Source organism: Canis lupus, chromosome 29, assembly GCF_011100685.1.
Source record: "Canis lupus familiaris isolate Mischka breed German Shepherd chromosome 29, alternate assembly UU_Cfam_GSD_1.0, whole genome shotgun sequence".
Classification (NCBI taxonomy): domain Eukaryota; kingdom Metazoa; phylum Chordata; class Mammalia; order Carnivora; family Canidae; genus Canis; species Canis lupus.
The window spans coordinates 24,704,966-24,777,054 of record NC_049250.1 but is presented as its reverse complement, the minus strand read 5'-3'; the positions used below and the strand labels follow the sequence as shown (position 1 = coordinate 24,777,054).

The 72,089-nt window shown below is 34.0% G+C and overlaps 2 long non-coding RNA genes across 5 annotated transcripts; one reads left to right on the top strand and one right to left on the bottom strand.

Annotated features, from left to right (window-relative positions):
• Positions 1-13,086: 13,086 nt before the first annotated feature.
• On the bottom strand, positions 13,087-18,428 carry LOC119866680. Its single transcript, XR_005380885.1, has 3 exons — positions 18,298-18,428; positions 17,945-18,021; positions 13,087-13,919 (listed from the first exon to the last, which is right to left on the bottom strand). It is a non-coding gene; the product is annotated as an uncharacterized LOC119866680 (long non-coding RNA).
• Positions 18,429-28,906: 10,478 nt separating this feature from the next.
• Positions 28,907-57,016, top strand: LOC102155118. Of its 4 annotated transcripts, XR_005380881.1 has the most exons (7): positions 28,907-29,006; positions 29,093-29,117; positions 39,369-39,498; positions 40,784-40,961; positions 44,814-44,917; positions 45,508-45,587; positions 56,701-57,016. It is a non-coding gene; the product is annotated as an uncharacterized LOC102155118 (long non-coding RNA). The 4 variants fall into 4 exon arrangements; XR_005380884.1 differs by lacking the exon at positions 29,093-29,117; XR_005380883.1 differs by lacking the exon at positions 45,508-45,587.
• The last annotated feature ends 15,073 nt before the right edge of the window (positions 57,017-72,089 follow it).

Genomic DNA, 72,089 nt, shown 5'->3' with positions numbered 1-72,089 from the left:
ATTTCAGCGGTGCATGTTTTTTAGGTCAATGACCATAGGATGATGACATCCATAATAAACTGGAAATAAAAGGCAAAAAGGTCTACCATGGCATAGAATACCTTTAGAGAGAGAAAATACTGCAAGATTTTGTTTGGGGATTTTTATTTTTTCACTTGGAAAAAGGTTCTTAAATGTAGCTTTAAGGTAAGTATCTTAGAAAGTTGACTCTGTAGTCAGATTTTGACATCTGTTAACTGGTTTTATAGAACAGTTTTTAAAGCTGGCTTCGGAATCATTATGTAACTATATACAAGAACCAATAATGTCAGCATGCCATAACAACAAGTCACTGCGGTTCGATTTCAAATACTGCTGTGCATTTAATAGCTTCCTGAATGCATTGTGTTTTTGTCCCAACAATATGATTGCATTTTGGGGCACAAATTAACAGATTAGTATTGATAGTTCTTGTATTCGATTAAAAAAATTGTGTATCTTGCTCTACATTTTCAATGAGAATTTTTCTTTTCCCTGGAAAGCCATCACATTCTTAGAACAAATAATGAGAAAATGGTTTTATTGTACGGTGGTTCAATTCTCAAGATATTTGACTTATCATTATTTTTGTCTCTGTTTCCGTGAGTCTTGACTGTCAGCCTGTTTTCTCAAATGAAAGAATTTCTGATTTGAGATTTCCAAACTGAATATGAAAAACAACCACTTAAATTAAGTAAGAATAAATACTCTGGGTATTTCAAAATTTATTTTGATTTTACATGTATTTTTTTCCTCATGAACAAGTACCAAGGAATACTATTTTTCTTAGCAGTAAACATGCATTCCATTGTGATATGAAATGATGTATTTCACCCCAAAATGTACTTTGAGACATAAAACTAATTATGCTCTTTTTATGGATCCAGTATTTTAGCTTTATAGAAGGTGTTCATCAAACTTTGGTTATGATTTGTGTTCACCAAACCCCGGGCTCACACATACAGAAAGTAGTTGATAAGTCACATTATGCAATGGGAATGTAAAATTCAATTTTATCCATGTAAAAAGCCCTCAAGAAATATTTGCTGGGTGAGAAAAATACAGACAGCATTTTTTTTATACTGCTCGGGTGGTGCATCTGAATATCATAATACACTGTAATCTGCTACATACATTACAAATCCAGCCATAAGAACACACTTAAGATCTCCAAAGTTAACCTCTGAAAGGAACACAAGGCCAAATACTGCTTAGATTTTCATTTCACTACATTAGCAAAAGTGTCCTGGGGGAATGTAAAGGCCCCAGCTCATTTTGCATTTCCAATTGTCATACATAAACACATAAAATAGGATATGGACGATTTGATCCATGGTGCATATGGATTACAAATAAATATGAAAGCTTTAATTTTTCCAGGTCCTGTTCATTTTTAAAATGTCTTCTCTATTACACTGATAGGTGATTTTACCTTCTCTTAACCATGCAAAAGCTATAGTGTTTCAAAGCTGCAGATTAGTGATGGTGGCAGCTTATTTCTTTTGGTTATCTACAGCACCATCTTAGTGTCTTGGGGCATAAAAGAATATTATCTGTGTGACAGTTATGGCTGGAGCCATCTATACTGTTCATGGTATCAGCACTCAAAGTGCTCTGAATAGAAATCATTCAGTTTAAGACATTTTCTGTAGTTTCATTAAAACTTAAAATCACAAAGTGCTGCAAGTTATGACGAAGGTTATACAAAATTTTCAGGGAGTCTCTTACGTGGAAAGCATATAAGTGGTTGGATTTCTTTCTTTTTTTCTTTTTAATGTTTTATTTTGATTTGGTCTTGATGGGCTTGTTCATGTAGATTTGCTAATCTTTTGTAGAGGTATTGACCATAGCAAAGCAATCTATAAATCTGCTTTGTTTCTTTACTTAATTTTCATAACAAATAATGTGCCTCTCTGATTGCATGAAATCATCAGGAGTGTCTTCAATTACCATTGCATGCAGCCTCTGATCACAACCCCTTCCTCCATTCTGAATCTGGAGGATTTTGTGGAGAAAGGAGACAGGGTGAGTGGCAAGAGAGCAAATGCACAGCTAGTTATGTATTGCAAATGTCAGGTTACAGAGGAAGTGTATATATTCATATAAGATAATTTTGAAGCTAGAGTTGTGATTGCAATAATGGCTCATTCATATCTGCATTTCATTTAAATGCACTGTTTTGACTCACTGAACATTTGTCAAAGACAGTACAGCTAAACTTTTTCACATGACCACTGAGGTAATGACAGCATTACATTACCAGGAAACTGCATGACTTGCTGATACTTCCATTTTCCACAGCAGCTTATGAAATAATCAAAATGTGTGCATGAAATGGCGGCCTGCTCTGAATTTATTTTAATACAGATGGGCTTATGCCGCGAGAAGAAAAGTGTTGGACCCCCGACACAAGAGACAATGACTTTGCACAAAGCTGAATTTTACTAGCAGAGAAGATGGATATATGAGTATTAGACTTTTCATAGCTATAGGAAGGATAATCTTTCAATCAGATTAATGAGAAAATATATTGCATGGGCCCTACAGCACTTTTTGCTTTCCAGGCTAATGCGTGATTTAAATCCCCAAAGTATATTTGCAGCATTACAATATCCTTTGATAATAATGTCGCTTGCACAAAGACAGATAAAAATAAAACAGTCCCCCTTGATTTGCCATTTTAGATTTGAAGTATATTTTCTGTTCTTTGCTGGCAATGAAGGGAATTCTATTGAAAAGAGTCACATTTAATAAGACAAAGAGAATTTTCTAATTATGCTACCTGTCAAGATTGGAATCTATGGGATTGCAACTGCAATTGAAGAAACGAAGGGAGCAATTGCGTATAGTCCCGTTTACTTTGGTGTATGATTACTATTTGCACTTAGATATTGCTAAATGTAAATCAAGCAAACACACACAAGCACACTTTGAGGTAAACACCAAAAGGCAGGTTTCAGAATGGATCCTACCAATCCCATTTCAATTTCTGTAACCAATTTTCTGGGGTTTCCTAATTCATTTATGGAAAATAACGTAAACCACTGGAAATTTTTAACAAAGGACAACATGGCACACTGTGTTACATAACCAGCTAATATGAAAACTTGTAAAGCCAAACATACTTATGCAGCAAATATATAAAGACATAATTATGCATAGTATGTATCTACTAGAGGAAAGTAACTTTCAAAAGAATACATAGTGGGGAAAATAGATGCAATGAGTCTAGATTGCATTTATACATTTTGTTATTTTTAGCTAATTTGTATTACAGCTGTGCAGACATTAAAGAAAATGTCGCTACTATTCAAATGCTTCCTTGGAACTTATCACACGCTATTCTATGTGAGTCTCTGGGGAACAGTTAGTTCCCTGTGCCCCATCAAACATTACTCTCTCTCTCCTTTTTTTTTTTTTTTTTTTCTTTTTTAGCATTGCAATTGTTGAATTGTTGAAACACTATGGCACATTAGACAAGGAAAATAAATATTGTGCTTTCAATGACTTCCTCATATGTTATGTATACATAGCTGGCACATAATCAATTATTATAAATATTATCATCTGCTAAAAAATAATTCTACTGGTACTCAGATGATAATAATTATGATAAATAGGAATTTACCTAAATCACATTTTCAGAGATGCAATAAAAAGAGAAGAAAAAGTTAAGCAAAAAATATACAATAGCAGCAAGCTTATGATTAGAAATTTAGTTAAAAAAATTAACCTTTAATCTTAAAGAGAATAAATGATAGATTCCATAAGGTTCTACAAATACATAGACAAGGCATTCAAATGTTCTCAGCCTTGCATAAATTTCAAATTAGGTTTCTCTAACTACCTAAGCCATACTTTTGAATTTGTTATCCATTTTGTGACCAAGCAAAGAGAATAAGAAATTCCCAAAGCATTCATTTAAAAACTAAGTTTGGCAGATGATTTTCAAAATAAACTATTAGTGGGGCACCTGGGTGGCTCAGGGGCTGAGCATCTGCCTTTGGTTCAGGTTGTGATGCCAGGGGTCCTGGGATCGAGTCCCACATCAGGCTCCCTGCAGGGAGCCTGCTTCTCTCTCTGCCTAGGTCTCTTCCTCTCTCTGTGTGTCTCTCATGAATGTTTATTCATAAATAAAATCTTAAAAAAAAACTATTAGATACGTTAAAAGGAAATCTATCAATTATTATGACACCATCTTTTTTTTATAATAAGAAAACCATTAGAATTAATATATGATTTAGTTCACTTAATGAAGTTCTGAACATATCAAGTTAGGAAATGTTCCATTCTGGATCCACTATTTCACAATCTAATACCCCCATGTTACAGGCTGAACTGCATCCTCCCAAAATTCATGTTGAAATCCTAACATTTAGATTTCAGAAAGTTATTGTATTTAGAGATAGGATCTTTAAAGAGATAACAAAATGACATCATAAAGGTGAGCCCTAATCCAATATGACTGATACGATTATCAGAAGAGATTAGAATGCAGAAATGTACAGAAAGAAACCCATGTGAAGACCTGTGAGGCATAGCCATCTCTAAGCCAAGGAGAAAGGCCTTATAAGAAATCGACCCAGCCAACACTTTGATCTCAGGTTTCTAAGATCACCTAATTTCAAAGACTATGAAAATAAATTTCCAGGGACACCTGGGTGGCTCAGTAGTTAGCACCTGCCTTCGTCCTGGGCATGATCCTGGAGTCCCGGGATCGAGTTCCACATCAGGCTCCCTGCATGGAACCTGCTTCGCCCTCTGCCTGTGTCTCTGCCTCTCTCTCTCTCCCTGTGTCCCTCATGAATAAATAAATAAAATATTAAAAAAGAAAAAAAAGAAATTTCCAATGTTGGAGCCACTCATCTGCAGTACTTTGTTATGCAACTAATATACAACATAACAACATGAAACTGTGAAATGTGGAAGGTTCAAACCTCTTTTTTTATGTTAATGCATCTACCTCTAAATGTTTTAGTAATACGTTAATAATTGGACTCCATATCAAGCTATTCAAATGGTCTATTGTTCAGTTCATGAAAACTAAATTCTTATCAAGTTTATGGAATCGTGTATTCACAAACTGAGCCAAATTAGTGGAAATTATATGCATGATCTAAATCCTATAAGTATATTGGTACCCACTGATTTACATATTATTTTGACCATGTCATCTATAATATGATTAATTGGATATTAATAAATATTCACTTCATATTGTGCTAAACAAAAGCAACTTTGTCTACATATATGTAAAGACGGGTTTTTTGTGGGTTAATCTAATTTTCACCAACTTGATTTTGGTGGTTAATACAAATTAAGAAAGTAATTTGAATTAACAGCATGCCACAATCTCAACTGCTGAATAATAATTAACACTAAAAGTAACAATAGCTATCATGAATTAAGATAGAATTTATAGGGACACCTGGGTGGCTCAGTGTTTGAGCATCTGCCTTTGGCTCAGGTTGTGATCCCAGGGTCCTGGGATGAAGTCCCACATCAGGCTCCCAACATGGAGCCTGCGTCTCCCTCTGCCTATATCTCTGCTTCTCTTTCTCTGTGTCTCTCATGAATAAATAAGTAAAATCTTAAAATAAAAGATTGAATTTATCAAAGAAAAATAATTTGTATTAGACACTGAACTGAGCATAAACACATTACTCCATTTAATTCTTGCAACTGTATGACCCAGATATATGTTATCCACATTGTAAAGAAAAATAAGTTGAGACTTTGTGAAATGTAATAGCTTGTCTAAAAATCACATAACTAGTAAATATCAGAGTTTAGAATCAAATCTGAGATGGTATGATTGGAGAGTCAAGCTTCTAAACAGAATCCCTTAGTGAAGAAATGAAGATTATAGTTCATTAATTCCCTTTATAGTTCTCATGTTAAACAAATTTAGGGAAAATCCTCCTCCCTTAAATTTGTTAAATTAAATAAAGGAAGTTAAAAACTTAGGTAACCATGGGAACAATATAGTACCAAATCTACTTCAGATAGTTAAAACTTGAGGAGACAGGCAGCAATTAATCCACCAGAAGATAAGAAAAACATTTACTGTAGATTATATTGACTAGTGGTTTAGAAAGATGCACTCTTAGGGGCACCTGGGTGGCACAGTCAGTTGATTCTTGGTTTCAACTCCAGTTGTGATCTAAGGGTGGTGGGATCAAGCCCTGCAGGAAACCCCCATCTAGCCTCACATCGGGCTCTGCACTCAGCATTGAAGTCTGCTAGTTTCTCTCTCCCTCTCTCTCTGTTTCCCCAACTCTTCTCTCTCTCTGTCTCTCTCTCTCTCTCTCATAAATAAATAAATCTTAAAAAAAAGAAAAATGCACTCTATTAGAAACACACTAAAAAGTATTATTCATTGAACTTGTTAGAAGTTCAGTGAAAAATGAAAAATGGAGTTTACTCATCTATTCTGTCCTGAGCGTCTTCTACTTAAGGAAATGAATTAATATTATCCTTTCCTAGGAGTGGAGGTTTTGAATAAATTTCTATTTCCAGAGTAGCAGTGCCAGTAGGGTCTTCTGTTATATAAGGCAGTCAGAAATTATGAAATAGAGAATATATTTGAATCAGATACAGATTCATTTGACTGAAAGCCAAAGAATATAAGTAGAGATGGCTGAAATCATTATTTATCCATCTCATTTTAAAAGAAGCTCAAATGTAGGCAGCCCCTAAGGTGCACCTGCTCAAGGACCCAGGGTCAGTGATCCAGGCTGTATCATATTTCTGCATTGTTGGAATTTAGACATTATCTTAATGTTTCTGACTTTGTTGTAAGGTGGTATCCATGCTCTAAGCATGAAATCCAAATTTTTAAAAATTTTTATTTAAAAAATAAATAAGCCAAGGTTAAAAGTCCCAATGGTATCTCGTTACTTTTAACACATTTTCCCATAAAAACCACCTTATGGCTTGTGTTTGCAGTTCATTGTATATGTCTAACTGTAAGAAAATGTATAGCTGTAAGGGAGTCTGAGAAAGTGATATTCTCACTTTCCAGTTTGCATAATACAGGGAATTAAGAAAGAAAGAAAGGAATATGACTCTCTTTTGGATAACTAATTCAAGTTTTCCTCAGTTGCTTATAAAATTAGCAAGTATTATAACTACTCCATTGAAAACAAATTCCCTATGTAGCTTCTTCACAGCAAAGTAAAAAAGCATTTGTGTTTGCCTTCAGAAAAATAATGGAGGAGAAAAACAAGGAGTTAAAAGTTTTTCATGCTGGAAATAGTCACAGAGTACTCAGACATTTGCAAAGTAAGCAAATGCAACAAATCCAGCCAATTGCAGGAACCTGATGAAAACAAGACAAAAATGGGTGTAGGAAACAAACTTGGGTCTAAGAAATAAAAGTAAAGATTATTCATGAAAAAGTTTGAGTATGAATAATACATACTTTGTGGATGGATAAGTAAATGAATTATGAGGCTTGCTTGACTGATTTGAAATCTATTCATTGGCTAATTGCATTTATACTTTTAGGGATCCCTGGGTGGCACAGTGGTTTGGCACCTGCCTTTGGCCAGGGTACGATCCTGGAGACCCAGGATCAAATCCCATATCGGGCTCCCGGTGCATGGAGCCTGCTTCTCCCTCTGCCTGTGTCTCTGCCTTTCTCTCTCTCTCTGTGTGTGACTATCATAAATAAATTAAAAAAAAAAAAAACTTATACTTTTAACACTAATTTGCTTGAGCTTTGTGTATTACAAGTTTTTTTACCTGCAAAATGTAGCAAATGATATAATCCATGAAAGGCTTTTAAGGTTTTTTAAAAGAAACACATTACTGATGGTATTGAGAATGAAATTCCAATAATTTTAAGTTACAAAACTGGGATTTTTCAGACTATTAAAAAATGAGTCAAAATTGATTTCAAAATTGATGTATTCCTTGTTATTTTTAAACATTTAAATTTCTGAAAAATATTTAGGAAACTTTTCTTTTTAAAATCCTTTTGTTTAGCAATTTAAAAAATAATTTGTAAATCTTGCTTCCACTCATAAAGAAATACTGTGGTACAATTTGCTCTTCGTTGGCTAACTAGAAGGGGGGGGGAAATGAGATGAAACTTACCCTAATGCTCATTTTCTGACTGGAGGCAATTTGCCAATAGGGGCAAGAGAGTATAGAAAAGCAGAGTTTGAAGTCTCACTGAGTGAAAAAAGCAAAGCTTAGTATTTAGGGAGGCAGTTTTCTAGAATTTATAGGCCAGAGTACCAGATAGTAGGGAGCAGAACAGAGAAAGAGCTTCATTGTGGCTTCACTTGAATACCAATCTGTCACATGTGAAATTCCATGAAGCTAGCATAGAATAACTATAGGAAAAAAATAGTAAAAATCTATAAGCATAATAATTCTAGAGCTCAGGGAGATCTGGGAATAATTTAAAAACCCACCAACTAAAGTGAAGATAATATACATATGAGGCTTTTTGTAGTGACTCAGAAAAGCCTGGCTTGTGGAGTGGAGAGAAACTAGCTATACACTAATGGTATCTAGATTCACTTTGTAAAAGCTTAAAATGAGCCTGAAGCAACTCTCAGAAAAACTACCTCCCAGAATAAAGCACATTCTTTAACGAAATATAACATAATTCGACACTCAACCTTATAGAATTCCCAACATCTGGCAAGCATTCAAAAATTTATTGAACATCTGATTAATTAAAAAAAAGTAAGGGGCACCTGGGTGGTTCAGTGGTTGAGTATCTGCCTTTGGCTCAGGTCATGATCCCAGGGTCCTGGGATCAAGTCCCACATCAGGATCCACATGGAGAGTCTTTTTCCCCCTCTGCCTATGTCTCTCCTTCTCTCTGTGTCTCTCATGAATAAATAAATAAAATATTTTTTAAAAAGTAAAACAGGGCAGCCCAGGTGGCTCAGTGGTTTAGCGCCGCCTTCAGCCCAGGGCATGATCCTGGAAACCTGGGATCGAGTCCCACATCAGGCTCCCTGCATGGAGCCTGCTTCTTTCTCTGCCTGTGTCTCTGCTTCTCTCTCTCTCTCTTCTCTGTGTATGCTCATGAATAAATAAATAAAATCTTTTAAAAAATAAATAAATAAAAAGTAAAACATATCAAGAATAAATAGTCATTAGAAACAAACATAATAAATGATAGAATTAGAAGATAGGAACTTTAAAACAGCTGTTATAAATATTATAAATGTGCTTCAGAATTTAAAGAAAAACATGTACATAACAAGGAGAGAGATATAAGATATCAAAAAGAATCAAATTAAATTCTGGAGATAAAAGATCTGGAATTAAAAGGTTTTGGAAATAAAAATGTAACATTTTGCTGTCAACAGCAGAAAAACATTGCAAAATAAAAGGTCAATAAACTTGAAGACATCACAACAGAAATGATTTTTAAAATATATCATAGAGAGGTGACTGGCTGGCTCAGTCATGTAAGCATCTGACTTTGGCTCAGGTCATGATCTTGGGGTTGGGATCAAGCTCAGAGTCCAGCTCCCTGCTCAGCAGGGAGTCTGCTTGTGTTTCTCTTCTGCCCCTTGCTTGTGCTCATGCTCTTGTGCTTTCTTTCTCTCAAATGAATAAATAGAATCTTTTTTTTTTTTAAGTGTAGCATATAGAGATAAGAGACCCAAAACTAACAATAGTCTAATGTATATGTAATTAGAAATTCAGAAAGAGATTAAGGAGAGACATAAAAAATTTGAAAAATTAACAATAGAAAATTTTCTAAATTTGATAACTATAAATATCCAAGATATCAAGTAACTTCAAATAGAATAAACACACACAAAAAACGACTTGTTGAAAAGACGTTTAATTTTTTTTAATATTTTATTTATTTATTCATGATAGACATAGAGAGAGAGAGGCAGAGACACAGGCAGAGAGAGAAGCAGGCTCCATGCTGGGAGCCTGATATGGGATTCGATCCTGGGACTCCGGGATCGCACCCTGGACCAAAGGCAGGCACCAAACCCGCTGAACCACCCAGGGATTCCAGAAATTTAAATTTTTTTAAACACCCATAAAAAGAAGGCACATGCACAAGAACTGAGATCAGAAGTTCAGAGTTTTTTTCAGAAATTATGCAAACAAAACACAATGAAATATCATTTGAAAAGAGTTAAGAGAAAAATCTGACAAATTAGAATTTCTATAGCTTGTAAAAATATATATACCAATAAAGATGACAAAGTGAAGGGTTGTTCTATGAGTAAGGATGATAAAGTCAGTTGCTGCTGGATGTATATTATAAGAAATGTTCAAGGAAGTTCTTTAGGTTGAGAAAAATGACTCTAGAAAGAAACTAGAATCTACCCAAAGACTGATGAATGTTAGAAATTGTTAATGTGATAGAAGGGGATAAGAAAAAAGAATGGAAGAAAGAGGGAAAGATACTATTGTAATATTCTCAAAGTGTACATTGAAGGAATGTAATATTATTTGAACCTCAATTATGATCAATAAAAGATGTATATTTTAATCCTTTGAACAGCCACAAAAAGAAGATGGATATAGCTAATAACCCCAAAATAATCATTAAATAAAAGCATTAAGAAAAATTCAATTAATTCAAAAGAAGTATAATTAGAGGAGAAGAAGAATAAAGAAAATATAGGACAAAAAACAAATTTATTTAGCAAACCTAAATAAATGAAAAGGCATCTGTGTTCATAGATAAGAAAACAATATTGTTAAGCTAGCATATTAACAATATTGTTAAGATACTCAAAGTGATCTATAATCTCTATGAAATCTCTATCAAAATGCTAAAGGTCTTTTTGGTAAAAATGGAAAAGCTGTCCTCTAAGTTCACATGGAATTTCAAGGGTTCCTAAACAGCCAACACAATCTATAAAAATAAAAATTAAAAAAACTGGAGGACTCAAACTCTTCATTTTCAAAACTTTCTGTAAAACTATAGTAATCAAAACAGTGTGGGTGAATGTATAGACCAATGAAATAGATATGAGACTCTAGAAATGAACCCATGGGTTCATGGGCAACTGATTTTCAACAGAGGTGCCAAGATTACTCAATATTACTCAATGGGGAAAAGAATAGTCTCTTCAACAAATAATTTGGGGATAACTAGATATTTATATGCAAAAATATAAAGTTGGACCCTTAACTCTTATATGTCAACAGTAACTCAAAAAAGATCACAAACTAAATAAAACCATAAACTCTTAGAAGAAAACATAGGGGCAAATCTTACTGACTTTGGACTTGGCAAAGGATTCTTAGATATAAATTCAAAACATGAAGAAAAAGAATAGATAAATGAGACTTCATCAAAATTTAGAACTTTCACCCATGAGGGAACATTATCAAGACATTATCAATACAACCTACAGAGTGGCAGAAAATATTTACAAACCATATATTTGATAAGAGTTTAGTATCCCAAATATATAATTAATTCTCACAACTCAATAAAAGGAAGCACATATGAAGATGCTCAACATCCTTAGTCATTAGGGAAATGGGAATAAGCCCCAATGAGATACTGCTTTGTACCTACTAAGATAAAAAGGGTGAAGGGAGGAGTGACAGGTTTTGGTGAGGATATGGAGAAATTGCACCATTTGTTTAAAAGGCTACCATTTCTCCATTGAACTACTTTTGCTCCTTTGTCAAAGATCAGTTGGCTCTATTTGTATGATTCTGTTTCTGTTCTATTGTGTTCTGTTGATCTATGTGCTTCTTCTTTCACCAATGCCACTTTGTCTTGATTACTGTAGCTTATTTTAAGTCTTTAAGTCAGGTAATGTGAGGTTTTTCTACATCAGTAATATGTTGACTCTTCTGTGTCTTTTGTTTTTCCATGTATTATTGTGTAATAACCTAGCATCCTGCAAACTGGATATATTTGTTTATTAGTTTCAGCAATTTTTGTCAATTTCCTAAGATTACAATACATAGACAGTTATCTCATCTGTGAATAATGATATTTTTCTTTCTTCCTTTCCAGTCAGTATATTTTATTTTTTTTCTTATCTTATTTCACTAACAAGGACTTCCAGTGCAATGTGAAGAAAGATAAGAGAGAACATTAAGAATATGTCCTGTTCTCAATTTAGAGAAAGACCTCCAACTAACATTAAGGTAATAGTCCATAGATATTATGTACAATGATAGCTATCGGCCTTTTGTAGATGTTCTTTATCAAGTTACAAAGGTTTTATTATTCCAAATTTGTTGAGAGTTTTTATCAGGAAGGTATGTTGGACTGTGTAATGCTTTGTCTTATCAATTGATATGATTATATGATTTTTCTTTTTTAGCCTTGTTACGTTGGATTATATTGATTGATTATCAAATGCTGAACCAACCTTGTATATTTGGAACAAATCCCCCTTAGTCACAGTATATAATTCTTATTATACGTTGTTGCTTAGCTTTTTAATTGAATATTCAATAATAGGCAGAGACCCCAAAGAATTCTTACATAATGATGTCTTACACCTTTAGTTTATGAAGTATGTCAGGTAATACACTGAATTGAAAGTTCAAGAAGAAAGTTGGATATTCTTCAAAAAATACAAGAACATTAGGATTAGTTGGGGAAAAATTATTACAAACATAAGCGTTGACAAAAAGTGATTAAAGATGGTAGGAAATATCAGAAAGGGAGACAGAACGTAAAGACTGCTAACTCTGGGAAACGAACTAGGGGTGGTGGAAGGGGAGGAGGGCGGGGGGTGGGAGTGAATGGGTGACGGGCACTGGGGGTTATTCTGTATGTTAGTAAATTGAACACCAATAAAAAATAAATTAAAAAAAATAAATAAATAAAATAAAAATAAAAAAAATAAATAAATAAAATAAAATAAGTATTATGTGCAAAAAAAAAAAAAAAGATGGTAGCAATAGCAAATTGTTAGACACAAGGATTCAGGTGATAAAAATAAAAAAGAATATTCACAGCAAGATCAAAAATGAGAGCCAAATTTTGAGAAACTTAAATTTGACTGTATTGGAAAAGCATATCTCAACTCAATTATTAAAACCAGTATGCCAAGCTCACAATTTCTCTCTTAAGATTCACTTAGACCTTTTCACTTTTATTCTTTACAAAACTGTACATTCAAGAAGGAGAATAATTTTTACATTCATAGAAAATATACAAATGCTTTTATAAAATTCCTTTGGCTGGAGGAACTGCTTTTATGCAGGTATTGATTGACATTTCTTTTCAGAAGTCTTCCTTTACAGGAGGTGAGGGCTTCTTATTTGAGAAAAGATGAGATGACACAAATAGAGCTATTCTAACTTATTTTCCCCAACTCATCATTTCATGATAATTTAGAAAAGAGTCATATTATAGTTCCTTCCTTTGCAGAGTTTTGATGATGATGACGATGATGATGATCCTCATTTTGTCACTTCCCCCAGCCATCAATATATCATATACTATCGCAATTTGCTAACGGTGACCTAATGTTTCACTTGTACTTATGCCTGAAAAATAAAATGCTTTACTTCTGGTTTTAACTCTGACATGTAAAAAAGCTTAGGAGTTGTCACTCTGTCCTTACAATAAGAAAAAAGTTGAACTAACTGAAAATCAACAACTTTTCTGACACCCACCAGAGAACTAACATTGTAGGGCAAACCACCACCCAACCTAGAGAGATGGACAAGTTGAGTGCTTATCTAGATATGCTTATCTAGAGTGGAAGTACCCACTAGAAACAAGTTACTAGGAGTACTTAACTGGAAATTTTGATAAATTGCTGGAACATAGAGTAGCATCAAAGTGAGATACTTGGGGCTGTAGTCTTGGACTCCTAACCCCCCAACACACACTTTGGGGGGTTTCATCACCCAGGTACCATACCATTTAGGAACAAGGGATTCCATCTGAAGATCGAAGACAGGTGTTCTTGTGGCTGTGGCAGAGGAAGGTGAAAAATAATCATTCCAAAATATGGTCAGTACATTCCACATAATAAATGCCTACACCTAGAATAAAAGCCTTTGCCAGAGTTTATCCTACCTGGAGAAATATCATTTTTTCAGCTCTATCCCCCTCTTGCTTCCTCCATGATCTGAGGGAGCTACAAAGCTACAACAATAGAGAAACGCTTCTATAGGTCACAGTGCAAAGACAAAAGACCACAAATGATTATGATTTAATCAGAATTTTATATAAAACTTCTCCTCTTCCACATATAACCACCACATAAACAAGGTATGATAATAATGGATTACGTATAAAGAGATCCAAGTGCAAACTCTCTGAAGAAGAGTACTCAGAAAAGATAAGAGAGGAGATGGAAAGGACACTAGAACTTTTGCACTTATAGCTACAGTAAATATTAAACACAGTTCAACTCATAAGCAGATGGAAATAAATCCTCACACTAACAGTTTATTAAAATCAGTTCCTAATACCTGATACAAAATATCCATCTTTCAACAAAAAATTGCAAGTCATGCCAAATACAAAAAAGGAAGGAAAGAAAAAAAAGAAAGAAAAGAAAAGAAAAGAAAAGAAAAGAAAAGAAAAGAAAAAAGAAAAAAGAAAAGAAAAGAAAAGAATAAAAAAGAAAAGAAAAGAAAAAAGAAGGAAACAAACAGAGGGGAAAAAAAAAAAACAGTCTAAGGAAACAAAACACTATCATAACCAGACTCAGACATGACACAGATGACAAAATTGTCAGAGTTTAAATTAACTGATTAATGTGCTGAAGTGTCTAAAAAAAAAAGTAGAAAATACATAAGAATAAATTGGCAATGAAAGCAAAAAGATGGAAATTCTAAGAAAAGGAAATGCTTAAAATAAAAAATGCTGCAGCAAGAATGAAATATGCCCACAGATTAGACACAAATGAAAAATCAATAAGTGAATGCAGGTCATGAAAACTTCATAAATTGAAATATAATGGGAAAAAATAAGAATAGTGAACAGAATATTCAAGAACTGAAGAACAATTTCAAATGATGTAACATACATGTTATCAGAAGAAATAAGAATGGAGCTAAAGAAATATTTGAAGTAATAATGACAGAGAACTTTCCAAAATTAATGGTAGACACAAAAGCACAAATCCAGGAAGCTTAGAGATAATCTAGTAGGATAAATATCACGAATACTGCACAAGATATTAAGTATTTAAACTGCAGAAAAACAAAAAATAAAATAAAAATACAAAAATAAATAAAAAATAAACTGCAGAAAAACAAAGACAAAAGAAAATCTTAAAAGAATCCAGAGGAGGCAGCCCCGGTGGCGCAGCGGTTTAGCGCCGCCTGCAGCCCAGGGCATGATCCTGGAGACCCTGGATCGAGTCCCACGTCAGGCTCTCTGCATGGAGCCTGCTTCTCCCTCTGCCTGTGTCTCTGCCTCTCTCTCTCTGTCTCTATGAATAAATAAATACAATCTTAAAAAAAAAAAAAAAAGAATCCAGAGGGAAAGAAAACTACTTCATAAAGTAATAAAAATAAGAATTACAGTACATTTGTTGCCAGAAACTATGCAGGCAACAAAACAATGGACCGAAATATTTAAACTATTCAAAGAAAAAAAAGCCTACAATTATATACCTAGAAAAATCATACTAAAAAATGAAGAAAACTTTTCTCTGACAACCAAAAACTGAGAAAATTCATTACCACCAGTTGTCCTTGCAAAACGTTAAAAGGAACTCTTCAAGCAGAAGTAAAATGATATAGGCCAAATCTCAGATCTACATAAATAAAGGAAGAGACATTGACATAATACTCCATTCAACAACAAAAAATATACATTCTTCTCAGGCTTACATGAAGCATTTTCACCAAGATAGACTACATTTGGGGTAATAAAATTCACCTAAAGAAATGTATAAGAATGGGCAGCCCAGGTGGCTCAGCGGTTTAGCACCGCCTTCAGCCCAGGTGGCTTTAGCGGTTTAGCACCGCCTTCATATCCGGCTCCCTGCATGGAGCCTGCTTCTCCCTCTGACTGTGTCTCTGGCTCTCTCTGTCTCTGTGTCTCTCATGTATAAATAAATAAAATCTTTTAAAAAAAGAAAAGTATAAGAATAAAAATCATACAAAATATGTTCTCATATCATAATGAAATTAATCTAGATATTAATAATAGAATGAAAGCTTGGAAATCCCCAAATATTTGCAGAGTAATCCACATACTTCTAAATAACACATGAGCCAAGTAACAAGTTCCAAGAGAAATTCAAATTTTTCAATGTAAATGAAACTATAACATGTCAAATTACGTGCAGTGTAGTAAAAACGAGGTTTTGACAGAATTTTATGGTATTAAGTGTATATAGAAGAAAAAAAGAAAGATCTAAAAACCAATATCTTAACCTTCATCATTAAGAAACTAGTGAAAAAAAAAAGAGCCATTTAAGCCTAAAACAAGAAGAAGAAAATAATAAAAATTAGAGCATAAATCAGTGATATTGAAAACAAAACAGTAACAACAAAAAGAAAATCAACACAACCAAAATCTGGTTCCATGAAATAATAAATGACATAATTAATAACAAATAATTCTCTTAAAATCTCATATAAGGGTTGCTAAAATTTAAAGAAATGATAGTGAAAATGAATGGTAGAACAACCGGATCTTGTTCATTACTAGCGGAAATTAAAAATGGTATATTTACTTTGAAAGTTTGGCAATTTATCATTTAGTGATAAAATGAAGTGACCTATCATACCACAAAAAGACACGAGTGAATCTTAAGTACTCATTGCTAAGCAAAAGAAGCCAGTGTATGAAGTCTCTGTAACATATGATATTCTGCAGAAAGCAAAACTATGCACATGGTAAAAAGATCAGCGGTTATTAGGAGTTTAGGGGAGAGAGAAAAGGTTAAATAGGTAAAATGCAAATGGTTTTTTATGATGGTGAAACTATTTTTTTTTTATAATACTGTAATGGCAAATACATGACACTATGAATTTGTCAAAAACCATAGAACTTTTCAGCACAAAGAATGAATCTTAATGTATGCAAGTTTAAATAAATATCATTTTGGATATCTGGAGCTCCTAGTATGGAATAAGAATGTGACAAACAAAATAACTGTATCACAAATATGTGAAAAAAAGCTCACGGAAAAGGATAAGGTGGGGGTAGGGGGAAAGTGTTGGCCAAAGTAAATTTGGAATTCATTAGAGACTGTATGATTAAAGGTAAAGGCAACTGTACTAAACACGGTACTCTTAATTGATAAAGTTATTTCCCACAACAATATGTGTTCACTATCACTGTTATATATATCAAACTGAACAATAAGTAAACGTAAGGTTAATGATGGGAGTCAAATTATTCACTGTTGGATTGGAAGGTTACATATAAGCAGATGCTATAGGAGGCTAGAATGATCCATGGATTAGAGTTGTAATCATCAGTATGAACTCATTTTGCTTAATATGCATGCAGATGGTTACATACAGAAATTATGTGTAACATACGCACTGGTATGTGAATATACAGGGGTTGGTATACACACATGTGTTTCCTTGAACTGTCAAATCAGAATAGTTAGAAGCAACTAACTCTAAATCATAATAGTACATCTCATTATGAACACACGTAGTACTCAGATACTATTTTTATTACTATTCTCCAATGGAAAACAAAACAGAGCTCCTTGAAGAAACTCTAGAATGGAATGGGAAATATACAAGATGAGCCTAGAGCACTGGTAGTGTCAGAAAATAAGGAAGTGTAAACACACTTACACACACATAATGGTGGAAATGTGTCAAAGGGACACAGGAGCCAACTGGAAGAGTTATCAATGGCCAAAACTGAAGCAAAAAAATAAACAAAACTGTATTGGATTATAACTCTAAATATAAAATAAATCTCTGAGTACATAATATAAACAAGTGACTAAACAAATAAATGAGGGAGAATAGGCAAATCTCATATACAGAATTCTAAATAATTTACCTATGTACACATTCTTCTGTAAAGGAGATGGAGCATGACTCCTCACTCCATAAGTGTGGGCTGGGCATAGTGATTTCCTTCCAAAGAATGATATGAAAAAGAAAAAAAAAATAGTAACCTTATAATGGAGAAACCTGACAAACAATATCTCAGCTCGCGATCAAGATTAATATCCTCAGTGCTAAGTCAGATTGACAATGTGTTCCTTGATATGATAATAGTGGGTACACTGAAGTGATAAAAATGACACTTTACTTCTGTGGTCTCCCTTCCAAGAACATGTAACTTTCGTCTAATTATGAGGAAAATATCAAACAAATCTCAATGGAAGAACATTCAGCAAAATACCTTACCAATACTCCTCAAAACTGTCAAGGTCATCAAAAACAAGGAGAGTAGGGAAAACTATCACAGGCAAGAGCTGCTTAAGGAGACATGAGGACTAAATGCAATGTGGTATCCTGAACGGAATCTTAAAACAAAAAGAGACTTTGTTAGAAATCAAGGAATCTGAATTAAGTATAGGCTTTTGTTAATAGTACCATATCCATATTGCCTCATTAATTGTAACAAACGAACCATCATGTTGAATGATGGTAATAATAGGGGAAACCCAGTATGGGGACTATGAGAAATCTCTATTTTACCCTCATACTCTTTCTGCAAGTCTAAAATGTTTATAAAATGAAAACTTTAACAATGTACTTGATTTTACACTTTCCTTGAATCACTTTGTAACATATCTAAAATACTTCAGACAAATAAAAATGAAAGAAAATTTCCAGTTTTGGGGGGAATCAATTCTTCCTGAGTCTCTGTTTCTACACGTCATGTCAACAGGGGAACTGATTATCTTTTATTCCAGGCTATCTTTTCAAGGATTTTGTATAACGAACATTTTTTGAAGGTGGAGATAGTGTCTGCCTCCACAGGGAAGTGCCCACAAGTTTCCTACTCATTTTTAAAGATTTGTTTGGGGGCACCTGGGTGGCTCAGTTAGTTAAGTATCTGCGTCCGGCTCAGGTCATGATCACAGGGTCCTGGGGTCCTGGGATGGAGCCCTACCTCAGGCTCCTACTCAGTGGGGGGGGGGGGGGGTGGCTGCTTCTCCTTCTCCCTCTGCTGTTCCCCCTGCTTGTGCTTTCTCTCTCTCTACTCTCTCTCTCTCTCTCATTCATGAATAAATAAAATTCTTTAAAAAAAATATTTTTCTGGTCGAAATTCAGAATTCTTTTGTAATCCAGCCCACTGTGCATGCAGGCTTTAATCTGGGCCCATTGACATTGCTTAGTGTGACTTCAGGACAAGGGATACTGAAACAAATGTGCTGATGCTCCTGCTGCTTGCAGGACCATGAGTAATAATGTCTTTGTGCTTTGACCCAGTGATCACATGTCTACCATCAGCCTCCCTAAAACCATGGCAGTTTAATTTGTTAGCTTTCAAGTGGGACAAAAATCTCAAACCTTTCACAGTTCTTAAGAGTCTTTATATTTGAATATTACCATTGATTTTTTTCACTTATGAGCAAATTAAACTCTAAAACATGTAGAAATTTTGTCTTAATGTTATTCTGGCTGCAATTTTCTACTAAATATGAACTTTCTTTCATTTCCCTCTGTTTTCCATTTTATTTGACATTTTATTTTTACCACAAATTTATCAATTCACTTTTATGAACCATTTTATATATGCATTACCCCCATGTGATCATCACACTAAACAAAAGTGGCATTACTGTCTTATGCACCAATTAAATATATATGTATTTTTAATTTGTTACTGGTTAGTTAATAGCTATAGTTCCAAAACTTTTCTCCCCAACTATTCCCACTGCTTCTGACCCCCAGGTACCTTCCCAAGATTCCCACACCACAGTCTGTTGTAGCAACTAAAAGGTTAACATTGGTTCCAGCCCAAGGTCAAGAATGACTTAAAGAGTTACTGGCTTCCTGCATCCATAAGTTCAAATTCTTCAAAAGTGATAGCTAAATGTTTAATATTACATCTGGTAATTTCCACATTGTATTGACAATAAATCTGAGGATCAGAAAGGTTGGTAACGTACCAAGTTGCTTAGCATAGATATTCTGACGCCAGGATTTAAGTGGCGAACTGATTGAATCAAAAGACCTTACCTTGTCTTCCATGTCCTTTGCCTCTGCTATTCTAAGCAGGTATGTTCTCTTTTCAGTCTTTTAAGTGAGAAATGCTTATTTGCTTTACTTTATTCATATCTGTAAATATGTCCATATTAAATGACTCAAAATTCTCATTACAAGAAAGCCCTAAATGTTAGGTCAACAGTCTATAGGCTTAATACATGATGAGGAGTGTAAGACCTTAAAATGTAAAGCAAAAAAGTACAGAGCTTGAAGTATTTCATATACCAGAAAACCTGCATTTCATCTACCATGGTTTATGGTCCTTTTTCTTAATTAATTTGGTCTAAGAAACAAATACCTAGGCAAAATGATAGCACTACTGAGACTTGATGAATAATTAAGACCTAAAAAAAAATTTCAGCCATTTGAGCTACAACATATTTGCTACTAACTTGAAAAATTTAGTATTTTTTTAAGTCTACCTATAACAAATGTCCTTTTCCTCAAGCACTAAAATATCTTGGAAAAGATTTCACTTGAAATTATTATGGTTTTTCTTTTTTCTACTTTCCAAGGCTCTAATGGAATTTTGCATAGGTTAGCTGCAAGCAGCGTTTGGTAGAAAAGGCCTTTGATAACCTCTTCCACAACCAGATAGGCTCATGTAAATCTATGAAAATCAAATGACAGAATGAATGTTTGTGTTCTCTTTTTACTCATAGAGGGTTGGAGGGTAGATGTCTGGAGATTCAAAAAAGCAAAATTGAGTTCTAGATATAAAAGTCCAGGACACCAATTTTCAAGTAGAAATTAAGGTATTGAAAGAGGTTATTTAATCTTGAATTTGCAAAATTACACAATGAAAAGTAATGATTTCAATAAGACTGGCAAAAGAGGAGAGTAGGCAGTAAATATCTTTGGCAAATTCCCTTTAGAAATTAACTCCTGGACATAAGCCTTACCAAATAATCAGAAATACATGTATGATTTCAAAAATACTAACACTTAAAAAACAACACTTCTCATGAGGGGCAATTTGATTCTGTATTAACCAACTGTATAATTCAAATATGAGAATAAGCGTGTCACCAATTCATGGTTAAAAGACTGAACTGTAGCCCTCCCTCTAGACTCAACTAATTGGTTTATTGCTTTGAAGAGCTGGTCACAAGGAAAACAGTTGGTAGCAGGGGCTTTCAACATAGGTTGTTATATGAAATAACTAATTTAAGCCTTCTCAGACTCAATTACCAGCTGGTCAATATGAGACCACATCTTCAGATGGATAATGAGAGGAATGGTGCTCTAGTTTAGAATCAACAGCTACACTCCAACCTAACCTTTACCACCAATGTCAATAGATCTCAGGAGCTCTCTATTTCTTGTCAAAATCCTTAAATTGGTTTATATGATTTGTCCAAATATATGTACTTCCTCTTAGCAAAAACAAAAACAAAGATGATGGTATTAATATCAAATGAAGAATCTTTTCAAAGAAGATGCATCACATTATTTTTATCAGACTATATTTTTCAAAACATTTTATCATAGTTCAAATTTGGATTCACAAATAGCTATGTCATGCAGACAGGAGATCAGAGGGTAGTGTATTTGCTGATTTTGAAGAAGCAAAGACAGTTTTTGTTCATTAGTATATTATGATTTTAGAAAATTGCTATGGCTGCTAATAAAATGCTGTTGACTTTCTAAATGTGATTAATCCAGTTGTTTTCAGGTTGTCCACCTATGACTGAACATATAAGGTTTATGACTAATAGGTAAAAGATGATCAATGATGTTTAAGTCTACAAAACCATTTCTGTGGATTCTTGACCTTCATTGCTACTGGAGCAATGCCTCATAATCTTTAAAGTGCACATGAACTGCCTAGGGACCTTGTTAGAATAGAGGTTCTGATTTAGAAGATCTGAGATGGGACCCATGATTCTGCTTTAGTTGTGATGCTGCAAATCCATGTATCACAGTGTTGGCAGCAATGCGCTAGTGAACACATCTGAAAAAACTAGCTTTCATCTGATACTCTGAACCCAGTAGGTGTCTTTTCAAACAAGAGTAAGTGATTACCCACCCCCGTGATACTAGTTTATTTTCCTGCTTGATGAGATTCTAGGAGAGCTTTCTCACAAATATTATAAATGTGCATGTGAATTCTAAAATCATTACTTGTAGCACCAAACTTAATTAGGGCTTTAAGATATATTTTAATCTTATTTTTATATGTATCTATCTCTTAAAAGTCACCAGTTCATACTAATATTCCAAAAACAAAGAGCTCATTCTCATCTTCCCCCTTTTCTTAGTGCTAACTTCCTTTCCCAACAGAGACCAGCCTGTTTCTTACTATCCAAATCTATTTACTAATTTGCTCAGTCCTGAACGTAACACAGGGTATTTCAGAATTGCTAACAATTCTGGTTTCAGAATTGCTAACACAAACTATGGTGATAAATACTTACGGATTGGAGTACATTTACAATTTGATTTGTCTTCAGTCTTCAGTTATATAGTCAACACGCTATTCCAAAATTATTTAAGTCCATTTTTCCTGAGTACCATCTTCTCATCTTTATGGAGTAAGTAATATTTACTTGAAATACACTTCGGCTTACTTGTTTCGGTTGATATTCCATATTTTTTCTTTCAAGTCCTCCAATTTTTGCTGATATTATAGATCTATTTCTTAACTATGTGAAACATATGGTTCTAAAAATCAGAACTTTATCAAATTTACACTCAGAAAAGTGTCATTTCCCATCTCTTTCACTCAATGCCCTTCCCTCCATCTTCTCTACCCTACTCCCACTTCTTCCTGTGGGGCACCAATCTCAATCATGTTGCTTATCTTGCTTGTGTTTCTTTTTGGATGAATGAGCACAATCTATGTCCCAGAGCAATTTATTAAAAATTATATCTATGAGAGGACAATTTTATCGTTTACTTAATTTCCATGTGTATCTGTTTGAGTTTTGAACTTTGTATTCTATTCCACTGATAGGTTTGTCTCACTATGTCCCAGTACCTTATGTTTTAATTACAGAGGTTTCTAGTATGCTTAGTATTTGGTAGGAATCAGCTTCTTCATAATCTTTTATGGAAAGCTAACATATTGAAGATACTATTTTGCTTTTTCCTTCCTCATTTAACTGTATATCCCAGAAATCACTCCATATAGGTTATAAGTTCTTTGTAATTTTTTTCAATGTAATAGTATTCGCATAATTCAATCAATTACTTGGTTTTATATGAGCATTTTGTTTGCTTTCCAATATTTTCAAACCAAGCCATACAGTGAATAACCATATGGAATATCCATTCCATATTTTCAGAGATGTATCTTCAGGATAAACTACTGGAAGTAAAATTACTTTGCTAAAATGTGAGTGTTTAAATAGTTTTGTTAAACATATTTTTTTATTTTTCTTTTAAAATGGTTTACCAATTTGCTTTCCTCACAGCTGTAAATGAGAGTATCTCTTCCCATACAGCCTCACCAAGGGAATGTGTTGTCGTACTTTTTAATTCTCATCAATGTGATAAATGAGAAATGGTTTGAAAGTATAGTTTCAATTCCCATTTCTCTAATTTATAAGTGAGGGTGAACATCCTTTCATGGACTTAAAATGATAATACAGACTTAAAAATCTATGAATTATCTGTTCATATATTTGCCCTCTTTTCTATTAGTTTTTTGGGCTTTTTTCTCTCATGTTTTAACAATTTGAGAAGTGCATCCATAATTCAAGGAGTTTCTAAGTGCACTCAGTATTTACTTTCTACTGTCCATGTTGGTTCTTCACTGCCCATGTGTGCCGGCTCTCTCTCCCAGCAATGAAAGAATGTCTAGAGAGCAATCAGAAGCTCCCAGAGTTCTAAAGGCCTTGGCTGGCACTGACACAGATACCTGCCACAGATGATATTCATCAAAGCAAGTCAAAGATTCAACAAAACTCAAAGTATTGGTCATAGAGAAGTATCCTTTGTTCCACCCCTGGAACAAATTTCTGTTGCAAAGCAAGCAGATACATCAAGGTCAGGGAACTGAATCACTTTTGCAATGTACCACCAGCGATCTTAAAAGAGAGGTGATGAGGGAAGGTAACAGATTGGATGATTATAATTTACATTGGAAAATAATTCAAGACATTTTCAAGGAAGAATTTTTGAAGATGAGATGTAAAATTTAAATAAGAACCACAATAATTAAGAGGATAGTAAGACCCGGGCATAGGAACCCAAGGCAGGAATGATTATAGTGCTAAAAATCTGATGAGCTAACTATAATAGAATTTACAAAAGGCCTACTTGCACACTAATCACTTGACAAACAATTCCCTGTAACATAAACCTCATAACAATCCCATGAAAAAGGATGATAACCCTTTCTTTATGAATGAGGAAATGTGTTCTTGCCTAAGATTACAAGCTTGACCCCATAATAGAATTGGAATTTTAAATCAAGTCCTTAGTTTGCTAAACCCTATATGAATCCCTCTGTATGAGGAAATATCTATTTCAAGCAATATTTCCTCCAGAGACTATCTCACAGTTCAAACATGTCTTGTGAAGTGTGTGAATGATTTTTTAAATAGCAAATTACATACTTGTTCATAGTAAAGATTGTCTTGGGTGCATAATTATATTGAAAAATCTTCTTCAACTAGCTCTCTATTTAGAGGAAGAATCCATGGGATCATAACCAGTCGTTATTTTGGTCTGGTATACTTTTCTACCAGTGGCTCTCTACCTCAGCTAAATATTTTAATCATATAGGGAGCAGTTTTAAATAATCTAGAGGGAAGGGCCAAAGTGAAACATATCAAATTAGAAATTCTAAGGTTGGAACACAGGAACTGGTATTGATTTTTCAAGCCCCCAGAATACCTACATGAGCATTCATCGTTGAGATTCTGATCTAGAATGAAACTAACCCACTGGGAAAATAACACTGATGAGCCCCCTAAAACAAAACATTAGCCTGAATTCACCATTTATAATATTCTATTCCCCAGGAAATAAGTATAATCTTCATTCCCATGCAAGCCATCATATCCCTTATTTCGGCACTTTTTTATTCATTTTATTCATATTTGTTGATTTTACATTCTTAATTCAAAAAATAATTATTATATTTATTGCAGGAGTTTTTATTGCGTATTTGATAATATTTGAGGGCCCAGTACATAAAAGGCATTGTGAGAAAATCAGTAATGAAAATTCCTCTCAAGAATTTATTGAATAGATAAAGAAAACACATACATGAAAAGAGTGCAAACATTTTCACAAAATAGAACTATATCACAAATTGGCATAAAATGCTATGAGAATTGAGATTGAGGTATATAATACTGAAGGTATTAGGGAGTTTTTGGAGGAAGTGGCTTTTAAGCAAGGCCATCAAGAATAGATAAACTTGCTGACATTATATGGATTAAAATAATCATGTTCTATATAGATCCTTACTTATAATAGCAAGGTATCTGCCATTTTGAATTGTACAGACAGCCGGAAATGTCCATGCTTCTCAACTTTCTGTAGTGGAAGTATCTAATAGTGATTTAGAAAAATCAATAGCTTTGGAAACTCTATAGCCAGCATCAGAAATTCTAAGTATTAAATGGGATGAATGAGTTTTTCCTTCTAACATGGAATATCATTTATGCTTTATTACAGTGTTATCAAACTAGAGCTTACTTTATTAAAGCAATACAAGAAAAAAATTCAGAATTAATAAAAAGTCTAAATTTTAAAAAATAGCCTTTAATTCACTTTCAATTGCTCAGTATATCAAAATACTTCATTACATGTTTCTAAGGAGTACTGTTTGGATAAAAAGATGCCTTTTGCAATTATTATATTATTTATCTGTAAATTTAAAGAAGAAAACAGTATTTGGAAAATGGTTGCTATTTTGAATGATCATCTATCCTGATCTTTTTTGCACTTCTTACTTTGTTTAAAAAATTATTTTTTATTCTTTTGTCATAGTGTGCAAAAAGGTTATCTTAATGGCTTTATATATGTTGGTTTTTAAGTATTTCTAAACACATTAGAAATACATAATTTCTTATATTTTTAGTGCTCATGGGGCTTATTCCTCACTTACCAAGAACTAAAATAAATCATATAACTGCTGAGGATGATGTTGTACAGAGAAGCTCCCTATATAAGCATAAGTTCAATTATCTTCTAAGTCATGTAAGAATTATGGAAGATCTTCCTTGGAAAGAATAGTGACCCATAGTCCATGTTAGATATTTGATTTTCTTATAAAGAGGTTTTTGAGGACCTTCAATTTATGTAATTTTACAAATAAATTGAGCAATAATATCTTAGTGAGTTTTAAGTGTATTTTCTTATTTATCTATTGAACAAACACCTAATAATCATCTACTATATGCAGGAGACTATATTAGGTTATGTTCACTATTTAGAAGAAGTTAATTCAAGATTGATAATTTTTTACAAAAAGAAAATTGGATCATCTGGTCATTTATGATTAACTGAGGCTAATATGTATGAATTGGGTCAGTAGGCAATAAAATACAGTTGGCTTAAGTTAAATCATTGATTATAGTGCTCTGAATGAAGCTAAAACACCATTTTCACTAGTTTACTTAAAATCAGCATAACCATTATATTTTACATTAAATTTTCATTCAATAAAATTACATTAAATTTATCTAAATCACAACTTAGAGAGTTAACAAACTGATGGAGATTGGCTACACTAACTTAATAAAAGAAACATGGTTTGAGACTTAATTGTTTTTAGAATAGCTACAGTTTTCTCAAGAAGGCCTAATAACCTTTTCAATCAGAATCCTATTGTCAGTTTCTTTTTCCTCTTTCCAAAGAAAAGAGCCCATCCCTAAATAAACATCTCTTACAGAAACCAGAATGCCATCTACTGGCAGCCGCCAAAATTTTAACTTTTAAACAACAACAACAAAAAAGTATTCTTAATCAGTTTAAAAAATATATATTTTAATGAAGAAATGCCTACAGTTTGAAATAAACACCTATGTTAAATGTTTGTATGTTTAAAAGTTGAGATATTTTCTACATACAAACTGCATTTATTTCCATCATAGGAAAACCACTTTCATTGAGTCATGTAAATAACATAATTATCAAACACCTAATACCATCCCAACATTCTTAATAATTGGGAGAAGTAACACTCCCTCAAAGAAAAAAGATGCTCTGAGTGGGAAAATACTGTTTGATATTTCTAGATATTATTAGTCACATATTTACCTCTTACCTTAATATTTAGTTCCAAAGAATATTGATGGAAATTGTATATAGCATAGTATTGAGAACTTTATTGAAAACTGATTTTGTGATAAAAGACTCCAGTGAAGCCACAGTGAAATTCTCCCATACTTAGTTATAGAATTAATTGACTTAATCATATTTTTTGAGGTAAGGCTTTAAAAACATATTGTTACCAAATATATAATCATTATTTTTAAATAGATAAACTTAATATTGAATTTATACTGTGATGTCATAAATGTGTCTGTACCTATATCTATATATAGTGTATATATACATGCATATATACCAGATGTTTCATTCAATTGATTCTACAATAAAAGAAGGTAATGAACATGGAAAATCAACTTTAGATTTTAAAGTACCAATAAGCTCTTTCAAAAATAATCCATGCATCATTTTAATGGTTTACTACAAGCATATTCTTATCTTTTTTATTGTTCTTTCAAGTATAATTTTGCACACTTACAAGATTTAATTCCATGAGTAGAATTCACACAGAGATTATGAAAGCTTGGAGAATGGATGCATATCATAATCTGTCTCATAAAGCACCCAGTCCCCCTATATTTTGCAGAGGACTTGTTTCCTCAGTCACGAGTAGGAAGCTTGATAAGGAAAGCCCAAAGGCAGCAGTCAAGCCAGCCTAGGAATGTGCATAATTCATGCATAACAATGCATTTCAGGAAATCTTGAAATCTTGTCATGTCTTTTTCACTTAAAGTACGAGAGGAGTACTTAAAAAGTAAGTCCTATCAGTCCAGAAAGGCATTTTTAAAAGGCCATTATAAACGAAGTTCTCAGAACTCTGGCTCCAGCGAAGACATAAAGGTTAAAAATTGCCCAGGCAGCCCCTACTCTATGATCATCTTATTTTAAATGCAGATTGTCAGCAACTTTGAACTATGCATGTTCATGAAAAAGTTTAGAGAAATGAAAAGATATGGTAGTAAGAACAAGAGCATTTTCTTGCACAGAAATTTGAGAGCATAACATACTGTATAAGCCAGCCTTGGGATTGTGATGATTCTTATACAAGACAAAGAAGATAGTATTATTAATACATTACTTTATTGCCCACATACATTAATATTGTGTATGTTTTTAATTTAAATACAAGAATTCCCAGAGAACGTATTCTTTAGTGACATACTCAAATTTTGAATGATCTATATAAAACTCTTTTATAAGAAAGTTTTATAAGCCGCTTTTAAAATTGTAAAAAAGATCCTGAAAATTAATCCATGAAGAAAATTCAAATTAACTTATGCATGTACACAGATACATGTATCACCTGTATTGCTTAAACAAAAACAAATTATAAAGAAACTAGACTATCTTGCCTTTGTAAGAGACACTGCACTGCTTTAGATCACTGAACAATTTTTAAAATGAATTAAAATGTTACATATCATCTGCTCTCCTCTCCATCCTGAAAAAATTTTGAGGTAGCCGACTGTTTTGAAATAAATTTCCCTGCAGTTGCTATAGTGATGATAATAAAGTTCTTGCTTCTATTTGTGTGACAGAGGTTCCTAGCAGAACACTTGAAAAGGTAAGCTAATCAAAATGAAGACACTGTTAGTTCTCCTCTTCAAGTCAGCCTTCTTAAAGATGATTCACAATTACAAGACTCAACCATTGTCAACAATTTTATTGTATGTACATTATCATAATCTTTCTCAACGTAGCCCTAAAAAATTATACAGCAGAGATGAGTCCTCCTTTTTTTTTATTATTATAGGTCAAAGTCATTGGACAAAGGATATGTAAGTTAATTTTGGATATTTTTGTATGAAAATTAATGATTGAATCAAAGATACTGGTCCATTAACAATTTTTGTCCATTACAAAGCTTTATTTTTCTAACAATACAATGATTGTATGATATTTTGCTTCAATAGTATACGTTGTTCAAGTCTCATTTCATCTCAGTGTTGATGCAAACCAAAGAGCTCAAAAGCAGACAGCTACTTGTCAGACTGGATGAATCATCAAAGATGTGTCATGGATAAAGCAGCATGGCTTAGATACATGTCCTACTGCATCGATGTAAAAGTCTAATAATATTTACCTTAAAACATTTGAGAAATTTAAATAGCTTTAAAAATTATTGGTTCAGAGAGAAAATATGCAAAAGAGCTCATATGAGTATAGAAGGTATTTTATGTCTTTTTGATAAATAAGCAGAAATATTTATCCTGACTCCCAAAACCCAAATAGTTAAAAATAGCAATCACAGTTCAAGGAAGTATTTTATTAAAATACTCACCATACTTCCTAATCATGGCAACATTAAAAAGATGCATAACTCTTGTGCATTAACTAGGACCTGTAGGTATTTTATTCATAAGCATGCATTCTCTTTTATATTTTCACTAACCTTTAGGAATGGTTCTCTTGCTTACAAATAAACCATATTCTAAATGGTTTATATTCATTTTCTTCATTTTCTACTACAATGTGACAATTTATCTCAAATTTAGTGACCTGAATAACAGCCTTTTGTTAATGAATCCAGGTGCAGAGTGATGGGCTCAGAAATCACCCATTGGTCCTGGTCAGAATTCACCCATTCTAAGGGTGAAATCAAAATGTTAGCCAGTCTGATTTTTCATCTGGAGTCTTCCAGGGGATCTCTTTCAGTATCAGTGTAGGGGAAGAATTCAACTTCTTGTCCTTGTAGTACTAAAGAACATGTTTCCTTGTGGACTATTATTATTTGGGGGTCCACTCTGCCCACAGAAGCTGTTTGCATTCCTTATCTTATGGCTCTCTATAACTTCACAACCAGAATTGGAGAATCTCTCTCATATAAAATCCTTCTCACACTCTGAATCTCTGACTTTTGAAAAAGCACAGTCCTTTTTAAGGGCTCAGCTGATTAGGTCAGGCTCACCTCAGATAATCTCTCTTTTTTTTAAAGTCAACTGTGGCATATAAATTAACCTAATTATGGGAATAATTAGATTATGGTATTCACAGTCCTGGGGTGTACATACTAGAGGATGGATATATATGGGGCCATCCTATAATTTTTCTATCATGTGATACGAATGTATTTGGTTATTCCATGAAACAGAGGGGATTTTTCATCTATTTTCATCTTAATAGACTCGAGATAAAACACACATAATATGTGCTAAGAAATTGACTTTAAAAATCATTTGTAAGTTCTTTCCAAGATAAAAGATAAGTACACTGATATGGGGTATTATTAGTATTCACACAGCATTATGTAAAGGGTAGGTGGTAATTAGAGCTCTCTCTTCCTTTTCAAAATTTCCAATAATAGAAGATGATAATCATAACCCAGAATCAAATTCACCGAAAGGCAACTTAAGTATTTTACAAAAGCTCAGTGGTCAAAAATTCTAACCCTAGTTCATTTTCCTAACATTTTTTCTTTACTAGCAGATATTTGATCAGAGATTATCTAAATAGCTACACCTATATATATTTATAAAAATTCAAATGAAATTTCTGTAAATATCAGAGAACACCTAAACTGAGAAAATTAATTTCGTTGTTTACACAAATGTCCTATTACATTTACTGGTGACTTTAAACCACGTGACAAACACAGTCTAAGTGATCTTAGTGATGAAAACAATTGTATGTGAATTTCTGATGATAAGGTTAATAATTTATTTTACTATGGACATTTTAAAACTGAAATTTAAATTTAAATTTAAAACAGTATTTTCCAAAGTAGTATATGCTTATAGGTCAGCAATGTAAAGCCATAACCTGACCAATGACATTCAGGTCATGAGCAAACATATGGTCTGCCACAGTGACTCAATTAACCATCCATCAATGTAATTGCATAATACATCAGAAGAGGTAGTCTCCCACCATTGACGGTCAGCATTTGTATTAAATTTAACAGTAAAAAGCATCACTTTGATGTAGTTTATTTGCCTATATCATGTGAAATCTTTTAAAATAATGTATTTGATATTGTATTTATATTATTTGTTCCTTGGAAGAAATTTTTGACAAACTTGAGTTTGGACTGCTGTTTAGGAATGATTCCTCTTATAATAAGCTGGTATAGGTGAAAAGCACAACTTACAAGACAAGTATAGGACTTTAATCAATTCTAATCATATTAATATTGTAATAAGAAGATAGGCCATTTACACATTGTGCAAATTGTGCATAAAGTTAACACAATACAAACTTCTAAGAAAATCCATGGCTAAACTGATTAATGAAACTTTCTAGACATTGAATCTTTCTAGAATACTACACATGATAAAATAATGGCAACTATTTATAAGTAATATTTTCTTTAAAAATATGTGTATAGAAATTAACCTGGAGTAGAAGCATGATAATAAAAGAGTTTGAAATTATAAGCAAATAAACAATGTATTGGGCTTATATTTCATAATTAAGATGATTTAGGAAATGCCACATTCCTATCTGACATCTTTCTCCTTAAGTTCACATCCTGAGGAATGGTTCCACCGATATTATGTGAATTTGCCCATAAGCCTTAGTGTAAAGGGGAAAAAAACTGGAAAGGATTTAAAGAGATCTTTTACTCAATTAGTAAATAGATACTATTTGCATTACCTTTGGTGAAGGGAATCATCTTGGCCAGAGCCCATTGATATATGATTCTTGCTATGGAAAAAAATTCATGTTGCTAGATTATTTTTCTATTTTTCCAGGATTTGAAATTCCTCTGGTATGATTCTATTTTTCTGACCTACAGTTGTTTAATATAAAATCTTACTAAATATCTGGTTTTCTTTATTTTTCCCTAACTGGCCTGCCATTTTAAAATAAAGTATGATATTTCACACAAGAAGTATAAAATGTTAGCGATATGTAAATTCTAACAAAACAAAAACTGTATATGGTTTCTAATTACCAGTTGTGTTAGGTATTAGTTTAAAAAAGGAAAAAAGATGATGGGTCAAGAAGAAGAAATGAACAAGGCTTCAAAAATTGTATTTGCCATAGAAACTAAACTACTGTGGCTGTCAGCACTGATGAAGATGGCTAAACTGTTTGAAAAAGAAACCAGACATTGCAATGCAAAGATAGTTTCCATTACTAAAATTAACTTGAAAAGTCAACATCTACACAGACTATTTACCCAGTTGGTCCCCAAAACGAACTATTCTCTATTTGGAAATTGTCAGCTCTTCCTATTCTTTAAATTTGCATTATCAACAAGCCTATATAGACTACTGATAATTCTTTAGGGTCAAATGTGCTCTATTTACCATATTTTTGAGATACATAGATTTAATTAAAAAATAATGTCCTTGTATACTTTGATGCTTCTGAAGAAACAAACGCTTTTTGCTGCAACTTCACTTCTTCAACAGAAAGTCATGAGGCTGCTGAGATTACTCTTTACATCAAAATCTTTGTCACGTTGTATATGTCATACTATCCAAGAGCAGTCTCTATGAAGTTTCCCTATACAAAAGATAGCCGGCAGGTTCAGTGTCAATGCCAAAGCCATTCAAAGACATTTAACTGGTAAATTTCCACTTTAAAATTGTGAACTGAAACTGGCTTGTTTTTACCATTATGGATTAGTTTGCAGGCAACCTTGGTCCATTCAATTGCACTAAAACAATGAAATCCTTGTAAAATAGCGATGTCTGATGTTACTTCACACTTCCATCCAGTAAAGAAGGAAAGGCAAAGGTTAGATAAGGATTTCCATAATAAAATAAAATCTTTCTGTTATAAAAAATAGCTTTACATTTTATTTTGAACAGATGACTCCATTTTTTACTTGATTGAATACATGAAGGTCATAGCAGTTTAATGCTTGCAACCCCCTTTATTCTATCTCCATTTATTTATAGCTTCTCTCAGCTTTTACCTCTTTCTAATTTTGAGGCCAATGGTTTTTAACATGGGGATTGGGAAGGTGCTCTTCTTAGGATTTAAGGTAGGTAGGATCAAAATCAGAACTATAACAGAAGTCCACATTATCATTGTGGAGAAACTGAGGTGTCACGTCCAAATCAAGTTATCAGGTGAGAATAATTACCATGGAGACCTTCTGCTCTGTATGAAATTGTGCTACTTTAGGTTCAATATCATTGTTTATCAGAAAAATGCAGGTTGAATAAAGAATGAGTTACTAATAGAGTAACTATAAAATAAAAATTAAAGGGAACAATTCCAAGTGCTGACAAGGATGCAGAACAACTTGAACTGCCCTACGTTGTTGGGGAAAATGCAAAATGGTATAATCACTTTGGAAAAAATTTAGTAGTCTTATATTCATACAAAACCTGTCCACACTTATTAATAGCAGCTTTATTTGTAATAGCACAAACTGGAAACAACCTGTCTCTCAGAGGAGGAATGGAAAAACAAAATGTGGTACATTCATATAAAGGGATATTACTTGACAGTGAAAAAGAACTGTTTAGTGAATCATGCAACAATGTGAGTGATCAAATGCATTAAGTGAAGGAAGTCAGTAGAAGGCTATAAATCCTACTATTCCTTTTATATGAGATTCCAAAAATGTCAAAACTATAAAAATGGAGGGCACAATATTAGTTACCAGGGGTTGAGAATGAAGGAAAGGTTTAAATACAAGGAATAGCACCAGGGAGAGAGGATCAAATTTTATCATAGCTTGATTATAGTGGTGGTTATGAGTGTATGTGTTCATCAAAATTCATAGAACTGTTCACTTAGTGGTGTGAATTTTTAATGCATGCAAGTTATAAAATTTGAATAATACATTCTTTGCAAATTTTAATTTTGAACAAGTAGGAGGGCTCGGTGATGGAAAAAGTATGGCTTTCTTCTTTAGAGCTGTAGAGCATTTAGGTGCAGGTACCAGAACATGATGACTGATGAAATTTCTTGGAAGCAGCAATTCTTGGAGGATAAAGGCTTGGTCAGGGAAAATACAACATAAGCCTGGAACATCCTGTTTTGACACAAATTTAAAAAGTGCTAAAAGAAGCTTGCCTGGGTGGTTCAGTCAGTTAAGCATCTGCCTTCAGCTCAGGTCATGATCCCAGGACCTTCGGATCAAACTCCATGGGCTCCCTGCTTGTCAGGGAGTCCCCTTTTTCCTCTCCCTCTCTATTTCCACCTTGTTCATTCCCTCTCTCTCTTTAGCTTGCTCTTTCTCAAATAAATAAATACATTCTTTAAGTAAATAAATAAATAAGATAGATGATAGATGATTGATAGATGATAGATAGATAGATAGATGATAGATAGATAGATAGATAGATAGATAGATAGATAGATAGAAGATAGATAGATAAATTGTGCTAAAAGAATGATGAGACATACCAAAAAGACATCAAAGTCACTTTGAAGGACTGTCCACTTACAAATTTGAGATCATTTGAACATTAAAATACATAACAATATTAATGGATTAGAACCCTTTGAATAAAATAATAATCTGAGAGACAGAAAGACAGGGAGGAAGGATGGAAGAAAGGAAGGAAGGAAGGAAGGAAGGAAGGAAGGAAGGAAGGAAGGAAGGAAGGAAGGAAGGAAGGGAGGAAAAAGGTTTTTCTTTACAACAAACACGATGCTAACAAGTACATTTAGTAGACATTATGAAATTAAAATTAGAAAATAATTATTAGGCAACTGTCATGATAAACATTAATAGATGCTAAGACTAGTGGGGTAAGACTTTATAAGTGGGATATTTAAAAAAAAAACTACCCAGAAAATACTTATTAATTACAAACAGGTAAAAAAAAAATAACTATACAATGAAAAAACTAAGCAGGCACAACATTAATCAGGTGATTAAAGTTAGCATAACAATGAATGAGACAAATCAAAATCATATACTACCTGATAAAATGTAATAAAAGGAAGAGATCTCCTCTATAAGAAACTTGCCAGAGTATATAACATGAATTTAATATTAAGAAAAAAATCAGACAAATCTAAATTGTAGGACATTCTCCAAAGTAACTAGTTTATAATATTTAAATATATCAAGGTTATAAGTCAGAGAAAGACTGACTATTCTAGACTGAAGAAGACTGAAACAGCATGGCGCTATGTGGTCCTGGATTGGATCTTTTTGCTATAAAAAAATTATGGAGATAACTGGCAAAAAAAAAATGGGTCCCCATATTGATAAAGTAATGCATCAGTATATGTATTGATGTATCAATATTACTATTGATATAGTAACATACCGGTATTTATTGCTCAATGTTGATTATTATGCTATAGTTATATAGGAGAATGTCTTTGTTCGCTAGAATGCTTATTTAAACATTTGGGGATAATAGAGTGTCATGTCAGCAAATTATTCTCAATTGATTAAAAAGTGTACTTTTCAAAAAGATTTATTTATTTATTTATTTATTTATTTATTTATTTATTTATTTATGAGAGAGAGAGAGAGAGAGAGAGAATGCATGTATGCATGCAAGTGGGTGAAGGGGCAGAGGGAGAGAGAGAGAATCTCAAGCAGACTGCCTGCTGGCTGGATCTTGGGATGCTGAGATCATGACCTAGTGGAAACCAAGAGTCCAACTCTTAACTGACTGAGCCACCCATGTGTGCCTAAAAAGTGTATTTTTTTAACTAATTTTTCAAAAAATATGAGTTTTCAAGATAGCCTCTGTTGATTGGTTGTATGAATATGGGATTCTGATAAAGCATATGAAATGGTTTTCAGGATTGTCTTTTAATGGTGTAGATAAGGAAAGTAGTTTTCTACTAACTTACTATCCTTTATTGTTTGGGTTGCCTAATGAATATCAACTCTCTTATACTTCCAACTTGCACATTATGTGAACAGAATGGGTTCTTTCTCTCTTGACACTATAAAACCAGCCAAGGAGAGGAGATTAAATGAGTACAACATGGGCCTGAAATAATGTGTTATCCACCAGGAGATTACACAAAGTTGTGCTGACCCTGTCTGCACAGAGGTGGCTGGCAAGAAACAGGTGAGGTGAACTATCAGAAGTGATATGAAAGAAGTGGTCAATGTGGTACACTCCTGGCATCATTCAGATCCTTCATGCCTTCCATATTTGGCTGATATCCTATTATATGAGATCCTGAATTTTTGGCTAAGGGGGAGGAGGTACAAGGTCAGTTCTTCACAGGGTCAGTTCAGATGTTGGCTGGACACAAGCTGCAAAGTGGTAATGCAGAAGAGTTAGTGAAAAAGCTATAGTGGCCAGAGCTACTGAAGATATTTTGAGAATATTTATTGTTTACTACTGAAGGTTATGTCCTTACTCAGGAACCCAGTCTATACTCCTACTATCCAGGCTTGCCGCATAGCAGCCCTTATCCAACAGAGACACTACTAACAACTTTGGGTTGATTTGATCATAAAGCTTATGTAGCAGGGAAGATTGTGCTTTCGACTGGACTATATTTGAAACTTGCAGCTTTCTAAGTCACCTAACAAATGGATTGGATCAGTAGTTGCTTTCAAAATGTCCTGTGCCTCTTTCTAGTAGTTATGAATTGCTAAAGAAATTAGAAAAAAAAAAAAAAACAAAACAAAAACAAAAAAGAAGGGGATGTATCAGGATGGATGCCTCATGTCTTTAAACACCCAAAATTTTCACATTTTTTCTGAAAGTTTAACATTTCACCCTCTCGTGCATGCCTTGTGGTTTCCTAGGGCTTCAAGCATACTTCCTAATCCTTGCTCACCTGGTGCAACTGAAATGATATTAAAATGTACTTGAACCAGTATGACAGCATGGCATCTGCACAATGTCAAGACTGCTTCTCAGAGCCTTGGTAGAACTGGTCACTACATTAGTGAATGAAATTAAAGACAGATAAGACCAACAGGTTCTGAAGTGATAATACAAATGGTGTCTAAAACAAGCCAGTAGCAAATAACAGAATCTGGAGAATGCTGCGAATGTGTTTTCTGTTGCTGTCATCCACAAAATTTAGTTGCTTAAAACAACCTCCATTTATTATTTTCTATGGTCTTTGCTTAGGACCTCCCTTAGAGTGGTTCTACGTAGCTTTGTCTCTGTCACCTCGGCCCTTTAATCTACCCTCTGACTTTTCTTCCTTTTCATAAATAATGGCACATATTTGCAACTGAGTATCCTTCTCAACTTCCTTCCTTCTCATAGAATAGACTTTTTTTTTTTTTAATTATTTCAACACTTTTAATGCAAGCTGGTAGTAGTTCCTCCAATATAGCTGTCTTTAAACGATGTGATTGTATGTGGTATAGATGGAGCCCCTTCATCTAGCTTTCTGAGGCAAAACTTTAACTCTTTTTGATGTCTCAGAAAGTGTCCTTCACTCTCAGCGTCAGCTTGATGTTTACTGCGAGGTCATGTGTAACTAACTAGCAGCACTCAGACGTTGATTGTGACCTGAGCTGATTTCTAATTTTGAAAATCTTCTGCTGGGAAACCCCAGGGGTAGGAAACAATTTTGTTTTTTAACACAGCAAATCATATCTCTCTTATGTTTCCTCTACATTTTGCTTAAATTCTGAAATGCTATTTTTTTAGCTCATCTAACTTCTTTCATATTTTATGATAGGAAAATAAATATGTCTATTTGACACTTCAATATTATTTCTAGAAATCTCAGAGGCACTAATACTTTTTTGATGTTGCTGCAGATGACAATCTTACTAATTATCCTGTGGTACAAGACTACAGTCCTCTTTACTCCAGTGTCTGATAGAAATTTCCCTTATGCTCTTTAGGACTTCACCTGTTAGCTGGCCCCTAGGCATATGCCATAGAATTTACTATTTTGTTATAATAGAACCTTACTCTGGGTACAAATCTTGGTTTCAAATTATCTGTTACTGTCTAAGAAACCACCTTAAAATCTAATGGTTTAAAACATTAAGTATTTATTTGTTCATGATCCTTCAATATTGACTGAGTATGATTGGAATTGCTTGGCAGTGTCCCACACATAGTATCTACTGGGGGCTGGATGCCCATGAGAACATCTTTTTTTTTTTCACATCTCTGGTATCAGCTGGGATAGTTGAAAGAACTAGAACCAGGCTGAGTCTCCCTTTCTACCTCTCTCCATATTTTCATCTCCTTCTCCTTCTTCTTCCTGTTTCTCATTTTCAAATGATCCCTGTATTCTACAGAAAAAAAAAATTTTTTGAAGGTCTTCCAAATTTAGAGTGGACAGAGCTCCATTTCCCTACATCAACCATCCATCACTGGACACATGAGGCACTTTTTTTAACTCTATTACACATGCTCATTTGTCTATCAATGGGTTCTCTTCACTCAGAATGAAGAAATTCTACTAATTTCTAAAATCTCGACTAATCATCAGTTCCTTATTTTTTTCAACAACCCATACCTTACGCTCTCTTCTTACAGCTAAGGTTACAATATATTCTGGTTTGCTTGAAACAATCCTTGTCTACTCCTATTGGTTCAATGCAAGTATTAATAGCTTACTTTTCACTATTGAAAGTATCCTGTTTTAGAGCTAATACCTTTCTACAATTAATCAAGAGACTTCACTACTAATATATTTTAAAGAATATGTATAAGATGTATGTTTTTTCTGTTACAATGTGAACATTTGGAATACTTGCTTTATTAGTATTTATGTCTTTGGAGGCCTTTTACAATGTCAAGGCTAAAAGTGTTTCTACAGTAAACCAGAGTTTAAGAATATACAGAGTAATTAAAACCATTTCCATATTCAGTATAACTGATAATGGTAATTCCCTTGCAACTGATAACTGTATATTTGAGGCCAACCAACTCACCAGAAACAAATCATTGAATGCCAAAATTTAGTGTGAATTGGTCTTTCACTAAATTGGACATTTATCAATTTGCTTTTAGGCAAATTGGCATCCTATGAATTGATTCTTGGTAAATTTCCTAATGCTTTCTGTGTTTAATGGCCTCAAAAGAGTCAACCTGTATAATTGAAGCAGTTGATTTGGGGTGGTTTGCTTTGTAGGGAGAGCAAATTAATCTGCATAAAATTGACTCCTTTATAGTTATTTTTGTCAGGAAATAATAATTACTTTTTATTTTCTTCAGTGTTTTAGATTGAAAAAACCTGGTCAGCTTAATTAATCCTATCTTTAAAAAGGAAAGGGGAAAAAAAACCACTTTATCTTAATACCAAACCATTTTGAAAGTCATCCAGGATTTTGAGAAAGCCTACTAGGTATGTGAGCATTATACTTTGCTCCTGCCCCCACTTCTATTCAAAGCATTTCTTTTCATGTGTTAATTCAATAGAAAAGAGACTGGGCTTCAAGTCTGTCTCTCTAGTATGTACTACATACTGGGAATGTGATAAATGTATTTATTCATTTTAACCAAATTCTACCACAACAAAACAATTTAGAGGCCCCATGGAGTCCATTATAATGGGATTTTACCTGTACTTTGATTGAATTAAAGAATCCTATATAGAAATCAGCTATTTAAACATCATCCACTAGGACCTGAATCACAACGTTTTTCTCTGAAGGAGCACATTATTTACCATAGTTTTGGACAGAGGCTAATTAATCCACATTTTGGATGGTACCACTGCTGGCTTCTGACAATGTGCTCTGCATCCCACCACTCACATAATGCTCTCCATAGAAAGCCTGCATGAAATTTTCTAAGCAGGAATCTACATGAATTTCTTGGAAATAACTCAGACTTTTCATTATGCCTCTGGTGTTTATAGGAGGATTATTTTGTTCACATTAAATAATATCATTTATTTAAAATCAGAAAATTGTTTACACAATTTTATCTTATCCATTTACCTTTCTCCCCAAAATGTGTTTTAATATAGATGGTAAATACAGTATGATTACTTTATATAGTCATAACATCAACCGAAATAGGATATAATGACAAGCAATAATCACCATAAAGCCATCTCATTATGATTATTTTAGCATTTGATAGAGGTTTTGCCTAAGGCAAAGCCAGGAGCTTCATTTATTTCAAAGAGATAAAAACAAGGAAATATGCACATTTGGCATTAAATATTATTATGCAATCAAGGTCTATGAAAGGTGGAGAGGAAATTTATATTCACATGTACATTCTTTCTGACCTTTGAGACTTCCTAGTGACCACAGGGACACTGTCATCCTAGCTATTCTGCAAGTGTAACTGCAGCCCAGTCTGAAGAGCCAAGGAGGATTGTACACATCTTTGTAATAACATCAGATTTCCATGTGACAAGACATTTGCTATTATATGTTATTTTTTTAATTGCAAAGCTGATGAGTTTAAGTCAACATATTTCTTGCCTGCTCCTTCTGCTTGTCAGCTGTAGCTGGATTGATAAAATGCAAATGAACAAATCATTAACGAGTACTGGTTATGAATCTCTCAGGCAGTTCAGGACCCTATCAAATCCTGCACCTATTACTTTGTGTGATTGATGTACTATTGTAAGTGATTGTTCCTGATCTTATTAAATCTTATTGATTTTTTCCCAGTTTCTATTTTATGCAGGGCCAGGCTTGGACTATTATGAATGTTGCTGAACACTGTTAATCAAGCTTACACAGCTATTTTGATGGCAAACAATTAGAACTCTGCAGCTCTACCTTGCAATTAGCTTCAGGGATATGGACCTCAGCACCATAATAATGAAAGAGACCTCCTTCAAGCACGGTAATGAGATTTACAATTATGACCCCAAATAACCTCTGAAAAGAACCAATCTGCAAATTTAGATGTGTTTATCAATAATTTCTCCATATTTATGAAAATGAATTTGAGAATTTTTCTCAAAAATATTTCCTAGCAGAATATTCTTCTGTAATATTCTTTGATAAAGTATCACAAACAAAGCTTAAACGGTTTTAATTATATAAAATTGCTGTTATAAATACCTTGTATGGGATAGCTGACTTACACCTGCATATGCAGATAAAAAATAATTATTCAAATAATTTCTCAAATAATTGCATGGAATTCATATTTTCCAAATATGACAATAGAACTTGTTAAATGGAATTTAGAATATAAGTATCATTTGTTTTACTTTATTTATTTAACATATTTATTAAGCATCTACTATGTGAAGAGCACTGCAGTTGAATCTATGCATCATACAAAGATAATTGAACATGACCTCCTTCTAGACTGCTCTCATATAATATTACACATGTTTAAATTAATATGACAAAAGTATCCACATCAGTGTAATTGCATTTGAATATTTTGGAGAAAATCTCACGGATTCATTCTGTTCTAAGCCTTTACATCCCTTAGATACAAATTCTTTTTTACTCCTCATTCCTAGCAAGACACATCATTTCCTTCTTTATTTAGAATGTAGTATCTGGTGAGATTTTTCTTCTTCACATCTTTTCCCTCTTGTCACTTAGGAAGATATGCTATTTCTTCAGCAATGATTTTACTCTCACTCCCTCTCTACTTCTTATTTGCCATTAGTTTTATGTTTCTAGTTTATACTCATTCTCTTTCCACTGTTCCTTTTTTCTTTGAAACACATGGGTTCCCCCTCCCTAGAGAAAACAACTAATTAACAAACTATCCCAACTTATATTTGATGCTGATGTTACATAACTCTACATTTTCTTTCACCTTTCTTTCAAAATTCTGCATCTAGTGTTTGATGACTGTGGTCTCCACTGTAAGGCATATGGCATTTTGAAGAACAGCTCTGTTGGCAAAGGCTAAAAATAAACCATTAAACTTCCAGAGTGTTTAATAGCAAGAAACATGTTAAGATAGACCTCTCCCATCCTGAAGCTTCACTATATGTCAGACATGGGGTGAGGTTGATACAAGGTCAGAGCTGTGATAAGAGTCAGGGATATTAGTTGTCTACAATTACTAACCCGTGCCCCATTATAGGCTGGCCTGCATGTCTCCTGGCTAAACAAACAGCCATTCTGATTTCACTTTATTTTTCTTAGGTACCTTGCCATTAGAAGTAGAAAGAGCAAGATAGTAGTTTTAAGGTCAGAAAATAGCAAATTTGGAGTCCTGTTTAAAATCACATATGAGTTATGTAACATTAGAAAAATTACCTCAAATCTTCTGAGCCTCAGTTTCCTCATTTGATATTTAGAGCCATTGTCAAGGATTAGAAATTATGTATTATAATAATGTCCTGCTCTGCACATGATCATAAATTGCCTCCCTTCCTTATGCCATCTTCCCAGAGAATACGTCTCTACTAGCCCAACTTTAAGAGAAGTAGGCTTCATAACCACTACTCATCTACCCATTGTCCATGCTAATTAGATCGGGAAAGACATGTGACCCCAGCCTGAGCCAAAGAGAAATTCTCTGTTTTTTGCTTCTGTCTCTTTCTGTCTCTCTCAGTCATTCTCACTCTCTCTCTCACTCTCTCAATCTCTATCTTTCCCATTTTAACTAACACAAGAAGTTTATCATCAGTTAAGAGTGACATTCTATACTATAAAATTAAAGTCATAGTCTTCATCAATGCAAGACAAAGCTAAATGCAAGTTGAAATTATAGGGAACCATCTGCACAGCCTGCAGGTGCACAGCAGAAAATGGTGCAGATGTGTTTACAAAAATAGGGTAAGATACCCACGAGTGCAAAGTGATGAAGAGGCAAAGATAAAGCAGGGTGGGGAAGAGAAAGAGAGAGAGAGACTGATGTAGCACACTAGCTCATCCAGACAAGCCCTGTCCTGGTTCTTGATGTTCTCCAACTACTATAAAATCTGCCTGTGTTTTAGGGGGATCAAACTTTATAATCTTAACTCTCCTTACATTTTTGTTGTTGTTGTTGTTTGTTTTATTGAGCTAATCTTAGTCAATCTATGTTCGATATATTGCAAGTGCTGCTATTTATTTGTTCGAGTTGGAGAAGGGGGTGTTCATGATGCCCTAGTCCAGGCTTAGAGAGCAATAGTGAAGAAACCAGATAAAAACACTGCCTTTTGAATCTTCACTTGAATTTCCTCTTTTTATTTTTTTTTTATTTTTTTATTTAAGATTTTATTTATTTATTCATGATAGTCACAGAGAGAGAGAGAGAGAGAGAAGCGGAGCGAGAAGCAGGCTCCATGCACCGGGAGCGCGACGTGGGATTCGATCCCGGGTCTCCAGTATGGGACCCTGGGCCAAAGGCAGGCACCAAACCGCTGTGCCACCCAGGGATCCCTCTTTTATAAGTCTTCTTCTCGCAAAACCTTGGAGTAATTTGCATCACTTACTATTTTAAATTCCTTATCCAGTTCACCAAAGAATCTTGGTAATTCTAACTTACAGGTATTACCTATTCTTTCCACTGACTCTGCCCTGGACCAGTGCCTGGTGAGAGCATACACCTACTGCCCAGGCCTCCTTTTTTTTTTTTTTTTTTAAGATTTTAATTATTTATTTATGAGAGACATAGAGAGAGAGAGACAGACAGAGACAGAGACAGAGACAGAGACAGAGACAGAGACAGAGAAGCAGGCTCCACACAGGGAGCCCGATGTGGAATCTGATCCCGGGACTCCAGGATCACGCCCTGGGCTGAAGGCAGGCACTAAACCTCTGAGCCGCCCAGGGATTCCCCAGGCCTCCTTATCTCCTCCGTCACACACCTTTCCAGACTGTCCCACAAAGTTACAGACAAATCATAGTACCAAACTTGGACTGTGTTATTTCCCTGTTTTTAAAAAACTGATGACTAAGTGTTCTTACCATAGTAAAGTTTAAAAGAAATTGATGACATTTTACTTAGCCATAAATCCAAACTCCTTTAGCCATATATTAAAAGCTCACTAACATCAACCAATTTTTCCTGCTAGATTTTCTACCAACTTCTAAATCAATTTTTCTACATTATTAATACTATATATAATTTTATACTTGCGTCTCTTGCTTGTGCTTATATTCTATTACTTTTTTAGAGTGAAGTACTTTTCTGAACGTTTACTTCTGGAAATGTTTAGACTCTACAATAATACTTTCTGGGTTTAAATCTTGGCCTTCTCCTTTTTTCTGTTGTGTAACATTAAGGGAGGCATTTAGCCAACCTACGCCCTGATTGTTTTATCTACTTAAAATAGTACTATCTCATAAAATTTTTCACTTGATTTTTTTTAGGATTGTGGTAGACAGCCTCTAATGGGCTGCAGAGATCCTTGGCTTTCTGGTTTTCACACACTTTGTAATGCCATGCCTTTGATTATGGGACAAACTTCTTTTTATTTTTTTTAATAAAATAAAAATTTTATGTATTTATTTATTTGAGAGAGACAGAGACAGAGAGAGCAAGCATGATCAGGGAGGAGGGCTGGTGGGGAGGCAGAAGCAGATTTCCTGTTGAGCAGGGAGGTAGACACAGGACTCAATCTCAGGACCCTGAGATCATGACCTGAGCTGAAGGCAGATGCTTAGCCAGCTGAGCCACCCAGGGGCCACCCTCGGACCAAACTTCTTGACTTGATTCTAATGTATAAAATGTGGCTAAAGTGGTGGATGTCACATGTGGCTTCCATCTTGGGTGCTCTCTCTTGTTCTTCAGAATGTTCACCTTGGAGAAAGACAGCTGTCATGTTGTGAGGTAGCCCTATAGAGATGCCCACTTGAGTGAACTTATAAGATCTGCTAAGGCCTGCTAACAACCAAGTGAGTTTGGAAGTATGTACTTTAGTCCCCATTGATCCTTAAAATTACTGCTATATTGACTGAATGACAGCTTAACTGCAACCTGAGGAAACATCTGGACCCAGAGGCCCCAGTTAAGCAGCACCTGGATTCCTGCCCACAGAAATTGTGAGATAATAAATGTTTGTAGTTTTAAGCTGTTAACTTGGAGCATACTTTAATATCCAGTATAGATAACTAAAAGAAGAATTAAATAAGATAATGGTAATTCATGTAAAGAGCTTAAATGCCAAAAAAAAAATATATATATATATATATTAGCCACTAATTGTATTGCTAATACTATGGGCTACATTCACATTTCTCTCTTCTGAATTTTTTGGGATCGATACATTACTATGTATAGCAATCTTACGTTATAATTTTGGACTCTTAGATTATTAAATAAATTATATAGATAGATAGATAGATAGATAGATAGATAGATAGATAGATATAGATATATAGATATGTGTGTGTGTGTGTGTGTGTGTCTGTGTGTGTTATTATAATATATATATACACCAACTCTGGAATATCAAAATTGTGTTTCCATCCCTAATACTTCCAAGCATTGCTGTCACCAAATTTCATCAGCCAACTATCTGCTATGGCCTGTCAAACAGAATCCACGTGCATGATCTGGATTTTGGTATGTACTTGAGAATTTCCTGGGCCAATTCCTAGGGGGTGAAGCTTATGGAATTGACAGTGTAGTTTCTCGTGGAGAGGGACTTTGGGGGGGCCTTCATGACTACCAGGTGGTTCTGCAGAAGTCACCAGTGTACATCATCAGGGGACTTGCACTGAGTTCTAGGTTGCACAAAATTTGCCATGGAATTTAGGAATTTAAAGAAACTATATATATATATATATATATATATATATATATATATATACACACACACTATATATATATGCATTTTACATATACAGATATGTATATGAATTTAAAGGAATTTAAAGAAACTATATATATATATACATACAATATATATACATTTTACATATACAGATATGGAAATATATTTGCATATGCATGTTCACATATCTGTATCCATATCTATATAGGCATTATATATATTTATATATATATAATATAGATAACTATATTTATCACACATCTATATGGATATATTTATATCTTTGAGGTCGAGACTCATTTGGCTTTATCTTTTTTCAAGTGCTGTGTTAAGCCTATACAAAATGTGAATTTATTGCATGATGAATAAATTGATGCCAGATAGAATGACACACTTTGATCCATTAGGCTTGCTTTAAGAAAACTGTGCAAGCTGCAGAACTGGTATTTCTGGAATCCATTTAGGGGTTACTGTGAATTGGGTCAAAGGGAATTAAACAGATGGAATTATCTGGTTTCATTTGAGTGAGCTGAGAAAACAGAGATAGCATAGCCTTGACCATAGTCAGCAGCATATAACTTTTCATTTAATATTGGACCAAATATAAGTAATCAAGACCAATTTATATTATCAAAATTAATTTGAAATACTAATAAATACTAAGCCTACATACCACTAATTTTGAAACCTTGTGATGTGGAGGAAGAAATTTGAATTGCATTGTGTGTGCTTTAAGTGTTGTCAAACAACTAGTTTATTTGTTTATGTGCCCTTTTTCATCACATCCATTAGTTTAAATATTACATGGTTGCACAAATTAAACTGATACAGACATTCAGTTAGAAACCTGGAGGCAAGTTTCTGACCTAAAAAGCACACAGATTTGGTAGACTGACAGATCTGGGCTCAAATCCAGATTCAGTCACTTGCTAAATTTGTGCCTTTGAGCAAATTATAGAAAGTTTCTTAATTTCAGTTTCTTGTTGTCTAAAATGGGGTAATAATATTTGCCTCATAGAATTATTTCAGGGATTAAATCGAGTTATATAGTATCTGGTACATGGGAATCACTAATCTTGCTCATGCTATTTTTATATGTTTATATTAATGGTACACATTTAAAAAAACTAAAACAGGAGAAACACAGAAATGTACTAGTTAGCAAATATCACAAAAACATCCAAGTTCAAAAATGATCCCTGATGTCCAACTAATTTTCATTGACTATTTCATGGTGGCAGACCTTGAGTGGGGCCATGTTATAGTGCCATGAACAATAGCAGCCAAGCTACTAAAAAGGACTTTCTTTGCCCATCATACTTCTATGTCTCAGAACTGTTGAATTATCCAAAGGAATTTTACAAGAGAAATTATTTTAATCATTCCTGAGGATATAAGTCACTTACATTTTCCTCTTTGCTATTAAGTTTTCCTAGGTCCAAGTATATTAATATTAATTGTCATCTATTTTTATTTCCTTGTTTTTAAATTGTTTCTCAAAATAATTTGGATACTTACTGAAGAACATATGTTAAATGATACTAAAAACATTAGATTGAACAATATTATTTTAAAGATTTTATTTATTCATGAGAGACACAGAAAGAGAGGCAGAGACATAGACAGATGGAGAAGCAGTCTCCTTGCAAGGAGCCTGATTTGGGACTCGATCCCAAAATTCCAGGATCATGACCAGAGCTAAAGGCAGATGCTCAACCACTGAGCCACCCAGGTGTCCCTAGGTTGAACAATATTAAAATAACAACTTGAAATAAAAACAATTTCTGTATAAGTTTATACTAGTATTTTGAAATGGGGATTTAAGAAAAAATCTAAATAATTGATTCTAAATAAACCATTTTTTTTCTGCCACTTTTATAATCACTCCCTTGCAATTGGCCTTAATATTCCTACATTTCTCTCCCTCCTAGTGATTTTCTGATGAGGCCATGACACTAGATAAAAATTAAGCCCAAATATTCACTTACTTTGCACCTCACATAGGGTTGCTGACTAGGTAGGGAGAAAAATCTTCAAATGCTGAGTAACTCTACTCTATGACCATAAATAAACTGACCACCTACCTAACCTATTTGTCCTCTACTACATAAATATAACTATTTTATACCAACTTTTCTTTTCTTTCCCCAAAGATTTATTTATTTATTTTAGAGAGAGGGAGAGAGAGAGAGAGGCAGAGACAGAGTGCTGGTGGGGGGTAGGCAGAGGAAGAGGGAGAAAGAATCCTCAAGCAGACTCCATGCTGAGCACAGAGCCCGATGAGAAGCTCGATATGGTGACCTGAACCGAAACCAGGATTTGAACCCTTAACAGATTTTAAAGGTGCCACCCAGGTGCCCCTTTACTAACCTTCCTATTCAAACTTTCAATATACTCCCCCACCTTCCAGTGGCTCACCTATAATCCATAACTGCCACCACCAAACGTATAACCCAGAGACAGAGAGAGCACACAAACTGATATTCTAGGTTTAATAATACCTTCATTTTCTTCCCACAAAATCTTTCTAACACCTTCCCTTCAGTTATAATGAAAAATGTGCCCACTCAGATCCAAAGTCAAATCCTTTCCTACAGGTCTAGATTTCAGTTCCTTCTCACATTCTCAAGGATGTTACTCATATAATCATAACTTATCTCTTGAATTATTAATTTTCTTTTTTACTACTTTGTGTCCTTAATACATAGACATACTCTTGGACCTTCCACCCTGAAGATTCCACTGTTAATCTCCTATCTTATTTGTTGACTTTCATTCATTCACAGAAATTACTTCAAAAGAGTCGTCCATATTCACTCTCTCCAAACACCATGCCATTTTCTTTCTTTGACTTGTGCATAAAGCATCAGTGCCCACTCTTTCAGTGAAATTGGTCTCATCAGAGTTGTACAATGAACTTGTGTGCTGCAAAACCTAATAGTTACTTTTTCATTCTCGACTTCCTCCCGTTCTTAATAATTTCCGAGATAATTGATCAATCTTTTTTTCTTGAAGCATTCTCTTGGATTTTATGGCAATCAGCTCTCCCTGTTCTTTCATACTCATACTGTTATTTTCAATCTCTTCTGCTGACTGTCCTCCTTTGCTCACACTGTAGGTCTTGTTGGCTCCAGGATTTCATGCAGCTCTTTTATTTTTCTCTAAATTAACTGTCTGCCTAAATAAGACTAATCCATACTAGACATTTTCATAAGTGCTCTACAAAAGTATGAAAGAGACAATAAGGATGTAATCATAAAACATATTTTTTTCCAATTATTGCCTTCAACTATGAACATTGAAGATCTCATAATAGTATCTATGGCAGTGGACATATCTTTCCAGTTACTTTCAGCCATCATAGTATTCAGCCAAATTAAGTTTATAATTTAATCTCATATCCAATTCCATAATTGTTTTGTACCTGCTCCTGAAACTCCTAAGGTGAAGGATATATCTAATGGCACTCCGGTGGCTCTCAGGAAACATGGAATACACCTAGCACCTATTATTTCAACTTTGGAGCTTTAGTCATCTATCTGGACACCAGGAAAGGAAAGCCCAGGGCATCCTGCTGCACTTTATATTCAATTGCCTACCGGATATTTCCCCTTGGCTGTACAATGGGTGTCTCGAAATTATTATGGTCAAAATAGAACTCTAATTTCCCAAGCCCTCCCACAAACCTATTTCTCTGTCAGTCTTTCATATCTCATTACATGTCACTATAATCTATCAGATTGGTCGTGACCAAAACATAGTTATCTTTGATTTTTCTTTACCCTTTCCCTGCTCCTCCCCCAATCCAACAGCAAATCAATGTTTTTCAATTTAGAGTTTGGTAGTTAAAAAGTCAAGTTTAGATACAGTCTTTTTAAGAGCTATAGAAAATCATAGAAGCCAATATTTTGATGAGTTGGCCATTGTAACTAGATAATAAGTCTATTTCCCCTAGTTATAGTGACAGAAGGTTGATCTGAAACTAGGACCCTGATCTCCTATTTCTTAATCACTCATTTATTTCCTGACCCTTGATTTTAAAGATTCAAATTTTTGCATAAAGTAACTACTGTTGGGTTTTTTTTTGTCTTCAATTTGTTTAATTACACTGAAAGAATCCTCTATCAATACTCTAAAAAATGATACAATTGTCTCCAGCTAAGTTACAAATTATTGAAATAAACTTCAAAGCCTTGTTCACTAGGTATGAAAAAATACATAGATGCAAATAATAAAAACAAAACAAAAGTGTTTATATACTTAAAAACTATCTCAGTCAGGTTTAAAGCTGTGTTTCCCTTTTTTCTCCTATTATTCCTCTTATCAAATGTCACCTGGACATTTCGATTCTACCTGGAAAGTATCATTAATTTTTGTCTTTTTATTTCTATTAACATAGTTACAGTCCTAATTATCTTTTGCTTGAGGTTTTCCTGTAATGCCCTAAAACTAACAAAGTTGTAGAACGTGATGTTTCTTCAGTGCTTAAGATTGACTTTGCCATGTACATCCACCATAGCTTCCTTGGAGGTCTGGAAAATTGGTGTATTAATTTGTTCAATCAATTAGCACATCTTTATTGAACTCCTATCCCTGAAATAGGCACTACCTGTGTGGAGATCAAGTTAGTATCTAGCCAAGGGGCAGATCTTAATATAGCTCGATAAGTGTTAGAAATGTAACACGTAGAAATATGGCTTCATTACTGTAAGAGCCAGAATAAAAACAAATTCTTCCCGAAGGTATTGAAGAAATTTCACTGAGACGGTGACATTTTAGGTGGATCCCAAAAAACGACTGGACACTAGACGCTTATCGAATTATAAAATGTTTGAAAGCTGCTCTGGAACTAATGGTTTCAAGATAAAGAGTTTAAAAAATTGCTAACAGTCTAAAAAATTGTGAGAAGTTTAGAAAATTGGGAATGTAGGTTAATTGGGGAATAGAAGGTGATGCAGCTCCAACATCTAACATCGCATATATAGCCAGAAGGTTCTTTATTTTCTGGCTGACTAAACTGGTGCCTTCATCTTTCTACATAGCTCCGTGTGCATCCATCCAAAATCTAGCTTCTTGGTCAAAGGAGGTTGAAGAATGCCTGAGGAGAAGTATTGGAGGTCTGGAAAAGAAGGAGAAACAGATTAGGGAGGCTAGCTTATATTTCCTTTTCTGAGATAATTTAGGTTTCATTCTTTAGGCAATAGGAAAGCAACAAAGGTTTTAAATGGTCACGTTTATGAAGGATGAGGAGGTTTACTAGTGAAAAAGCTGAGGTTAACTAAGAGACAGATGTAGTGAGATTTTGAAGCTCATGGCATTGTGAAGCTCTAGCCTAAGGCAATGGGAAAGGAAGGATTGAAAAAAACAAAATTCAAGAGTCACTCTTCAGGCCACAGAAGATGTAGAATCTACAACTTTGTCTACTGAATGAGGAAGCAGAATCTAAGATCAAAACAGGTTTTATAGATGATAAGCCCTTGGGTTGATAGAAAAAAGAAATTTAGAGAATAAGAACACAGGAAGTGAAAGAAAATGATTTACTTTGAAGACTGCGGGAAGGAGATGGATAATAGGATACATTTTTAGACAAGTATTTGTAGATTAACGTGGGATAAATTAGATGTTTTTTAATAGGTAGGATTAAAAAACCATCAGGAAACCTATTTTTCATTAAAAATAATATTTAAACATTATCAGAACCATTAATAGTATATACAAAATATTAGGACAGTACTAAACATGAAATTAAGTTTAAGCCAAGTTTAAATAAAATTGTCAATCAACTTAGCTTTATTATTGTTCTAAACTTTTTGAAAATTGTATCACTAGTTTGAATGAATTCTGTAAATTCATTCTTGTGACTCCTACTTGCATTCTGAATTCATGCTTCTTGGACTCCCTTCCCTCCCCCACCCCATACACACAAAGTCCTTGGAATATGCACACCAAGTAACTACTGAATTTTAGTGAATCTTCACTGATCAGTATGAATTTGTAACTGCCTTCTGTTAAGATGGTAAAATTTAGTTATTTGGACTAAGTAACTTCAAGCTCAAAATAACCTTGGGGCTTGAAGCTATTTCTAAGTAATATCTTAAGTGACCCTAACAGCTATGTTTAGTTCATTCTGACTCAAGTTTGCTTGAGATTGACATATAGCAAAAATAGATATTTCTGTCTTTTTTTTTCTCTCCAATGTCAAGTTAGGGTGGAAAAAAGCTATTAGAATTACAGGCATCTTGCTTTTTAAAAAAGTGCTCTCACAATAATTCTTTATACAAACTATTACTTGATGATTATCTACTATTCTAAAAATGACTGGAAAGTCCATGGCCCACAGAAGTTACAAAACATCAAGGCAATTTCACCCTTTCAAAAGCTTTCTAACACAACTTTATGAAATTTATCATTCTCTATTTGGGGAAAATATACAATGGGACAAGCTGAAGTCCCAAAAATAAGAAATAAATCTTTTATGGTAACATTAACAGGCCACTTCCAAAAATCACCAAAATTACTCTTAGATGTGGGCACTCCTGAATTTCTGTTAGCTATTATTTTGCACCATGGAATGAGGGGGTTACATAGACAATGCCTGAAAATCTCAACTGCAGGCACAATGTTGCTTCTGAGCCAGGATCTGCTGATAAATTGTGGCTACTTGTTAAAATTAGTCCCAATCTAGCTCTGAATTTCCTTTCCTCCAGGTGCTCAACAGCATAATCATCTATTCTGCAAAGAATGCCATGTTAACAGTTTTAAATATATGTGTGTGTGTGTGTATATATAAAATTTATATATTTATTAAAATGTATATGTATAATTTATGTATTTATTAAATATATATATATATATATACATCTTAACATCACAATAAAAAAAGAGAATCCAAGTAGAACAAAGAGACACGATAGCTATTCTTGAGACACTTATTATCTAGTTGTAAAGAGAGGGTAAAAAAACCAATATAGAATAGCTTAGAAGTTGTGGTTATAAATAAAAAGTGATCAAATTGGACTCCTCTCCCCCCCAACATATACACAAAGTCCTTAGGTAGGACAGAGTAATCAGTCTATTTAATTAATAAATATTTAAAAATTAAGAAAAAATGTCAAAGTTGATATTTTTTAGAGTACCATGCAATATTTTAACCAGCTTAAAACTTTTTCATTCTTTTTTTGCAGCCAATGTAGAAAATATTAGAAAATAGAAAAAAATAAACAAAAGTCATTTACAATCCTACTAACTAGAGATAATAAGCATATATCTTGTGTTTCTTTGCAGCTCTTGCCCCTATAATTATCTATTTTACAAATTTACTTCTCTTCATCTCTGAGTGGGTACTGTGGTGTGCCACCCAGATGCCCCTCCAACCCTGAGGCATTCATGTCTCCACCGCTAGGAATATTGAAATTGTGGATCCTGAGCTGATGACTCTTTGAGAGTCACCTGAAGAGATCCTTGTGAGCCCAACTCCCTTGTCCCAACTACCTGGTAGTTCAACTCCTTTCTACTCAGTCCTGCTTCATTTCCTTGAAAGTGTTGATCCCAAGCCCAAGGACAGTCCTTATAAAACTTCCTGCAAGCAGATATCTCTCTTAGAGTTTGTTTCCCAGGAAACCTCACTCAAAATCCTCTGCAAAAGATTTTTGAATCCGTTTATCCCCACTTGAAAATATGCATTATCAATTCAGCATTACCAATTGAAACCTACGTGTAAAATATTTTCAGGGACTCCATGGCCTTTTATTCTATGAGCATCATTTACTTAACAATTCCCTATTATTAAACATTTAAGACAAGGAATTCAGGAGATACAGGAGAGCTACAAGAAAGGAAGCATTGGACATAAGGAACTGGAGGTAACATGAGCAAGTGTAGGAAAGAAATGTATACTTACCTTAACAAGAGCAGAGAGTCTCAAGAACAAAAATAATAAGAAATGCAATTGACAATGGAACTCTGAAAGCAAAGATAGAGGTGCCTGGGTGGCACAGTGGTTGGGCATCTGCCTTTGGCTCAGGTCAGGATCCCTGGGTCCTGGAATTGAGCCCCTCATCGGGCTCCCCATGGGAGCCTACTTCTCCTTCTGTCTGTGTCTCTGCCTCTCTGTGACTTTCATGAATAAATAAATAAATAAATACATAAATAAATAAATAAATAAATAAATAAAATCTTTTTTTTTTTAAATGAAAGTAAAGGTAAAAAGGTAGAATTAAAATAATGAAAGGTAAGCAGATTACTTGATTAAGAAAATTGGGGAGGAGAGTTATTTTAGAGTATACATGGGAATTAAGTACAGTGGAGAGCACCTGGATGCAAGGAAGTGAGTAGGTTTCTAGCACTCCTCTTCATGTGGAGGGGAGACCCCAATGCCTGGGATTAAGTGTTGGCTATTCAATTGGAAAGGGAGCCTCAAGAAACATAATAGGCTCCTCCCCCAAATGTCAAGGTTTAATAATGGGTTAGATCTAGTGAGGAAAAAGGAAAGGGAAAATGATGATAAGACGTTTAGCCTGGGGGACAGGAAGAAGATGAAGCTTTTAATGGTGGCAGCAAAATTCAGAAAGGGTGATTCTTGGTAGGGGAAGATGAGATGATTAACTTACCATTTGTTAGGTTAAATTCTTGGTGTTAGGATTTGCAACGAAAGACGATGTGTGGGGACAGGTTCAATATATTTTTTTCCTTCTCTGTGCAAGATATGTCAAAAATTAAGAAAGTTTTTAATTGTAGCAAGAGAGAAAACAAAGCCATGTCACAGGAACTAGTACATTTAGGTATATGCAACACTGGGGTCATCTCAAAGAAGCAATTAGCATATTAACAGGAAGAAGCCTTTCCTACTTACAAATTGTGTGTATATGTGTGTGTGTGTGTGTGTGTGTGTGTATACACATATATTCTTTAAGAATGTTATAATTGTACATTTCTTTTATAGCCTTGAAAACTAAGTTCTTAGTATAAAATTTCTTGGGACAATAAGTACATCTCATATTTGTAGAAAAATAAGTATATTATTTAAATCAATACTAAATTTCATTTCTCATCATAACAAAAGCATAACTGGAATAGTTTATAACTGGAATAGTTTCGCCACGTTTGGACGTAATTCATAACATATACCTGATGTTAAATATGAGATGATAAGGATGATTTGATGAGTGAAAAACGTTAAAGTGGTTTTGAAAGATTAGTTTGGAATGTTAAATTCTTGCTACAGTCTATTTAAGGATTATTCATTTTGACAAAAAAACCATTTTGACAAAAAAGCACAAGTGTTAACTGGTAGTTTATTAATACAATCCACTTATCACTGATTCTCACCCCAGCTTGCCCACATAGTCTGTTCATTCCTTACCTTCATACCCAACATCTTAAAGTTATTTCAAGGAACCCTTAGGGGAACTTCCATGCTCTTGTATGCACTTAGTTCTGGCCTTCCAGACTGATGTTAGTGGCCTAAGAAGCCATTTAAGAGTCCCTGTGTTCTTTCCTTGCTTCCAAAACCCATTCAGATAAGGGTACCATTTAAGTGCCAAGGGTGCAATCTTTCAGTGTTTCAAAAGTCACAGGTCAAATGTCAAAGTTGTACCAGTTTTTCTGCAGCCTCAGTGAGCCTAAGGAAATAGAAGAAACCATTTCATAGGCTTCCTTACATTTTGTCACTTTGCTTCTTAAAGCCTCTCCTTCCCCCCACACAATCATACCCCATAAATAAATTTCTTTGTATTTTTTTTTTCATTTAGAACTCTTTTCCATCAAGCCCTGAGAGAAGTTCATGCTATCTGAGACAATTACTATGTTATCAAGCCCATGATTTCCTTCCTCTTGTATGGAGCTCTTAACTCTTTGCTCCCCAATGTCCTTAATAAAAAGCAATGTTGGTGAAGAAGACATCCCTCCTCATATCCCCTCTCAGCAACAATTTGGCATCCGTTCATGGACAAAGTGCCTTTATGGGAGCTTTTTTTTCCCATCAAGTAATTTGCTTACCCTTCATTATTCTATGTCCAACCATTTTATTCTTACATTTAATAGAGGTTACAAAAGGGTTATATGATGCCCAGGAAATTCAGGGGCCCATGAACTAGCTGCATACATTTTCTTAGAATATGATATTTATGATAATTTTTCTCAGTCTGCATACACATGAAGCTAATCCTCAGAATAATCGAGAAAGCCCATATAGCAATAATTTGTGCTATGCACAGAAAGCCTAGATGGTAAAGGCACACAGAGCACAAGGGAGGAGAGAAGAATGCTTCTCTTCTTTATGTCAGCTAAGTGAATGTCTTAACCTGACTGTAAGAACCAGGCTAGCCTTCAGAGTTAATCTAAGTTAGGACAACTTTGAGACAAGTGGCCCTTTCTCTTCACTCCCTCTTATACATTTTTGCTCGTACTTGTGTATATGTTATTTGCCAAAAGTTCCCTTTTGGGGTAATAACCAGGACACTATAATTTCAGGAACAAAGGACAAGATACAAAGTGACTGAGGCTTATCTTCCAGAGCCCACAATTTGGACTACAAAGCTGGTTCTATCTCTTTGACAAGTTGGGCAAGGAATCTTGGCTGAGAGATGCTCTTTATACACATTTGTATTTGGGCTTCTTTGGTGCCACGGTTTAAAAAAGCAAAGGCATCCTGACTTTGCTTATTCTTTCCATTTTAATATAGAATGAATGATCCCTGAGACTTCTTAGAAAATATAGTGTAGCTGAATCAGAACTTCCTTTAGAAATATTTAGAATTCTCACTCAAGGTATCATGTCTAAAACAATTATTTAATAATGCTATTTCTACTATTTTATAGCTGCTGTGTTATTACATTTATGGCCATTATTATCACACTAATATGTGTTGATTTTTATTTATTTTTATTTTTTATTGAACTATAGTTGACACACAAGCTTGTCTTCATCCATCCTCCATGCTAGAAGACATTAAAGAACACTGCTGGTTAAGTGACCTGCAACCCCTTATTGGAATCTCTGGGACAGAGGACTTGCTGCCTCTTGAGGAAATAAACCTATAGAGAAAAAAAGACATGTTTTATGAGTAAGGGTCTCACTATTTTGTGAAAGAACTAAAAAAGAAAGTGGATATTTGTATCACATGGAAAAAAAAGAAAGTGTACTAAATTCCTAACAATCACCTTCTTGTCAAAAGATGTAAGAAAAATTAAAATGTAAACATCTGTACTTTCAAAATTAAAGCAACTCAAACTTGAACAAGGATACATTTTTTACTTAAACCATAGGGGTAATTTTATTTATTTATTTATTTATTTATTTATTTATTTAGATTTATTTATTTGAGAGAGAGAGAGCATGGGATGGGGAGGGGTAAGGGGAGAGGGAACAGAGCACAGAGCCCAAAAGGGAGTGAAAATATTCAATAAATTCACAATTTCAGGAGATATTTCTACTCTGAAAAGCAGTAATAAATTACAGAGTCTAAATGTTACTTTGTATATTATGGGTTACCTAATAAATAGTTGTTGTCTTAACTCTGACAGTGGCTAGATAGTTAACAGTAATGATTTAAAAAGATATGACATGTAAAATAATATTAATAATATTTCTTTTTTCTCCTATTCAAAAAATCAGTGATTATCATATACAGCATCTGTCTTTCAAAACTATCAAGGTACAATAAAAAAAGTGGGTTTTTTTACTTACATTTTCCAGTAAATTTTGATAATACATGTATATGAATAAATATAATACATATGCAGATTGTATAAGATAAACAGTAAAACACTAATGTCCAACTTTTACAATATGCAACATAGTAATTGATGATTAATATAGAGGAATAAACAAACCCATATTGCATAGTATTTGTAAATAGCTTGTAATTTGCTATACTATAATAATAGTATAATTTGTAATAGTAGTTTGTAATCATGTATCAGTATCTATGCTACTCTTAGTTAATGATATTTATTTTTATATTAAGGACTTAATTTGCCTCAAAGAATCTATTGTTTTTCTTATAATATCTGGAAATCAAAGAATCCCTTCGGGTACAAGAACGGGCTCCTTCCTAACATAGATAAACGTAGCTTTTGTATTTATTAGGCTTATACTCAGTTAAAAAAAATTAAACAACTGGAAATGTGCAAAGAAAGCCTATTTTTACTTTAATCATTAACAACAAAAGAAATTAGCTATTCATTTCAAGCCTTCATTTTAGCTGTGTCTAGCATTTTATGTACATTTTTTCATATAATTATCACAACAGCCTTATAAGAAATACATGTTAACGGCCAATGCTGCAAATAATGGAAATGAGTTGCGGTAAGATGAAACTTGTCCAAGGACTTGGGGTCCTTAGGACTCAAACCTAAGTGTACCTAATTCCATAGCCAGTGCATCTAGCTTCTGCACATTGGCTCACTCTGCAATTCTACCTTTCTGTCTGAATTCTGCATCATAAATCTTGCCTGTGAGATTTCATAAATCTCCTGCCACTGTTCTCTAGACACCTGAACTGAACTAGCAATACATACCATCTAGCCTAAATAATCATGTTACAATATAAAATAAAGTTTCTACAACAATATGGGGAGTACCTTCTTCATATCCTCACACTCCTGTTTTTTCTTCTCCAATGCACAGCTTAGCACCCTCCTTTCTCTGGGGAGATAGCATTGATGCTATGGGCGCGGAAGACACTGATTTTCTTCCTCCTAAGGAAGGAATGCCACAAAATATACTGTGTTGATAGGTCTGAATAAACAACCTATCGTGTAACTGAAATACAGCTTGTTTTTACAGGAAGGACTATTTTCAAATTTGGGAGAGGTAAAAATATATGATGAGAATGTGGCAATAACAGGAGAAAGAAAAATTGGAAAAGATTTGGTCTAACTTGCTTCCTCCTCTTTGCAATCACCTTTATTAATTTTCAATAATTGCCACAGTAGCTGCTTTAATAGTTATTATTTGGTATACAAGCAGTAGTAACTTGTCTCATTGACATCTTCAGGACAGAAAACTTTAACTCATCAAACCCAAGAAATTCTGCATTTCCCATTATGCAGGTTAACTCTTGAATAACGGTATATCATCCACCAACCATGCTCCTAAAGACACAGGTATCAAAGTACCCATGCCACATAGGAAATGTTGTTAATGCTTGAGATTGATACTTATTCCTTATATTTTGGTTTTGTTTTCAAAAGAAGTTGTGTATGTGTGTGTGTTTCCTTCATTTTCCCTTTGCATAAAGAGCAATTTCTTGTAGAGTAAGAGTAATATTTCAATAGTTTTGCTGATTCTATATGAGCAGAATCCAAGTAATATATAGTATACAAAGTTTAGTACGCATTAGTATATATGTTTAGTATACATACATATATAATAGTATAAATATAGTATGCATATATATGGTATAGATATGTGGTTATATATATATATGGTTATGCATTAAGTGAAATAAAATCACCCAATCATGAGTGATTTCATGTGTAATATTAGATATTCTGTGACTTTGAATTGTTTTCAATCCAGTTTGCAGGGCACAGTGAATTGAAGGGAATCAGTGTGATACCTCAAGAAAGTCTTCTTTCTTTCAGGAGGGGACTTGACATTTCGGTAAATTAGAAAGTAGAGGGTGCTGGTGCCTTTCACAAGATGTAAAACGCTTCACTTGGTACTAATGTACGTAAAGCAATTAGTTACTTGTCATGCTGGGCATTCCCTAAGGCAGTACACTTTCTCCATTAGTATTTATATCTACATGCCATTATACATTGGGTAGCACTAAATAGATGAGATAGGTTCAGAGAATTACTCAAGTCTTGTGCCATCAAGAAAAGAGATATTAGCAAACACTATTAGCATACAGGTGGAGTTGGATCACTTAGTTTCCAGTGAGATATTTATTTTTAAATGCTTGCTGAGAATGCAACCATTTAAAACTGATTAATTAACCCTTAGAGAAGTTATTTCTTTATTGATCGGTAAATATTTTTGGCTAGTGAACATGATCATGACAGTTTTGTTAGAAGTCATCTCCTCTCCCTTACCCTTCCTTGAATATACGGCCTTCTCAGCTTGAAAATTCTAAGCCTTCTTGTATTGGGGAAATATTACATTTATGAAGAGAAACTCAATTAAGGGATCTTAAAAATAAAGCCAATCATGTCCCATCACATATTAGGCTTAGGGTATATAGCCAAAATGAAAGCAAGTTTACGCTATTTCATGTTATCTCCCTCTAAATACATTCTTTCTCTCCCTCACCCCACCCCCATTTCTCTCTCTCTCTTTCTCTACCCAAAGATGTTGAATATTCATTTGTCTTAAAAGATAATCTATTTTCAATTTGGCTCTTTTCAAATATATGTTCTATTTAAAAAGCTATTAAGTTTTGATTCATCAGCTTTTTCAGTGAAATTATTAAAGCATCATCTGCCTCATTCACCAGACTTGCAGAAAATATTTATGAGTGTCTCATCTATTCAAAGTACTGAAAATGATCAGAGAGTCTGTCCTCTGGGTTAGCTCCCATAGGGTTCATATTTTGTTTAGAGCTTGCCACACCATATGACACTTACCTCTATGTGGGTTTCTCTCTCATAACTGTTCACAATGCATTTTCAGGCCAAATAGAATAAACTTGATAAATATTACTGAAACACTGAAATGCTGAAGCCCTATATCAGAGTTACTATTGATATTCATCTCAAGAATTTGAAAACATTCTTAGTTATAATTCATTTAAAAAGCAGGGCTGTTTCCCAAGTAAGTTCCCATGCTCCATTAGTGGGGAAGTAGCTAAGATAATCGATTCATAGTCTTATAAATATCAGACTTGTTTTTGTACAAATATGTTTAATTATCAAAATTAAGTATTTTATATTGCTGTTGATTGGTAGTATTACCACTTACACCAATTCTTTGTTTTATTGCATATTTAGAAATCCAAACGTTATGCAGAGAAGGTAGTGCAAATAAAAGCTTTCAGATATACAGAAGTTATGAATTTTAAAGGATTTATTGTATCACCACCCACCTACCATAATTTGGGGATCAGTACATACCTATTTGATATTTGGTAATCAAAACCCATCCGTGGCTTAAAACATATAATATTTCTTTAAATCATGCTTTCTAAACCTTGGAAATTAACTATCATAGGAACTAAGTAAAAGTCACCTTTCCTTATATTCTCATAGCCACTTGGAGATAGTAAGACAGAGGTTAATGAAAATTGGATTATAAAATATAAACATATAACTCCTAAAACAGTAAGACAAAGATGTTGCTGCATGGGCATTGGTGTTTAAATTCCTCTTCTGTGCATGGGTCCCTGCACAGTATTGTAGTTGGGGCATTCAGTACACAGAGAAAACATGCAATGTCCTTGAAGAATCTTTTCTATTGTGAATCGTGGGCAGGGAGAATTTAGCCTTGAGTATGTACTCAAGACAAAGTCTATAGAGAATGAAAAAGACTGAATAGTCTGGAAATATATCTAGATCAACATCCTTCGAAATAACTCAGAGAGAAAAATTCTTGTCAGAGAGATTTAAAATACTGCACATGATGAGCCACTCAGGACAGGATCTAAGGATTGTCAGCCTTCTCTCCAACTATAAAATCCTACACAGTCTTGTTTCACCACTGCTTTCAAAATATTAATTATACAAATGTGCTGCCAAACACTGCGCCAACCTCAAGAAAAGTCTTAAAAAATTAGCCAATGTAACAGAGTTGATTAAACAGTGAATCATGGGATCCCTGGGTGGCGCAGCGGTTTGGCGCCTGCCTTTGGCCCAGGGCGCGATCCTGGAGACCCGGGATCGAATCCCACGTCGGGCTTCCGGTGCATGGAGCCTGCTTCTCCCTCTGCCTGTGTCTCTGCCTCTCTCTCTCTCTCACTGTGTGCCTATCATAAATAAGTAAAAAATTAAAAAAAAATTAAAAAAAAAAAAAATTAAACAGTGAATCACTACTTCCTGCTGAATATATTTTTGCTGTTTTTCTAAGGACTTCAGTCACTGTAAGCAAAATATCAACTATATCTATCAATCTCAAGGTCAATTATGAAATTACCAAACCATATTTTTCTATATGTTAGGTTATTAAACAAATCATTTTCTAAGCATTAAAAAAATCTTTTCCAACCTGTATAAAATGCTGTCAACTTTTTCATCTATGGCAACACAATGGGATAAGAGTAAATATTAAATTTATCTAAATATTATTTTTAAACTTTTCCTACGAAAATAAAGGCATTGATTGAATTAGTTGCAGGTGTTTACCTGCTGTTTTCTCAATAGAGGAGAGAAGGGAGTATGGAAATTGGCAAACAATCCATTTAACAGATATTTATTGAGCAATTACTTAGTGAAAAATACATTGTTAGGACTGACTATATAATTTGTGGGGCTCAGTGTGAAAGGAAAATTTAAGGACGCTTGCTCGAAATTTAATAATGTCAAATTGTAACAGCAGAACATTAAACAAAGCACAGGGCCCTACTAAATGTGCAGTCCAGTGTAACCACACAGGTCACATGTGAAGCTGACCCTGCTGCTGGACAACATGGAGTTCCAAAAGATGAATATGACATTTCTTCCTTGCATAGAAATGAGGAAGGGGCACCGGTATGGTTCAGTAGTTGAGTGTCTGCCTTTGGCTCAGGATGTGATCCCTAGGGTCCTGGGATGGAGTCCCGCATGGGCTCCCCACAGGGAGTCCGCTTCTCCTCCCTCTGCCTGTGTCTCTGTCTCTCTCTCTCTCTGTCTTTCATGAATAAATAAATAAAATCTTTAAAAGCAAAACAAAAACAAACAAAAAGAAATAAAGAAGGGCATAGGTGGGTTTATTGTGTCAGCCCTCACCTGGAAGCTAACCCAAACCATTGCTTTTTTCTTGAAGATTCAGGAAGGGCTTGCAAAAGAATTAGTAGCAAAACAGGATCCTGAAAGGTATGTTGGGCTTAACCTGGTGAGAATGGGGAAAAGAAATTATTTTTGACAAGGGCATGTAACTGAGCAGAAACTTGGGGAAAGACCAGAGCAGGTTGTGCTGGATATAGTGTGTAGGTCAAGTTCACGTAGAGTCGACAGGAGTGAAAAAATTATAGGTTGGGATCAAAACAAGGAATTACATGAATGCTAGTATAGTGAGTTTGAATTTCACCTTGTAAGCAAATGGAAGCCTTTGAGTAACATGATCACAAACAGGCTGCAGGATGAAACGTGAGTAGAAGATGGGCAGAGATACTAGCGTCCAATGTCTAATTAGTAAGCCAGTTATACCAGTTACCAGGGCCTGGATTAGGGAGACACCTTGGATGTGGAAAGCAAGGAATAGGTAGTATCAAAAGCATTGCAAGTGAAGCACTGCTATACGGGAGAAGTGGTGGAGGATTATTTAAATGACCGTAACTCTCAAGCAACTCAGCAGAAAAGAAGAAAAAGCAAGGTTCTTGGACAATTCAGAAATCATCAGCTGAAAAACTAGATGAGTCTGTTAATAAATTTAGAAGTAGGAAATGCACGAGGCAATAAGTAGGGATCATTTGGTCATATACTAAAGGATAATAATTGTTAATGAGGATAATTATACCATTTGAGAGCATGATGATTCTGTGAGTAGGCTTAACAGTAAAGAACAAAATATTTTTATGTTGTTATCTGTTTCTGTAGCAAGACAGTCAAGGATCATGTATATGCCTCATATTGTCTGGGTTGAAAGTGTTTTCAGTGAATTAAGTAACATCTCTTTCCATATTTAGTGCTATATGGAAAGCAATAATAATGGTCTTTCTTTTTGAATCCCTGAAACCCCATATTCTTCAAATCGACAAACAGTGGAAAACACTGAGGGAAAATACAGGCAAGAGATGTCCTCAGGTAATTCAGAGTGCCATAGGGAAAACAGATGATAATACTTATTCTAATAACAGGTTGGCGCAGCCAGGGAAAAGAGAAAATAAGTCTTTTTAAGTGAAAAGAAGTCAAAGATTTCTTCACAATCATGATTCTTGCACTGAATCTTTAAAGGGGTAATTTTTCCATTCATGAATGCATATTTAATTATCTGAATACATTAAAATGTCATGGATTCTATAGCAAATTATTTTTTATGGATCTTCCAAAGATAAATATAACAAAATGAAATACTTGAGTAATAAAATATTTTCTGTTCAATGTTTGTATACCTTTTTGCCAATAAAAGTGGACAAAGTGATGTTTCAAACCTTAAAATATAGTATACTGAATGCATAAAAGCATAATACTCTTAGCTTTTTGCTGATGTGATTTTTTCATTTTATAAACTTAAATATCTCCTTTCATTTTAGCTCAAAATCTTCATTGTATACACATTTATAATGTGCTTGAGCATTGAAAATTGAGCCATGTATATTTTAGGACAAATATTGGGGGAAGTTATGTTCAATACTAATGTCTATACCATTTAAACAATGGAAGCATCAGGTAAGTAACAACATTTGGACAGCAAGTCAATATGACTATGAAAGGTCTCCAATAATGAGCAAATTCAGACCAATACACAGTTTGAGTATTTGGCCTTCTTATTGACAAAGGTTGCTTTCAATCACACTGTATCTATTACCATATCAATCATCACTCTAAATGAATACAATGTTATCATTGACAAAGACATCACTTAAGCCGAGAAAGTAAAGATTCTAAATAACAAAATAATGAAAGGTAGGTTGTTCACAGCAGGAAAATGAAAAATATACCTTAAGAATCTATTCACAGGAAAGTAAAAAAAAAAAGAAAAAAAAAAGACGACCAATATAGAAATATTAAAAAAAAAAACTTCATTGCTCAGAAGGACCTTGAAATGGAGTACAATTAATATTACATTGCTATTTGTTAAAGTTAATGCAGAGGGGCATTTTCTTTGGTATACAAATTAAGATATGGGATTGAACTGATAAAAATGATTTACATGCAGGATTAAAATATTGGCAGCTTTATAGAGTGAAATGTCACTATTTTGCTGTACCTTCAAGTTTTACATTTCCTCCTTTGAATCCCTGTCAGCCTTCATGAACAGTAGAGAGTTTAATCAATGCTTGAAGTAGCAGTAGGATAACATTGAATATTTCACTTGCTAATAATCAAAATGATGTTTAGTAAACATCATAAAGTAAACTGACACACATATAGGCTAATTATCAAATTACAAATTAAATAGGGCTCCATGTTTTAAAAAACGCTGTGCATTTAAAAGACTGTATTTCCACCAAATAAACTGTTTTATATTTGCTGGTTTTAGCCTAAGGCATTTGGCTTGCCATAAGGAATTCAAAGATCAGGAAATTCAAAATCTTTAGATCACACTTGAAACCATGTTAAAAAAAAAAAATCTGTGATGCCAAGCTCTTGTAGGATGAGACTGTGTGTGTGTGTGTGTGTGTGTGTGTGTGTGTGTGTGTTAATGTTCTTCAAAGGCTTGGATTTAGTTTGAAATTTTATTTCATTGTCATGAAATATCCTATTAAGATTGACTCTGATTCAGATAAAGAAAAGAAAGGATGTTATCATAACATAAAAAATGTGAGATATTTATTTAGGTTAATTTGTTAGATATCAAAACATTATTCAGGAAACAAAAGAGAGGGAAGGATGCATAAAATAATGAAGGAAATGAAGAGCAAAATTTCCAGCAGATTCAGCTGAATGAAGGGACCATGTGAAATAGCATGACACATCTGGCTATTAAGGAAAATCATACAAATGAGTGTGAGAAATGGCTGGACAATTTTATGGTGGGGGGTAGGGTGAGCGTGCAAAATGTGGAAGCATAAAGGTCACAAAGAAGGGAAATGGGAGGAAAGAGGCTTACAGCAATCTACCTTTATTAGACCAACGATTACCACTCACTTAGAATTGCTTCTCAGGCCTATAAAATAGCTGAGCTTTAAGTAAAAAGGAAATACTGTTGCTGTTTATGAATGTTTTAAATGACTGGAATGTATGTCCTCTTCAAAGGTTTTGAGAAAATATTCTAACTGGAAAATGAAACTTATTTTGTTTTCAAAATCATTCCTGTAAATTTTTTTTTTTTTGCTATTATAAGTGCAACAAATAAAGTCTTTAAAACTTTTGCATAATAAGGACAAATAACAAAAATTAAGAGATTTTTTTTCAAATGCAATTTTTAATACATATTTTTGCATAACACAAAGCTGGTAAACATATCTTCAACAGGTAAAGAAGATAGGACAATTATCCTTGATGATAGTTAAAACTAATCTTTTTTTCTTATACTTTCTATGTTAGAAGCACGTCTCTCATACTTAACTCATTTCAGAAATTTCATTCTTTTTCTGATTGGCATATATCCCTCACCATACATACTAGATCCTTCTTGCATATATAGGTCTTTGCTTCCTTAAATTGAATTATACAAGGTGGATTACATTTTGACTTTAGTCCTTACGATGGCATTGCTATTTACACCTTCACTTTTGCTTCAAATTCTGACCTATTTACCCTTGATATAATTGTATCAGAAAATAGATTTTTCACATATTTTATAGACTGAATATTTAACATAGAGAAGTAGCATATTATTCCTCTAACGAGTGGGACTTAACACCGGTCTGGGCCCTTCCTTAAATCACAACTTGAGCCCTCATACAGTATCTTTCAGAGCTGAATGCAAATGAAAACTTTGGTTATTCCATGAAGCATACTGCCACAAACTTGTAAAAGCTTTATAAACACCAGAACACTATATTTAATAATTCCTTTTAGAAGAATTAATTTGTCATAAATTAAAAATAGGGGGGAAAAAGTGGAAAATAAAAAACCTGCAGTGAGATACATTTTCTCATCTTAACACAGAAGCTTTGGATGATCAGATTACCCCACCAGAGTGAAATGGGCATAACACAGACAGATTCTTATCTGATCACAATCTAGAAATAGAAACCGGGAGACACCACCAGGAGTCCTAATTAGCGTGAAGAAAGAGACCGCATGTAGAGCTATTTTAATTTCCCCAATATAAAATAAAGAATTTATGAAAGAAAAATTGGTTTAAAGAAAACATGTTGTTTAAATGTAGGGGAAAAAAATCTCTGAGAAATGAGCAAAGAGAACTAGCAAGCAGAACAACATTCTCTACTAATGGATTCAGAAAGAAATTCTAATAGGGGCACATTATAAAACCCTATGTGCCAGTGAAAAGGGAAGAGAGGAGAACAACAGAAAAGGATTTGAGTAACTCTTCTACCTGGGTCTCAGAAATAGCATATAATCCTTAGCGAGGAGGAAAAAGTAAACTAATAGGAGAAATAAAAGGATCACTACATCTCAGTCAAGCAGCATTGTAGAGATCAAACATTATTGTTTGCAAATCTGTTTACTCATGAATGTTACAGCTGAAATATCTCAGAAGATTACTAGTTCTAGCCCAAGGCTTCAAACAAATATAGTATTTGTATTTTTATTACGTAGAAATACTTGAGGACCAGGGAGTTGCAAAAAATAATTATAGCAACAAAAATAGCTACTAAACATATAGCCGAATTAATAATAATAGCATTAAAACAATAATAACTAACACATATACCTTCATAAATACATATCTTTATTTAATGCCATTTGGCATGAGTTTTCAAAGAAAAGATATTACCAGATAATTGCTTTAGCCAGATTCTGCATCTAATTTTTGTCAAGATACTTTGGATCTCTGCTCTTTAGAAATTTTGTTAAGCCAGTTTGTAGGGGGTTAATAAGGCAGCTGCAGCTAACGACAGGTTGTCACTTGAATAATTTGTCCTAGTGTATTCTAGTTCATGTCATTCTAGTTATGTCACCCACAAAACCTCTAACAAACTAGGCACCCTGCATGGATGCTGGACAAGAGCCTATCTCTAAACTAAAAGTGATCAGCAGACTCAATTGTTTACTCCAGAAGTGTTTGTTGAAACACTCCATAAGTCCATGATCGTATGTTATGTAAACTCACAAGAACTTTGCAAATAAATGATACGCCCACTTCACAAATGAGGAAGTTTAAGCTCAGTGAAAGGCAAGAGACTTACTGTTGGTCACAAACCCAGTGAGTGGCCACTAGCTTGTGGGACATAAGAACCCTCGTTTTTTCTGCAAGCCCATGCAACCTTCCATCACCATTGCCAATCATCCTCTGGAATTCTTTCCTCTATTAGTTATCTGATGATACAATCTTATAGTAATGAAACTTTGAGCCTAACACCTTTGTCAACAGGAGTATAAAAAGAAGATATTACAGGACTGATTAAAAATCTATGGATTACTATAAACAATTTTAGATGCTTTAAAAATGAAGAGTAAGAAACTCAAAATGACCAAAATATAATTTTTAGATGAGTAATAGAGTGACTTAAATAACATAATGTTATCACATTGCAAATAATAATAATATACACATATATACATATATATAAACATATACATGTAAATATACATACACATACATATTCTCACACACACATATATATTTTGCTCATTCCTTAAAACCTTATATATTTTTCTTCAAGATAAGATTTTTGTTGTACACATTGGGGATGAGAAAAGAAAAAAAACACCCATATATATATTGACTAGTATGATGCTAAAGAAAGAACCTAGATTTTAAATACCTTACTTTTCAAACTCTATACAAACTATTCAATTTCTAAAAAATGAGAAACCATCAGACAATCTCTTAACCTCTGGTAGTCTCCCTTTCCATATCCATAAAACTAAGATAATATTTAGATCTAGAAGATAATTGTGAAGCTTCTACATAGCACATAATAGGTGTTCAATAAAGAGTAGGTTTCCTTTTCCTTCTTCTTATTTTATCAGTTACCACATTGTTAAGAAGTGAACATTTTTTCTCTGCTTGTTTGGTGTAGGTCAGGAAAGGGGATCCATTCACGTTACCAGCTTAAGTCCTATCATGTTGTATTATCAGTAAAATTGACAAATAAGAAATTACCTTCTGAACTTTTGGACAAGGCCATCCAAAGTATTTTTTTTTTTTTTTTATGATAGTCACACACACAGAGAGAGAGAGAGAGAGGCAGAGGCACAGGCAGAGGGAGAAGCAGGCTCCACGCACCGGGAGCCTGACATGGGATTCTATCCTGGGTCTCCAGGATCGCGCTATAGGCCAAAGGCAGGCGCTAAACCGCTGCGCCACCCAGGGATCCCCCATCCAAAGTATTAATTCTAAAAAGAGCAGATAGAAAACATTTGCAGGGAAGGAAGAAGGAAAGCTAAAAGAATGAGAGCCATTCTTTGCTAAAATTATGGCCAATGCCTGAAATTAAAGGAGTCTGGCATAGCCTCTCTTTCCATGGCAAAACCAGCAGCACACAGATCAGTGGAAAATTTTTCTCAGAAAGTGGAGACACCTATACAATTTAGTCACAATTTTTGTTTGACTATTTGGTCTTATGTTTACTTACAAGCCTGAATTTTTTGTTCAAGAGGAAAAGAAAATGGAAAAGCACAATTATTTATGTATTAATTAGTTCAAAATTATGCTGAGACTGTTATGTGGTAGGTATCACAAATGATATTAAAGAGTTGGCACACACCATCTACTAATTTTCATGGAGAATCTGGGAATAATTAAAAAAGAAGAGAATCCCAAACTAAGGGAAACATTCACGTATGGATGAACTGATTCTTTAATATTAGACACAACTTTTTATTTTTCTAAGAATTACATTTAAGGGATGCCTGGGTGGCTCAGCGGTTGAGCATCTGCCTTCAGCTCAAGGTGTGATCCCAGGTCCTGGGATCCTGCATTGGGCTCCCTGAGAGGAAACTGCTTCTCCCTCTGCCAGTGTTTCTGCCTCTCTCTCTCTCTCTGGGTCTCTCATGAATAAGAAAATAAAATCTTAAAAAAAAAAAATTACACTTAAGCATATGTTCAGAATAAGGTTTATAGTTAATATATCATTCCCTAAATATTAATTCTTAAATCTCAATTTATAAACTCTACTCCACACATTCTCAGTTCATTTGCTTAGATTGTTAGAAACATGATTTCTATTAAGGTGAATGGAAAAAGTGTGGCTTCAAGCTCCAAACAATGCTTTGATAAATTACTCCTAAGTATTACAAGTCTTTCCAACTGCTGATATTAATATTTACCAAAAGCTAAATTTAGAAAATGTCCACAGATGTAAACAATTTTATCAGAATTTCCTTTATCTTTTTTTGTCGATCATTTGAAGAGTGTTTTCAAGTAAGTTAAATTTTTTCATAGGTCAAAAATTGCTCTTTTTTACAACTTAGCAATTTTCCTGTCCAAACAGGAAAAATATGTATACATAAAAACAATAGCAAATACTAATTTTATATAATCTAAAGACAAAAATTAAAATATATCAGAAACACATTCTCAAAAATTTATTACACTTGAAAAACTTTTCCAGAAATTGCATGGAATTTCTACATCTGAAAATAAAGACAGAAATTGTTTCGTATTCTTATGAAGATACTAGAATGTATTTTCAAGGGAGGATTTAAGGAATCGGTGCCTTCCCTTCTTAAGACGGAGATGCCTTAAAATAGGGAATTCAAGGTGATAAGTTAACATCAAGTAAGTTCCCATCATGATCGTGAATGTAGAGAATGACAAACGTTTATTGTACAATTTTAAAAGTTAATGATACGTTACTAATCCACAGTGTTTGTTCTGCTCATATCCATTTCCTCTTCAGGGCTAACCAAGTAGAACTTTTCAAGCAGACAATGGATCCCATTGTATAATTTAGTAATAATAATGGCAACAACATTTTTTTTTTTTTGTATTTATATAGTCCATTGCCATTTACAAGCATTTTCTTTTGGTTGCAGTTTTTCAAAGAATCCTTTCAAGAACAACTCAAGTCACTGCATATGGCTGCAGTTAGGTCATGTTCAGACTCCGGGGCAAACAGTGATACCTAGAATTGCATAACCTGAAAGCTGCACTTTCAGGCCCAGCCTCACCTTCCTGCTTTGCCCAACACTTCTATGTACTTCGATGTCCTGCTTCCACTTCTGCACTTCAGTAGCCCTTACTAGTATATGATTATGAACGTTGGCTAAATTTATATCTGTCTTACCAACCACACTGTATGATTCTTGAGTCTGGGTGCCACATTTTTTTTTTAAGTATCCTATATATTTATTCTAGGAACATAGTAGACTTGAAAGTTTAGTAGAACAAATATAAATCCTTATTTTCAGGTGAGGAAATAAAGACTAACGGGGACAAAAGACCCATTTCCAATACCAATTAATTGTTAGTCCTTTAGCTCTTTGAGATGTATAGCTGGCTGCTTTTCAACATGGAATTAGGGGCTCAGGCTCAGTTGGTTAAGCATCTGCCTTTGGCTCAGGTGATGATCCTGAAGTCCCAGGATCGAGCCCCAGGATCAAGTTCTGCTTCAGGCTCTCTGCTCAATGGGGGGTCTGCTTCTCTCTCTTCCTCTGCTCCCCCTACTCCAGTTCCTGTACTCTCTGTCTTGCTCACACTCTCTCTCAAATAAATAAATAAAATCCCTAAAAAATATATGGAATTAATTTCATGTGGAAACTGGATTCTTAGGATCCAATGAACTCAAATAATGTGACAAAAGAAAACAAATGCATGAATTTTATCAAATATTTATGCTATTTACGGGTATCCAACAATTTTGCAAACTTCAACTTTACACTTACCTTAGGTCATCAACTTTGGTCATTTGTTTGCTGTGGCATGTTGTAAGCTCTAAGATCAAATTCTCTGGGGTCACAACTTGGTTTTGACATTAACTGTTGGATCTTGGACAAACTACTTAACTTCTATGTGTCCCAATTTTCTCATATATAAAATATGAAAACTAATATTATCTTCTTCCTCAGATTGTTGTGAGGATTCCTTGAATTAATACATGAAATATTATACAAAATAGTATACTTGGCAAACAGAAAACTTTCAATAAATCCTAGCTATTATACTTACCATTTTTAATTTATTTTTCTCAGTTTCAATACTTCAGATGACCTTGGATTTGAACTACATCTGACTTTTCCAATTAGCTGTTGCTAAATATTCTCAGAAAGGTAGCCAACTATATCTAATGCTGACCCTAGAGAAATTCAGTATACTTGTGCCCAGTGGCAGGATTTTCTATTCTGAACATTTTTCTTTTTGAAAACTTGCAGTACGGGCTAATTTCAATCAGAGTTTTAGGAAGTTGTGTTTCCATTATTAAAGTAGAGGTGAAGGTGGAGAACTTTCATATCATTATAGGTGAATTGTTTGTATCC